Genomic DNA, 72,089 nt, shown 5'->3' on the forward strand with positions numbered 1-72,089 from the left:
CATCCAAAGGTTTTGTTAAATGAATAAGTTTTTTGAAGTTCACTTTTGCAAAATTATTTCATGCTCCCATCTGATTCTCTATAGTTTCTCCCATTCAAAAATTCACTTTTGATTCTAGTTTGTTTAAGATCATCCTAAAAATTTTCCAGAAATTTTGATTCAAATTCTGAAAAGGTCATCCCCACAGTTACAGTCTGGTTTGCCCAAGTCAAAGCTTCCCCTTCCAAGAATTTTTTCACAAATTTAATTTTCATATCTGGTGAGTGAGGTAAAAAACAATCCTTACAATACTGTATAAAATCAACGGGATGTAAGGGTCCATCTACCGAAAAGTGCTTCACTGGAATATTAGATACAAGATTGCATGTGTTGACATTGTGTTTTTTGCTTTGAAATTCATTGTCCAAACTTTCAATTTTTTCCCTAAGTTCTTTGACAGATTTTTTGTTTTCTAAATCATTGCATTCTACTTTATTTTCTCGAGTAACCAAACGATTGTCAGTTTCTTGTTGTACATTTTTTACTAAAACTTTTGTGTTCTCATCCAAATTTTTAATTTCCTCTTTTATTAAAATCAATTAAATTTCTTTCCCTATCTGCCAGTAACTCATTTTTACAGCATTAATTTCATCGCTCAATTTAGCATCAATTTCATTTGCTTCCACAGATTCAATTTTTTACTCAACACTGCCAACTCTGTTCGAAAGATCACCCACTTGGGTATTGACTGCTTGGACTTGCAACAAAATGTTATCAATTTTTTCATCCCAGTAAGTCTTATTGTCGTCAACTGATTGTTTAATTTCTTTCGTGAAATTTACAAGAAAACTTTTTAAATCAAATTGATCGGTTCTTTCTGTTTCATTTGACCTGTCTTGATTTTCGAAGTCTATTAAATTACTACTTTCTACTTCAGGCACAATGCTCTCGAAAATCTCATAAGTCATTGTGCAGAAAAAAAATTTTTACACAACAATACAAAATAAGATAAAAAGTTTGTTTTAACAAAATACGAGTGTTTCGTGACTTATCTGGAACACTCTTCTACTGTTGCAAATCCACGTTTTCCATCCATGTGATTGTTGACCAAAATTCTTGAAATTACTTCTTCTGTCGAAAATTATATTTTTTTGCCGAAACATTTCTTCTCCAAAACTTTTACTTCCCGATGAACACAAATACTGTAACACACATTCTGAAAAAACTGGTATTAACACACAAAAATTTTCTTCCTCGTAGCACTGTTGAAGATCTCATGAACACAATATCCCGGCTAGAGTCCCCAGTTGAAATATGCTCACTATTTTTTATTTACTTAAATTTGGCATATTTCGTGACAGTACCTTTTCTGTGAAATGTTTACAAGGCGATATTTGTCTTGGCTTCAGTTGTCTACTGGAAGTATGATTCCACAATGCAGTTTCGTCGGCTGCAGAAATGACCTGGTTCAATGCATTTGCCTCATTTTCGGTGCTTCAAATACCATTTCTTCGAATGTGGTTTCTTCTTAAAGTTTATATAAAAAAAGTAGTAACAATTCATTTTTTTCTGTTCACTTCCAAATTATTATGACGGCGACCTGCACACTGTTCTACCGCCAACACACACCAAGAGTTCTTTGCCGACTGACTACAGTCAAAGACGACTCCAGCGTCAAAGACATTTTACACAACACACAAGCTTCCACTTGTAATCAGTCTCTTTGATATTCTTCGTCACATTTACTAATAGTAATCAATATGCTGTCACTCTCAAAAATATAAGTAAATTAGCATAAAATAAGGCAAATTACAATAAAAAATTCTGACAAAAATATAAGAAAACATTTACAATTTGGTATCGACAAACCCAGTAGAAAATAACAAATCTCCCAGATCCATTACAACGGTACAGGATTTTGTGCACGCTCTGACCTCTCAGCTTTGTCCCGTAAATGTTCAAGGGGATTCGTGTTGGATGGTATGGGTGGCCAAATCATTGGTTTAAATTGTCCAGAATGTTTTGAAAACCAATCACAAACAATTGTGGCCCTGTGATGTGGCACAGTGTCAGCCATAAAAATTCTGTCTTTGTATGGGAACATAAGGTCCATGAATGGCTGCAAATGTTCTCCAAGTAGGCGAACATAACAATTTCCATTCTGTGGCCCATGTAAATGCAGCCCACACCATTATGGAGCCACCACCAGCTTGCACACTGCCTTGTTGTTAACTTGGGTCTATGGCTTCTTGGGGTCTGTGCCACACTCAAATCCTAGTATCAGCTCTTACCAACTGAAATGGTACTCATCTGACCAGGCCGTGGTTTTCTAGTCATCTAGGGTCCAACCGATATGGTCATGAGACCAGGGAAGGTGTTGCTGGTGATGTCATGCTGTTACCGGAAAGTATCTGAACTGCTCTTTAAAGCCTCTAGAATACTATTTATGTAGTCTAAGTACAGATTCCTGTGACATTTCAAATGTTATATTCTCTCATTTTGAGGTTACTTTCATATATGGGATATAGCCCGTTAATGAGACCCTCGAGATCAGTGCAAGAATGGTGCCATCAATGGCATAACACTTAAGTTACATACGTAGAATCGCCAGCAATAACCGTTTACAGAAATGTGGTATCACAACTAGCTCTATCCAGTAGTTCAGCAGAAATTCTTTGTCTTTTCTCTTCCCATTCGTCTGTTATTGTGTGAGGACGAGTTTTGCATTGAGTTTCTGTGTCCCTAAATCTTCACGTAAAATCTTATGACACACATCATGATTCAAAATTAAGTTCTTCTGATATCGCACTCACAGTTATGTGACAGTCTTCTTGCAATAATTGCCTTACACACTCCACTTTCCTATCATTATTAATTTTAGATAGGACCAGCTCTGGGATCATCTTGCACAGAATATCTGTCCTCACAAAACCTTTCATGCTGCTTGGAAACATGATTTCTTGACAGTGCCTCGCCTGCACGTACTTGCTTAACCATTGTCCACACTTCACTAGTGATTTTCCTGAGCATAACACAGAACTTAATGTTTGCTCTTTGCTCACAGTCAGCATCTGTTGTGTCACTATAACTAATGCACCAAGACCCCAACAGTATGTTGTTAAACACAGCCCTGCCACCTAGTGAGTTTACAAAGAAACATGGCCGAGGTAATTTCAAGGACACGCACATACCAGCTAACATAAGAACGACATTTGTTCCTTTTTAGTATTGCAAACTCAGAAATAAACAATACCAGCCCTGGAACTGTTCTGGCAAAGGCTTACAAAGGGAGTAAAAATTAGTCTCTTCTGTAATTTGCACAATCACAATACAACTCATAAAACTAATTTCCATGTTGACTTTTCCTCCTTGTCAAGTTTTCTGAATGGAACTGTGAACTCTGGTGAGAGATATCCAGCAAGCTCCCATCTAACATAACTCAAGAAGTTGGGCATACTTACCCATTCAAAAGAATAATATCTCATTAGCCACTCTTTCTACCAATTAAATGAATATTTACTTTCAGAAATTGAAAAATTCTGTTAGCTTCTTGCCAAGTAGCAGTGTCCCTTGCAAGGCTGCTCAAAATAGGTATGTGTTGTAAAAATGATGTAGGTAACTATTTTATCTGAAAAATATCAATATATTCAAACAAATATTGACAACATAATGAGAAGGATAGATTGCTCCTAACCACGAACGTGCATGTTGAGTTGCAGGGAGACACGAAGAACAGTCTTTAGTTTGTACCTGTCTGCCACTCAATGTGTCATCCTTATGGTGAGTAGCAATCTGTCCTTTTCATAATATTGTTGATTTTCTAAGATGGACTTTCCATTGTCAAATAAATATTAGTTACAAATAGAAGGTAAACTGCAACTATTTATCATAACTGAGGAGGGAGTTGCTTTCTTTCTAATTTCTGTTTATTCTATATTCAGCAATGCTAGAACACATTTACAAAAACTGACAACAAATAGCTCTCTACAGGGTATCTCTCATTATGACTGTAAATGATTTCTGGTATGGCATAATACACTGAGGTGACAAAAGTCATGGGATACCTTCTCATATCATATCAGACCTCCTTTTGCTCAACATGGTGCACAAATCAACACAGCATGGACTCGAAAAGTCATTGGAAGTCCCCTGCAGAAATACGGAGCCGTGCTGTGTCTATAGTCATCCCTATTTGTGAAAGTGTTCCTAGTGTAGTGTTTCATGCACGAAATGACCTCTCTGTTGTGTCCCATAAATTTTCAGTGGGATTCATGTTGGGTGATCTAGGAGGCCAGATCATTCACTTGAATTGTACAGAATGTTTTTCAAAGCAATCACAACTGATTGTGGCGTATAATGATGGTGCATTGTTATCCATAAAAATCCCATCGATTTTGGTAACATTAAGTCCACAAATGGCTGCAAATGGTCTCCAAGTAACCAAACATAAATATTTCCAGTCAATGATTGGTTCAGTTGGACCAAGGGACTCAGTCTATCCCACGTAAACACCAGCAGCTTTCCCAGTGCCTTGTTGACAACTCGGATCCATGGCTTCGTGGTTCTGCACCACACTCAAACCCCACCATCAGCTCTTACCAACTGAAATTGGGACTTATCTCACCAGGCCACAGTTCTCCAGTCATCTAGGGTCCAATCAATGCAGTGATTAGTCTGGGAGAAGTGATGCAGGTGATGTTGTGCTACTAGCTGACATCGTCCCATTAATGCCAAATTTCACTGCCTTTTTATAACGGATACATTCGTCGTATGTCCTACATTCATCAGACACTGCATTGTTCACGGTGAGAGGTAGTGCCTGAAATTTGGTATTCTCAGCACGCTCGTTGACGCTGTGGATCTCGGAATACTGAAATCCCTGACGATTTCTGAAATGAAATGTGCCAAGTGTCTAGCTCCAACTACCATTCTGCATTCAAAGTCTGTTAATTCCTGTCATGTGACCATAATCACATTGGAATCCCTTTCGTGTGAATCACTCAAGTAGAAATGACAGCTCCACACATGCGCTGCCCTTTTATATCTTATGCGTATGATACTCATTATACTGCTGCCATCTATATATGTGCATATTGCTGTCCAATGGCATTGTCTCCTCAGTGTATAAAAAAGTGATTGGAAGTAAAACATTGAGAAAAAACAACCTAGAATTTAGTTCAGCCATAGCAAGGTTAAAGGGTACATGGGACATAAATATTGTGTTGTTTGTTAATCGGTTATACAAGTTACATTGTAGGACAGATCTAAAAGAAAAAGTCCAATGGCTGAGAAGAACTTAACCAAAAACTGGTGACATTCTAACTACTGGAAACCCAAGAAGATATTAATAAGCCACAACTGTGTGTTACAGATTCTTTAACATGAGTTCATTTATTGGAGGTTTACTTTCTAAGGACTAGAAACAGCATAATCTTTCTGTGTTTAGTGTTTCAGGTTCAGCCAAGATGTTGGAGATAAATGGGAATTCAAAAACCTCAGCATGTGACTTAAGTGCTCTCCTAGAAGCCAGGGATGTGGCACTCATAACATTGGTGGCGGGAGAAACACAGCTGGCAGTACACAGGTCTGTCTTGGTGGCCAAAAGCCCAGTGTTGGCTGCAATGCTCGCTCACAACGAGATGGAGACCGGCAACTGTCGCATTGTAGTCACAGATGTTGAGCCGAAGGTGCTGCAGCAGCTGCTGCTGTTTATGTACAAAGATAGCACTCCGCAGCTCTGCAGTATGGCGCCACAGCTCTTGGTGGCTGCAGACAAGTATTGCATTCTCGACTTGAAGGGACAGTGCGAACTGCAGCTGGTCGAAGATCTGTCTGTGGAAAACGTCGTGTCGACTGCATTGCTCGCATTGCGCCACTCCTGCCCACATTTGAAGGAAACTGCTGGGTGTTTCCTCAAGGCTAATCTTGCCAAGGTGATGGGCACTGAAGGATGGGCGGAGGCAGTGCGAAACAATGCTGAAGAATTTGTGGAACTCAGTCACTTGCTTGCAACAACCAGGTTAGTGACTATCGTAAAAGGCAACTTGAGGGAAATCACTGACATCTATACTATGTGTGTCACTGTAAAATATGGGGCATCAGGTACTCTTTCCTGAACAGTAAGTTAAGGCATTCACTTTTCATTTCCAAATAAAATGGAGAAGAATGGCAACTTGTATGCTTCATAGCAAGTTGTCACTTGCCTGAACATTTTATCTTGATTTTCATTTTCAGGAGTTACACTTTGGACATTTGTAAAAAATATAAGTTTAAGAAAAATTTGGTTGCTTTTACTTTTACTGTATCAGATAACACTAGGCTCAGTGTTTTTGAGTGTCTGTCGTATTCCATTCATTGGTGGAATGAGGAAACAGTTACTACTTACATGCTTTGTCTCTCATATTTAATTCCCATGGTCCTTGTACAAGACATTTTATACGGCGCTAACAGAATTTTTGCTCAGTTTTCTTCACAATTACTAGCTTCTTAAACTTATCAGTTAGGTTCCACATGAACAAGGTCATCATTCTTCAAAAGATTGTCCCTTAAATTCCCCAAACACTATCAAATGAACCTTAAAAACCTGTTAAGATCATAGCAGCCTGTCTAGAAATTTATTCAGTGTTAATCAAAGAAGGCACAGATAGCGGTAAAGCCAAAATGTAGTCTCTGCATACAAAAATGCCGCAAATTGCCCCAACTTTCCTGCAACAGGTGTTTGTTTCCTGACGTGGATCCCAAATGATAAATATTGGCATTCTAGATAATTTGCAAAAAATGCTGTTGGCCATTCCACAGTGGTAACACTGGTTCCTGTGAGATCACCAGACCTAAGCACTGTCAGGCTTTGCTAGTATTTGGATGACTGGCTGTCCAATCTGCAAGCAGGATGCACTCAGCCCTTATGAGACCAATTGAGGAGCTACTAGACTGAGAAGTAGAGGCTCCTGTCTTGAAAACTAACAATGACCAAGAGAGTGGTGTGCTGACCACATGCCCCTCCATATTTGCTTCTAGTGATGCGGCATTCTGTCGGTACCATTGGGCCCCTGAGTCCTGCTCAGTTAGTTGTAGTTTAGCTTTAGTGTTATTTTATACAACATATTCCTTTCATGTCTGATCTGACACGTAATCTTGCCTGGAAAGTTCACAAATCTGGTATTGGAGGCGCAAAACTTGGTGTTAATTCAAAGTTCAAGTTAACTCAATAAACAGAGAAGTTCTTTAACTAAAACTGGCTTTTACAAATGTTTATTTGCCCTTCAGATCAAAAATCCTTTAAAGGAGGCAATAGTTTGCTGTTCATTGAAAATTGGAGTTAAAAACACATTCAGAAATACAGAAGTCGTTATATATATATTTTTTTGTCAACTTACTTGTTTACTTAGCTTGAGATCTCAAAATTTGTCTGGTTAAAATGCTAAAACTCTTTCTGAAAATCAGGGAATTTCACTTTGGGATACTTTTGACAACTGTGTTTGGCGCTCTTTGTGCTGTTTTTCCTGCCTGTGTCTTTGTGTACTTCATTTGCATAATGTGTGTTTTAAGGTGTGTTACATCTGTGTCATCAATAGTTTAATAAAGTGCTTCGTGTTAACACTGATATTATTTAATTTTGGTTAGTTGTTCCCACACCTGCATCACAACATCACACACCTCTTGCCTCAGACATACTTCTATTTCACTACACTTTTTTCCCTTTCACCACAGAGATGGTGTCTCTCTGTATAATATTCTTCCCTTAACAAAGATGTAGGTCCTCTTTCCTTAGTAAACCTACCATATTTCTTACCATGCCAAATATAAACTGAAGTGCCAAAGAAACTGGTATAGGCATGCATATTCAAATACAGAGACGTGTAAACAGGCGGAACATGGCACTGTGGTTGGCAATTCCTATATAAGACAAGTGTCTGGTGCAGTTGTTAGATCATTTACTGATGCTAAAATGGCAGGTTATCAAGATTTAAGTGAGTTTGAACGTGGTATTATAGTTGGTGCACGAGCGATGTGACACAGCATCACTGTGGCCAGAAAAAGATCCTGCAAGCATGGGACCAACGACGACTGAAGAGAATCATTCAGCATGACACAAGTGCAATTCTTCCACAAATTGCTGTAGATTTCAATGCTATACCATCAACAAAGGTCAGCATATGAACCATTCAACGAAACTTCATCGATATGGGCTTTCAGAGCCGAAGGTCCAATGGTATAGCCTTGATGGCTGCATGAAACAAAGTTTTATGCCTCACCTGGGCCTGTGAACACTGACATTCCAATATTGATGACTTGAAACATGTTGCCTGGTTGGATGAGTCTCATTTCAAATTATATCAAATGGATGACGTGTACGGATATGGAGACAACCTCATGAATCCTTGGACCCTGCATGTCAGCAGGGCTGTTCGAGCTGATGGAGACTGTAATGCTGTGGGGCATGTGTAGTTGGAGTGATGTCGGACCTCCGATATGTCTAGATATGACTCTGACAGGTGACACATACATAAGCATCGTGTCTGATCACCTGCATCCATTCATGTCCATTGTGTATTCCACAGACTCTGGCAATTCCAGCAGGACAAAGCAACATCCTACATGTCCAGAATTGCTACAGAGTGGATCCAGTAACACTCTTCCGAGTTTATACACTTCCGCTGGCCACCAATCTCACCAGACATGAACATAATTGAGCATATCTGGGATGCATTGCAATGTACTGTTCAGAAGAGATTCCACCCCTTCGTGCTCTTACAGATCTATGGACAGTCCTGCAGGATTCATGGTGTCAGTTCCCTCGAGCACTACGTCGGACATTAGTCAAGTCCATTTCACATCATGTTGCAGCACTTCTGCATGCTAGTGGGGCCCCTACACGATATTAGGAAGATGTACCAGTTTCTTTGGCTCTTAAGTCTATGAGGACACAGCATCCTGTTTAAGAAGCAATACCTTTTCTTTTTATTTTTTTGTTTTATTTTATTTTTTATTTATTTATTTATTTTATCTTTGTGTGAATTAATGCATTTTTACTCCTGCTTGTTGCCTGGTTTTATTTCATCGCCATCTACTAAGTACCTGTTTTTCATTCTAGCTAATCTTTGAAGAACTCAACCTTTTTTTGTAGCCAGCAATCTTTGTGATTAAATTACTCATTATAAACTTGTATTACCATTCCATATTATCTTTAATACTAAAGCTAGCACATAATAAATTATGTTACTTGTTCTTCCTCTCATCAGTATGACACTGCTAACATCTGAAAAATACATCTCATCGCTATAGCATACACTTAACATTGATGCATGGATACATGTGCTCACTAATCATTTTATGTTACTCAGTGAAAATAATCTGGATACAGCTCTGACACCATCTCATGAAGGAAAATAGAAAGGGTCGGCAATGGAGGAGCTCTTAGAATGGTTGCACGTCAGTCTCACTTGAGGCAACACTAGAAACAATACCTTTAAATTTTGTAATCATTCTGATGGCATAAAACCAGAGATAACTATACCATCTGAATAGTCAGAGAAAGAAGGTACTCATGCTGTCATTTACTCATGGTACCTGTGGAAAATATCTGAACGGTAACCGCTGGAACAGGAATTATCTCTTGTGTGTGTTGATCACAAAAATTTTCTTTGGCCCGTCATCCAAAAGTAGCTACAGGTAGGCCTCCAATTTTTGAAAAGAAATGACCCTGACCTAGTTTTCCATCAAATCTTCAGAGTGGGGGAATAACGCAACTGAACATACAATTTATTAGTTTGGTGATTGACATGTTCGGTGTTTGTATCTTTGCAATCTGGTGAAACAACAACAGGATCTGTGGACTGTTGTGCAGCAGTCACAACATGCACCTCATTATAATGACTGTCTGACATGGAATGTGAACGCTGCTTAACACCATCTATAATTAAATGCCCTATTGTGTGTGTGAAAGCAACACAGGCAGGACTTCTGTGATTGTGCAGGTTGCGCTGCGGCCCGATGGTACGATTGGTTAGAATGTGATCTAGACATCAGACGACATCTGACCGGAATGGAGGAGGGGGTATCCCCTGAACTGTCTTGCTTCTGGCACCAGATATTGCAGGTGCGTAAAAATCATGAAATTGTGCTCAGTTATTTCGACACTGTCTTGTGACTCAATAACTGACAATACTGTACTGTCACAGTTTGGAGCTTTCGTATGGCAGCGGAAATACGGAATCGGACACATTCTGGGTAATTGCATCCCTCATCATAATGTCGCTGTAACTGAACCCATAAGAACACTGAAAGTGATATTTCCTAGTTTGTAGGACTGTTCTGGCTGCTGTTTCAATCTAAACAACTTATAATGAGCAGCTGCTGCATGCATTTGTGATTTAAAATGATTTGACTGTTTGTCAACGAACTTGTCATAGAGGACCTCATGAGGTTGGCAATCAGGAAACTGTTTCATCACCAACTGAAATAGATCTGAGCCTATGGTCAAGAGAAAATGGTAAATACGCTGGTTACCTGTTATGCTGTACGCATTAAAATGATCAATCAACTGCACACCGTAATCATCCCAGTCTTCACTTTGCCTCAGAAACTTTCTCAATTTAGGCACTTGAAGCATTTGTTGAATTGTTGCTAATTGAAATCGCTGGGGCTGTGTTCATGGTGCTGCCATAATTTCTTACAGTGCTTGTAATATCTATTCAATCCTTTGCCCCTGCAATTGCATAGCTTGCATTAAAGACACAATTGTGGAAAACACATCCTGAACACCCAATGTAACAACACACACAAACAGAAAAATAGCACAGCTGCAAGAGTGATTGTTACACAATATGCCACAGAAACGTAATCACGATCTGCACATTTGGTGTCACTTTACTTGTTGTGTCTGACTTCTCGAACACTGAGGTGACTAGTAATAATTCAGCTAATTAAAACACTCTGGATAAGTAATTGTATTGTATTGTACAGGACTGTGGACCTAGAAACAATGGAGAGGCTTCCTCACCACCGTAGCCCTCATTGGTTCACAACCCCTCAACTGGCTACAGCAATCCACTCACCCCACCGCCACCCCACGCCGAACCCAGGGTTACACATCCTCCCCCCCCCCCCCCCCCTCCTCCCGTCCCCCTCCCGGAACGTCTCACACCAGACGAAAGCGTTTGCGCAGCAATCGCAGCCCACATTCGCCGAGGCAGATGGAAAACCGCCTTAAAAACCATCCACAGACTGGCCGGTACACCGGACCTTGACACTAATCCACCGGGCAGCAGTGTGTTAGACTGCACAGCTAACTAGGCAGATGAATAAGTAATACTTTATTAATTATAACAAAATTCTTATCAGGCTTGGCTGTAGCTATGAAACTGCACATGTGGACTTGCGATGCAGAACACACTAAATGACCCACAATTACTGAGTGGCAAATTGATAAGTGTTCAGAATGACCATACTGTTTCTTCACTACAGTCACTAGAAAACAAAACTTCATAGACACTTGTTGACGCAGTTCTGATAGCACTAGCATGTAGGCACAGTTCACACTAGACAGAAGCCTCGTCAGTCCCCGATGGTTGACACGGGCTGTGTCATGGCGAGTAGGTAGGATGACGACATTATTCCGATAGTACCTTTCTGGAGGTGGAAGGATCTGACCTCAGGCAGAACTGCCCTGCTGGCCTCTGATGACACTATTTCGCGGCACAGGTGCAGCGGTGGCACCTCGGAACTACGGGAGACACAGCTTCTTCCTAGCATCTCATTAGCTACCACATTGCTGTGTAGTACCTCTGCAGTGGTTGATACTTCTTGCGCTGCTCTCAATACTTGACAACACTGCACCCCATAAAATCTTGCTTTAATAATAAACACCGAAGTAGTACTGAGTCAAATGCTGTCTGGAAATCGAGAAATATTGCATCTACCTGGAGTGCCTCGATCCGAAGATTTCATTGTGTCATGCGAGAAAAGTGTAAATTGAGCTTCACGCGGTTGACATTTTTGGAATCGTGCTGTTTGGTGTGGAGGAGATCATTCTATTTGAGATACCTCATTACATTTGAGATCGGAATATGTTCTAGGATTCTACAACAAACTGGTCTCAGGTATATTGGACAGTAGTTTTGTTGATCACTTCTATTAGTCTTTTTGTATATGGGTGTAACCAGTGCTTTCTTCCAACATATTTGGATGATTTGATGTTTTAGCTGCTGCATAAAGTTCTCTTTTCATCCTACAAGAAACTTTGATGTCTGTAACAATACAATATCTATAGACCGATTTAAATAGGTTTTCCCTCAGTACCTTTTTAAGAAAGATTTCTTCAAATAGACTTGTAAACACATTCATAAATATATTAAATTGCAAGGTAATATCAATAGCATCATATACACAAGATCAACCCACAAGAAGTTTTCTGTAGTTTATCCTAAAGTTTATCAAAATGAAATTTACTGCTCTGTTTATTTACTATATCAGTGATGAGGAGCTGCCCATCATGCTCAGAAAGGCCATTTGGAATACACTAAAAAAAGGGTGGGCGGAAATTGATAGATCTGATGTACATTTACAGACATATAAATGATTACAATGTCGGAAAAATTGGATGATTTATTCATGAGAGAGAGCTTGACAAAATTGAGCAAGTCAATAATGCATTGGTCTAGACCTGGCCCTTATAGAAGCAGTTATTCCACTTGCCACTGATTGGTAGAATTGTTGGACATCCTCCTGAGGGATATCATGCCAAATTGTGTCCAGATCGTCAAAATCCCGAGCATGTGGAAGGGCCCTGCCCATAATTCTCCAAACATTCTCATTTTGGAAGAGATCCAGTGACCTTGCTGGCCAAGATAAGTTTTGACAAGCATGAAGATAAGCAGTAGAAGCTGTCACTGTGTGCAGGTAGGCATTATCTTTCTGGAATGTGAGCCCAGGATGGCTTGCCATGAAGGGCAACAAAATGGGGGTGTAAAATATTGTCAGTGTATCACTGTGCTGCAGATGGCAAACAAAAGGGATCCTGCTATGAAAAGAAATGGCACCCAAGACCATCGCTCCGGGCTATCAGGCCAGATGGCGGGCACCAGTCTGCTTGGTATCCACTGCTGTCCATAACATTTCCACACGAGTCTTCACTGAGCATTGGGGTTCAGTTCAAAGCGGGATTCTTCACTAAAGACTATTCTACTCCAATCAATAAGGTTCCAAGCTGATTGTCACCAACACCACTTACAAACTTCTTGTTGTACAGAGGTCAATGGTAGTCCACACCAGGGGTGTTGTGAGCTCAGCCTCCCTTCTTTGAGCTGCCTAGTAGTCACTGAACCACCAGTTGCATGTCAGAGTGAAGATAACGATGAACCTGGTGCTGTGAGTGCCTCTGTGGTCATTGCACAGTTCTCTCGTTGTTATGTCTAGGTCACCTGATTCCTTCTTGACACTGTGGTTGGCCATTGTTCACCCATTCCTGCCAACATCGTCAAATAGTGGCATTGCTCTCATTAGAGTGTCGAGTGAATTGATGATTAGTCCAATCAGCTTCTTTGAGCCCAACAACACATCCTCTCTCAAATGCTGACACCTGTGCATATTGTTTGCGCAACCAGTTTGTGAGGCATAGTTACTGTTCAGCTGAGTACGCAGGATGCCAGCTGAGTATACGAGATGAAATTCACAAAGACTTTGTGCCCTGGTATCGACATGCCCCCTGTATACTGTCATTGCCAGCTGTGCAGTTAAATTGCACTGCTGCATGACACATTCATCCATCAGCTGCTAAAGATAACAGTTTTCCACCTTCCTTTGATACCTGTACGAATATCAATTTGCGACTAAAGTGTGTAATTCCTTCGTGGTACATTGTTGTTGTTTTTTCATGTATTTTTTTAGGGTTAAATTACAATATCAAATCTTTTCTATCGATACGTTATGTATGAAAGTACTGAAACTGGCTATTACTCTTGTTGGAGAGACTACCATTTTTACTGTATTATAAGAGCACATCAGGTATTAAAGATCCATTAAGTTCCTATTATCTGTTAGGAAGTTCACATTAGTCACCAAATATGGTGAACAAATTACACATGGGCAACAAGTGTGATTCAGTGTGCTTCAGAAAACCATTGAAATATCCAGCAGTTGCCCTGTAAATTGACTGAACAATAACTGTTACAATATATGCTGGCATCTTGATACAACACGCATGAAAATACTGTCCAACACATCTGCTTAAATATGGAGGTTTATACACCACATTGTTTCTAACAAAAATTGCAACTCCACCTTCTCCCATACTAAATCTACAATAACGAGCAACTAACAAAAGTTTTTAATCTCTAAAATGTGAATTCCATTTCTAATCTGATTTTCGAAGAAACATAGTATATAAGGTACACTTCCACATTCTTCATCTTTTAGATGAAATACCAATTAGTGTATTTATTCTTCAGATCTCGTATTTTGATATGGAATGCAGACATGGTCTCCTCCCAGTGGATCTGAACTTTACCAAAGTGGACAGCTCGAGTGCATCAGTGATCACCAACACAGACAGCTGTACCGTAGGTGCAACCACAGTGGAGGCATGTCTGTGGAGAGCCAGACAAATGTGTGGCTCCTGAGGAGGGGCAGCAGACTTTTCAGTAGTTCGAGGGGCAACAGTCTGGATGATTGAATGATCTGGCCTGGTAATGGGCCGTGCTGTGCTGGTACTGCAAATGGCTGAAAGCAAGGGTAAACTACAGCAGTTATTTTTCTCCAGGGCATGCACCTCTTCTGTATGGTTTGGTGTTGATGGCATCCTCTCAGGTAAAATATTCTGGAGGTAAAATTGTTCCCCATTCGGATCTCTGGATGGGGACTAATAAGAAAGATATCGCCACTTGGAAAACCAAAACTGGGGTATGTGGGTTGGAGTGTGGAATGTTAGCTTTCTTAATTGGCTAGAGAGGTTAGAAAATTTAAAACAGGGAATAGATAGGTTGAAGGTTGATATACTGGGAATTAGTAATGTGCAGTGGCAGGAAAACCAGGGCTTCTGCTCAGGCAAGTAAAGGGTTCATAATACAAAGCCAAAAAGTGATAATGCAGGAGTAGATATTATAATGAAAGAAAACAGGAATGGGGTAAGCTAGTATATACAGCAGAGGGAACGCATTATTGTAACAAAGATACTTATAAAGCTAACACTGACCAGCTCTACAAATGATGAAGAGACTGAAAGAAATTATTCAGATAAGAGGAGGGAAAATGTAATTGTTATGGCAGACTGGAATCTCATAGCAGGAAGAAAAGGACATGAAGGAAAAATAGTAGAAGCATGTGGACTACAGGAAAGGAATGAAAGAAGATTTTTGCAGAAAGCATAATTTAACAATTGCTAACACTTGGTTTAAAAATCATGTTGTTGTTGTTGTTGTTGTTGTTGCCGTCTTCAGTCCAAACACTGGTTTGAAGCAGCTCTTCATGGACTCCATCTTGTTCGAGCCTCTTCCTCTCTGAATAGTTACTGCAACCTTCTGAATATGCTTACTGTATTCATCTCTTGGTCTTCCTCTATGATATTTACCCCCTCCCCACCTCCCTCCACACTTCCCTCCAGTACTAAATTGGTGATTCCTTGATGTCCCAGAATGCATCCTATCAACAAGTACCTTCTTTTAATTAAGTTCTGCCACATATTTCTTTTCTCCGAATTCTGTTCAGTATCTCCTCATTAATTACATGATCTATCCTTTCAGTATTTTTCTGTAGCAGCGCATTTCAGAAGCTTCTATTCTCTTCTTGTCTAAACTGTTTATTATCCATGTGTCATCCCTATACATGGCTACACTTCATAAGACTTCGTAACATTTAAACCTATATTTGATGGTAACAAATTTCTCTTCTTCAGAAACGCGTTTCTTGCCATTGCTAGTCTACATTTTATATCCTCTCTACTTGGGCCATCTTAAGTTATTTTGCTGCCCAAATAGCAAAACTCGTCTACTACATTCAGTGTCTTGTTTCCTAATCTAATTCCCTCAGCACCACCTGATTTAATTTGACTACATTCCATTATTCTTGTTTGTCTTAGTTGATGTTCATCTTATATTCTCCTTTCAAGCCACTGTCCATCCCATTCAACTGCTCTTCCAGACCTTTGTTGTCTCTGACAGAGTTACAATGTCATCCGAAAACCTCAAAGTTTTTATTTCTTCTCCCTGAACCTTAATTCCTACTCCAAATTTTTATTTGCTCTACAGATTAAATAACATTGGGGATAGGCTGAAAACCTGTCTCACTCCCTTCTCAACTGCTTTCTTTTCACACCCTTCGATTCTTATAGCTGCCATCTGGTTTCTCTACAAGTTGTAAATACCCTTTCACTCAATGTATTTTAACCCTCCTATATTCATAATTTCAAAGAGAGTACTCTAGTCACCATTGTCAAAAGCTTTTGCTAAGTGTACAAATGCTATAAATATAGTTTTGCCATTCCTTAAGATACCTTCTAATATAAGTCATAGGGTCAATATTGTCTCGCATGCTCCTACTTTTCCCCAGAATGCAAACTGATCTTCCCCAAGGTCAGTTTCCACCAGTTTTTACATTCTTTTGTAAAGAATTTATGTTACTAATTTCAACAATGACTTATTTAATTGATAATTCAGTAGTTTCCACACCTGTTAGAAACTGCGTTTTTTGGAATTGGAATTATTACATTCTTCTTGAAGTCAGGGTTTTGCCTGTCTTACACATCTTGTACACCAAATGGAAGCATTCTGTCACTGCTGGCTGTCCTTGTACATATTTGATATTCTGCTGCTTGTACTATTTCAGCTCTTAAAGCTACCAATTCGTCTTCTTCTGTATTCCTTCCCCCTGTTCTAGTCAACCATTGCCTAATGCTTCCTCTGAAATTCTCTCAACAACTCCTGGTTCTTTCAACTTACCAAGCCCAATCTCCTAAATTTCCTACCTGTTTGCAGTTTCTCCAGTTTTAATCTGCAGTTCATAACAAATAAATTGTGGTTTAGAGCTCACATTTGCCATGTAAATGTCTTGCAATTTAAATCTGGTTCCAAAAATATCTATTGATTATTATTGATTATATAATATCAATCTGCAACCTTTTGATGTCTCCAGATCTCTTCCCCACATACAACCTTCAATCATGATTCTTAAACCAAGTGTTAGTGATGACTAAATTATGCTCTATGCAAAATTCTACCAGGTGGCTTCCTCTTCCCTTTCCACCAGTCCATATTTACTTACTACTTTTCCTTCTCTTCCTTTTCCTGCTGTCAAATTCCAGACACCTATCACAGTCAAATTTTCGTCTCCCATAACTATCTGAATTTCTTTTATCTGATCATACATTTATTCAGCCTCTTCATCATGTGCAGATCTAGTTGGCATGTAAAGTTGTACTGTTGTGGTAAGTATGGACTTAATGTCTACCTTGGCTGCAATAACGTGATTATTATGCTGTTCATAGTATCTTACTGCCATTCTTATTTATTATACATGATTAAATATGCTCCTGCATTATCCTTATTTGACTTTGTATTTGTAACCCAGTACTCACCTACCCAGAAGTCCTTTTCCTCCTGCCACCAAATTTCACTAATTCTCACTATATCAAACTTCGACCTATTCATTTCCATTTTTAAATTTTCTAACCTATCTGCCTGATTAAGGGATCTAACATTCCATGCTCTAATCAGTTGAATGCCAGTTTTATTTGTCCTTAATGACGACATCCTCCTGAGTAGTCCCTGCCCTGTTTTACCTCTGAAATAGTTTATCTAAGATGAGGCCATCATCTTTACCAATATAATAGAGCAGCATGCCATCTGGAAAAATTACAGCTGTAGTTTCACCTTGCCTTCAGCTGTTCGCAGTACCAGCACAGCAAGGCTGTTTTGGTTGATGATACAAGGTCAGATCAGCCAATCATCCAGACTGATGCCCTTGCAACTACTGAGAAGGCTCCTGTCCCTCTTCAGGAACCACACGTCTGTCTGGCCTCTCAACAGGTACCCCTCCATTGTGATTGCACGTACAGTACAGCTATTTGTATCGTTGAGACACACAAGCCACCCCACCAATTGTGTGATTCATGGGTGGGTGGGGTGGGGGAAGGGGGGGGGGGGGATCGCATAACAATGTTCTATGCGTAAAAGAGACCTGGAGATCTCAGACCCAAATTTTAAACTGTAAGTGATTCCAGGGGCACATGTGTGTTCTGGCCACCATTTGTTGGCTATGAATGTAGATTATAACTTAAATTGCAAAGAGATAGGAAATTAAAAGGCTGGGAGATAGATAAATTGAAAGAATCAGAGATTATTGATAGTTTGAGAGGAAGTATTAGGCAATGTTTGACTGAAACAGAGGAAGGGGATACAGTAGAAGACAAATGGGTAGCTTTGTAAGATGAAATAATGAAAGCAACAGATGATCAAGTAAGTAAAAAGACAAGGCCCAAATAGGTAAAAAGACAGGGCCTAGTAAAAGTCCGTGGATAACGCAAAATATGTTGAATATAACTAACAAAAGGAGAAAATATAAAAATGCAGCAAATGAAGCAGGCAAATGGAATACAAGTGTCTAAAACAAATAGACCGGCAGAAAGTGCATATTAGATAAGCAGGAATGGCTAAAGGAAAGATGCAAGGCTGTAAAGAATGTATATCTAGGAGGAAGATAAATACTATCCATAGGAAGATTAAAGAGGCCCTTGGAGAAAAAGAAGCAACTGTAAGAATACCAAAGCTCAGATGGCAAAACAGTACTAAGCAAGAAGGGAAAGCTGAAAGATGGAAGGAGTATATAGAGTATCTGTATACGGGGAAGCAAATTTGAGGACAATATTATAGAAAAAGTGGAGGAAGTAGGTGAAGATCTGATGGCAGATACGATACTGTGATAATTTGACAGAGCTCTGACAGATATAAGTTTAGGCCCCTGGAGTAGATGATATTCCTTCAGTATTACTGATGTCCTTGGGAGAGCCAGCCATGACAAAACTACTCCACTTGGTGTGCAAGATATATGAGATGGGTGAAATATCCTCAGACTTCAGGCAGAATATAATTGTTCCCATTCCAAAGAAAGCAGGTGCTGACAGGTGTGTATCTTCCTAAACTATCAGTTTAATGTGTCATGGTTGCAAACTGCTAACACAAATTCTTTACAGAAGAATGAAAAACCTGGTAGAAGCCAACATCAGGGAAGATCAGTATGGTTTGTAGAGAAGTGTAGGAATACATGAGTCAATAATGACTTACTTTGGAAGGTAGGTTAAGATAAGGCAAACCTAAATTTACAGCATTTGTAGGGTTAGAAAAATATTTTGACAATGTTGACTGGAACACACACTTTGAAATTCTTGCAGCTATAAGAGTCGCAGGACGTGAAGGGGAAGCAGTGGTTGAGAAGGGAGTGAGACAGGGTTGCTGCCTATAGCAGGTATTATTCAGTCTGTAGACTGAGTAAGCACTAAAGGGAACCAAAGAAAAATTGGGGTAATGAATTAATGTTCAGGAAGAAGAAATAAAAACTTTGGGCTTTGGCAATAACATTGCAATTCTGTGAGAGGCAGCAAAGAATTTGGAAGAGCAGTTGAATGGAATGGACAGTGTCTTTAAAGGAGGATATAAGATGAACATTAACAAAAGCAAAGCAAGGGCAATGGAATGCAGCCAAATTAAATCAAGTTATCCTAAGTGAAACAGATTAGAAAATGATGCACTAAAAGCAATGTGAGTTTCACTAGTTGGGCAGCAAAATAACTGATGCTGGCCAAAGTAGTGAGGATATAAAATGCAAATGGCTGTAGCAAGGAAAGCATTTGTGAAAGAGAGAAATTTGTTAACATGTATATAAATTTAAATGTTCAAATGTTTTTTTCTTGGATGCAGTGTAGCCTTATATGGAAGTGAAATGTGAACAATAAGCAGTTCTGACGTAAAGAGAGTAGAAACTTTTGAAATCTGGTGCTGTAGATTGGATGGGTAGATCATGTGATTAATGAGAAGGCACCAAATCGAATTGGAAAGAAAATAAATCTGTGGTACAACTTGACTAAAAGAAGGGATTTGTTGATAGGACACATTCTGAGGAATGAAAGAATTGTTCATTAAGGTATTGAAGGTATGCACAGGGGATAGACACTTTAGAGAGAGAACAAGGGATAAATACAGTAACATGGTTCAAATGGATGTAGGTTGCAGTAGTTATTCTAAGATGAAGAGGCCTGCTCAGGATAGAATAGCACACAGAGAGCTGCATCAAACGAGTATTCAGACTGAAAACAACAACAACGACAGCACAGTTGGAGCCTTCTACATCTATGTCAATACTCTGAAAACCACCATGAGGTGCATAACAAAAGGTACATCTCGTTGTACCAGTTATCAGGGTTTCTTCGTGTTCCATTCACATGTGGAGCATGGGAAGAATAATAGTTTCAGTGCCTCAGTGCGTACAAAGATCCTCACAGTCCCCATGTGAGTGATACGTATGTGGTTGTAGTATATTCCTAGAATCACCATTTAATGACGGTTCTTGAAACTTTGTTAATAGACTTTCTTGGGATAATTTACATCCATCTTCAAGAGTCTTCCAGTTCAGTTTCTTCAGTATCTCTGTGACATTTCGCCGTAGGTCAGACAAACCTGTCACCATTCATGCTACTCTCCTCTGTATACATTCAATATCCCCTGTTAGTCCTATTTGGTACGAGTCCGACACACTTGTGCAATATTCTTGGATTGAGTGCATGAGTGATTTGTAAGCAATCTCCTCTGTAGACTGGTTGCACTTCTATCAATAAACTGAAGTCTACCACCTGCTTTATGAGCCTATGTGATCATTCCACTTCATATCCCTACGAAGTGCTACACCCAGATATTTGTATGAGTTCGTGGATTTGAACAGTGTCTTATTGATATTATAGTCATAGGATATTATGTTGTTTTTTTTTTTTCATTTTATGAAATGCACAATTTTATGTTTTTGAACATGTAAAGCAATTTGCCAGTCTTTGCACCACTTTGAAATGTTATCGAGATCTTCCTGAATATTTATGCAGCTTCTTTCAGATAGTAGTTAATCATAGATAACTGCATCATCTGCAAAAAGTCTGGTGTTGTTATTAAGATTGTCTCCAAGGCCATTAATATACAACATGAACGGCAAGGATCCCAACTCACTTCCCTGGGGTACAACTGAAGTTACTTCTACATCTGACGATGATTCTCCACCCAAGATAACATGCTGCTTCCTCCCTAGCCCTCAATCCAGTCACAAATGTGACTTAACACCCCATGTGATCATACTTTTGACAGTAAGCATAGATGTGGTACTGAGTCAAATGCTTTTCAGAAAGCAAGGTTTATTGCACCTACCTGATTGCATGGATCCAAAGCTTCCAGTATGTCATTTGAGATAAGTGCAAGTCGGTTTTCACATGATCGATATTTTCAGAATCCGTGCTGGTTGGCAGTGAGGAAGTCATTCTGTCCAAGATTTCTTATTATATTGGAGCTCAGATGAGCTCACAATATGTTCTAAGATTTGACAACAAACCATCAGCTGTATAATGGAACGATAACAATGAAAATTTGTGCTCGAGGGGGATTCAAAACCGAATTTCCTGCTTATTGCTAGTGGTCACCTTAGCATTAGGCTATCTGAGCAAGCTCCCCAGCCAGACCTAGACTTCCACTTGTCATCAACCATCTGGCTGTGGAGTGTGCTCAGATAGCCTAACGGTAAGGCAATCACTCGCAATAAGTGGGAATCTGGGTTCGAGTCCCGGTCCGTCACAAATTTTCATTGTCGTCATTCCATTATACAACTGATGGATGTCCATATTCACAACTGTGAATATGTTTCATGTATTTTGTAATGGCTGTTTTCACCACAGTACCTATTCCTCTGGATATGCACGCATGTCTGAAGAAACATTGAATTGTGCTTCTCAACAAAACACGCACTGCAGTATCATATTTTAGAACTTCATCTCACCACAACATTATATAAACAATGTTTTTCTTTCTCTGTACTTATATTGTTCATGTGTAAACTTAGTTTTTCTTCTTCAAAACTATATTTACATAAATATTCATTATATCACTATGCACAATATTTGATTGCATTTACAATGTCAGTTTTAGATTCCACTAGAAAATGACTTCAATAGAAAAAGTCCCAATTGGTGTGGACTAAAGTAAAGAACTTCTTAGCAAATGGAACATTTATTCATCAGTTCAACACATATTTGCGGAGCAGCTCTGCTCTCCAAACTGCACTTATTTTGTTGTGGGTGCTGGTGTGCCAGAGTGCAGAGGCCCAAGTTATTAGGCTGAGCCGCCTTAGTTGTAGTTGTAAGTTATTGTTGGTAGATTTTTTGAGATATTCACATGTCTTCGGACGACCGTACAATGATTACCTTAGTATCTACACTGATGTTTGTCCATTGGATCTGGAACTGTTGTGATGTGGCTATGCAATGAGAATGCTGTCACTCAAAAATACAATTTATTGGTTACAGAGTGATAGCATAACAATTACACATCATAAACTGACAACACACAGAATGGATACAGATTACAATTGTGTTCAATCAAATGACTAGTGAACACATGTTGATGCATTCTGAATAACAAATACAAAACAATTACAAGTATGTAATGGTTGAGAAGCACAGACACACAGACAGACAGACTGACTGACTGTCTGATACAGACTGCTGGCCAGGGATGGTGCATCAATACTATATATTTAGAGAATTTTTTTCCTTTATGGGCCACTGGCTCTCAGCTACAGGTAAATGATGTGCTGTCCACAGTCAGCGGCCTCTGGTAGGGGCCTGGAGCATCCAAATGGCATGCTACTCCAAATGAGTGATACCACAGTAGTGTTAGCAACTGTGTAATAACAGGCGGATTATTACATAGACATGCAGTATTAAGATGTTTTATAGGTAACACTGGGAGGCAGCCAATTGAGTGCAGATTGAGAGAAAATTTGCATTTTCCTCAGGCTGTATTTGATTTAGGACTCAGGTCACGACAAATAGCTTGGGCACAAAACTGCAGCATGTGCTTACTAATGACTGCTGTTTTATCATTGTTCTGAGACCTGGTGTAGATCATTTCCAATATGGGGCATTCATTTATTGTGGATTATGGTAGGGAAGGCAAATAGTCAGCTTTGGTTTAATGAAATAATTTTGGGAAAGTGTGGCTCATCTGGAAAGTAGACCACGTATGGGACACTGGTGTGGCCTAATCTTGAGCACTGATCGTGTGTTCAGGATCTGCAGAAGGTCATATTAAAGAAAGACATCGAAGCAATTCAGAGCCAGTTGCCAGCTGTGTTATTGGTAGGTTCAGGCAACATGCAAGTACTACAGAGGTACTTTGGGAACTCCTAGAGGGAAGGTGACATTCTTTTCAAGAAATACTACTGGGAAAATTTAGAGAACCAGCACCTGAATGTCACTGCAAAACGATCCTATTGCCACCAACATACATTTCATGTAAGGACTACAATGATAAGATACGAGAAATTATGGTTTATTTGGAGGCACATAGACAGTTTTTTTTCCCACTCTAGTTGCGAGTGGCTCATGAAACTTTGTTAATTGAGTTTCTCAGGATAGTTTATGTCTATTTTCAAGAGTTGTCCATCTCAGTTCCTTCAGTATCTCTGAGACAGTTTCCCATGGGTCAGACAAACCTGTGACCATTCATGCTGCCCTTCTCTGCATATGTTCAATATCCCCTGTTAGTCCTATTTGTTACAGGTTTCACACATGTGAACAATATTCTACGATGGGTCACATGAGTGATTTTTAAAGAATCTTATTTGTAGACTGATTACACTTCCCAGTATTCTACCAATAAACTGAAGTCTACCACCTGCTTTACCTACAACTGAAGCTATGTGATCATTCCATTTCATATCCCCACAAAGTATTACATCAGGGTATTTGTATGAATTGGCCAATTCCAACAGTGACTCATCGATATTATAGTCATAGGACACTAAGTTTTTCCCTTTTGTGAAATGCATAGTTATACAATTCTGAACCTTTAAACAAGTTGGCAATCTTTGCACCACTTTGAAATCTTATTAAGATCTGACTGAATATTTCTGCAGCTTCTTTCAGACAGTACTTCATTATTTAACTGCATCATTTCCAAAATATCTTGAGTTTACTATTAAAATTGTCTGCAAGGTCATTAATATATAATATGAACAGCAATGGTCCCAACATACTTTCCTGGGACACACCTGAAGTTAATTCAACATCTGACAACGACTCCCAATCCAAAATGACATGCTGCATCCTCCCTATCCAAAAGTTCTCAATCCAGACACCAATTCCACTCGATGGACAATATACTCATGCTTTTGAGAATAAGTGTAGGTGTGGTACTGAGAATTTATGTTTGAGCTCAGAATATGTTGTAAGATTCTACAACAAATCAATGTCAAGGATATTGTTTGGTAGTTCTGTGGATCACTTGAACTTCCCTTCTCATAGACAGATATGTCCTGTGCTTTTTGTCAAGAATTGGGCACGGTTCGTTTGAGAGATAATACGATGAAGAGTGGCTAATTCAGCTGCAAATTCATTAAAGAATCTTGTTGGGATTTCATTGGGCCCTGGAGCTTTATTCATTTTTAACAGTTTCAGCTGTTTCTCAACACCACTGACACAAGCACTTATTCATTCATCTTTTTAGTGGTACGAGGATTAAATTGCGGTAATTCTCCTGGCTTTTCTTTTGTAAAGGAACATTTGAAAATGGAGTTAAGCATTTCAGCTTTTGCTTTGCTACTCTGTTTCAATTCCTGCGTCATTTGCTAAGAACTTTATGATGTGTCGACAGAAGTGCCGACACAGTGTGGTTTGAGGAGACCGAAATACACACTATAAGCTCACGCAGAATAGAGATAGGTCTGCAACAGGATACGTAATGAATGCTATAAAGAAAAGTACGTAGCTTCTGGAATACTTAACTTTAATCCATCCTTGTTGTACATCTGGAGATTGTGGCGATACAAGTGAGACTCTTTAGATACAAGCTATGTAAGGCTAATGGCGCCTTGCTAGGTCGTAGCGATGGACTTAGCTGAAGGCTATTCTAACTATCTGCTCTGCAAAAGAGCGAGGCTTCGTCAGTGTAGTCGCTAGCAAAGTCGTCCGTACAACTGGGGCGAGTGCTAGTACGTCTCTCTAGACCTGCCGTGTGGTGGCGCTCGGTCTGCTATCACTGAAAGTGGCGACACGCGGGTCCGACATGTACCAATGGACCGCAGCCGATTTAAAGCTACCACCTAGCAAGTGTGGTGTCTGGCGGTGACACCACACTCTACACTAACTTTGGTGCCACTAACAGCATTTACATATGACCATAATTTCTTTAGGTTTTGTGAAATATCATTTGACAGTATTCTGCTATGGTAGTCATTGAAGGCATCATACACTGCTCTTTTGACAGCCAATTTGGCATTGATATTTAAATCTCAATATAAAAATAATAGTTACATTGCATATTAGTAGAGATTTATTTGTAAGTGGATTATTATTTGCCCAGAAATTATTGATTATTAGACATATCAAAAAAAGTTTAGCGTCACCTCAATTCTGAGAGATCCAGAACCTGTGCGGAAAATTAGAATAGAGATCAACATAAACATCATTTCCACCCTTTTTCTTGCTCATGAAAACCATACGTTGCATGTTGTACCACCATACAGTGAGACCTTCAGAGGTGGTGGTCCAGATTGCTGTACACACCAGTACCTCGAATACCCAGTAGCATGTCCTCTTGCATTGATTCATGCCTGTATTTGTCATGATATACTATCCACATGTTCATCAAGGCACTGCTGGTCCATATTGTCCCACTCCTCAATGGTGATTCAGCGTAAATACCTCAGAGCGGTTGGTGGGTCATGTCGTCCATAAACAGCCCTTTTCAATCTATCCCAGACATGTTCAATAGGATTCATGTCTGGAGAACATGTTGGTCACTCTAGTCGAGCGATGTCGATATCCTGAAGGAAGTCATTCACAAGATGAGTAGTTTGGGGGGGGGGGGGGGGCTGAATTGTCATCCATGAAGACGAATATCTTGCCAATATGTTGCTGATATGGTTGCACTATCCATCGGAGCATGGCATTCACATTTCGTACAGCTGTTTACGGCGCTTTCCATGACCACCAGGAGCGTATGCCAGTGCCACATAATGCCACCCCAAAACAGCAGGGAACCTCCACCTTGCTGCACTTGCTGGACAGTGTGTCTAAGGCATTCAGCTTGACCGATTCGCCTCCAAACATGTCTCAGATGATTGTCTGGTTGAAGGCATATGCGACACTCATTGGTGAAGAGAATGTGGTGCCAATCCTGAGTGTTCCATTTGGCATGTTGTTGGGCCCATCTGTACTGCACTGCATGGTGTCGTGGTTGCAAAGATTGACCTCACCATGGACATCGGGAGTGAAGTTTCACATCATGCAACCTATTTCGCACAGTTTGAGTCGTAACAAGACATCCTGTGGCTGCATGAAAAGCATTATTCAACATGGTGGTGTTGCTGTTAGGGTTCCTCCGAGCCGTAATCTGTAGGTAGTTGTCATCCACTGCAGAAGTAGCCCTTGGGCAGCCTGTGCGAGGCATGTCACTGACATTTCCTGTCTCTCTGTATCTCCTGTGTCCAAGCAACATCGCTTTGGTTGTATCTGAGATGCCTGGACATTTCGGTTGTTGAGAGCCCTTCCTGGAACAAAGTAATAATGCAGACACGATTGAACTGTGCTATTGACCATCTAGGCACAGTTGGACTACAGACAACACAATCCGTGTACCTCTTTCCTGGTGAAATGACTCAAACTGATCGGCCATCGGCCCCCGTCTCTGTAATAGGTGCTGCTCATGCGTGGTTGTTCACGTCTTGGAGTGGGTTTAGTGACATCTCTGAACAGTCAAAGGGACTTAGTCTGTGATACAATATCCACAGTCAATGTCTATCTTCAGGAGCTCTGAGAACTGGGGTGATGCAAAACTCTTTTTGATGTGTGTATTTTGTTGCTAAATAAATGGAAATTGAGTTTTTACCAATGAGGCAATAGTCTCTTAACATACACAGCTTTTCTGTCTGTAGGCTACATGTGCGTAGGTATGGGCACTTCTTTAAATCATACACGAATGAAGAGGTATTTTTATTTTCAGCTGTGGGCAGCTGTCGTACTATACTTTCCAAACTTATAATAACTTTATTGTTTTGTGGCTGTAGAGCAGTGTCGTGTTCAGTTATCCCACAATATGATACACCTTCACACCCACAAAACCATAATGTTGAATAATTCTGTGTGCAGATGTCTACACAATTATGATAGTAATTTGTTTTCTTGATCATTGCTTTTAATGGGCATGTGTTTGCAGTAGTGACAGATCTGTATTTTGTTTTGCAGGAGTGCTTCTCAGAAGGAAATGGACAGGCAGCTGCTTCAGGCGGCTGAATCCAGAAGCAGTTTGAAGCGTCTCCTAGCCACAGGGGCATACGTGGGGGCACGAGACAGGAGGGGGAGGACTGCCCTTCATTTTCTTGCAGACTACATTTATGGCGAGGACGACATAAAGTTTCTGCTGGAAGCTGGAGCAGATGTGGAGGCACGGGATTCGAATGGTAGGACTGCGCTGCACTATGCAGCTGCAGTTACCAGGTCACACAAGCAAAGCATAGAGTGTCTGCGTCAGGCTGGTGCGCGAGTGGATGCGAGGGACAGGTGGCTCCAAATACCTCTGCATTGTGCCGTGCAGGCTGACAATCTGGAAACTGTTAAGGAGCTTTTGATAGCCTCCAGTGACGTGAATGCTGCTGATGTATATGGGAACACACCACTACACCTGGCGGCACAGAGGGGCAACGCAAATGTGGTAAAGGCACTGTTGGACCTGAGAGCGAAAAAGGATGCTGAGAACAGCTTGAGAGAGACACCTCTGGATGTGGCCAAGAAGTGTAATAATAATCAGCTGTTAGCCATTCTTAGGTAAACCTCACTTTATAACAAATACCTCTGTACAATAACACAAATATGCCTCTTTGCTTTGTTAGTTAAGAATGTTACTGTAGTTATATGCAAGTTGACCTTAACCCCTAGGATCAAATTTATACAAATGGTAGACAATCGTACCAGAAAAGGAGAGCAGTAAAAAGACTGTGGTGCTTTTCTAGTTGAATAGAAGGCTTTGTAGCACTTGAGTATGAACGGGGAAGGGGATAGGGGACTGGAGAACAAAGATTGAGGCCAGGAGGATTATGGGAACATGGGATATATTTCAGGAAGAGTTCCCACCTGCACAATTCAGAAAATCTGTTGCTGGTGGGAAAATCTGGTGTTGGTGGGGAGGATCCAGATAGCACAGTATGTGAAGCACTCATTAGAATAAAGAACTTCATGTTAGGCAGCATACCCAGCAACTGGGTGCTCCAGCTGTTTCTCAGCTATGGGTTGTCATTGTCTGTTTGTGCAGACCGACAGCTTGTCGGTTGTCGTGCCCGTGTAGAATGAAGCACAGTGGTTGTATCTTAACTTGTAGATCACGTGACTGCTTTCACAGGTAGCCCTTCCCCGTGCGGGTCAGGGGGTTAGAATAGGCCCGAGGTATTCCTGCCTGTCGTAAGAGGCGACTAAAAGGAGTCCCTCCCCCTCAAGGGGGTAGTTAGCGCCTGCGTCCGGAGACGGACGGTTCCATAACCTATATTTGCGATCATTTTGGTTTTTCACTTCCTCTGGTTTCTTCCGTTTTTTGGTTGATTCCTTTCTTCGTTCTTCTCCATCTCACTGTCTTACTTACTTTTTCCCTTGCCTCCTTCTCCTTGCCTCCTTCTCCTTGCCTCCTCCTCCTTCTCCTTGCCTTCTTCTCCTTGCCTTCTCTGGTCTCCGCCTCGGCGTTTGAGACAGTCTGTCCTTTCTCTCCCTCTCTCCCTTCTTTTTCCTCTTCTTCCTTCCTCCCTGTGCGTGCCTGAAAGCCGACCCACGCGTTCGCAAGCATAGCCGGTGATGGGGTAACGCGTAATTCCCCACCCTGGGTAGACAAGTAAGGCATGCACAGACCCCCTGGTAAAGGCCAGGCCCAGGGAGGGGTGATTGCTGAGCTGACACCTTCCGACCATGCCGATTGGTCCCTCCGTCCGTTTCTCGGGAGGTGTGACCTGAGGTGTAAACATTCACCTAAGGCGGGAGTGCCCTCTGAGAGGGTCCCCACAAGGAAGGAGCGTGCCATCGGAGACGCTGGCAATCATGGGGGATTCCTCCGCAATGGATTTCTCTTCTTCTTCTCTCTCGACTTCTGCCCAAAAACGGAAACTTGACCAGCCACCAGTGACAAAAGTACTACCGCCTGCCCCACAGTTCCTCGTGGTTTCTCGATCTGAGGACGGAAAGGATTTTTCCTCTGTCAACCCTTTCGTTATCCAGAAGGGCGTAGATGCCATAGCCGGATCTGTCAAGTCTTGTACCAGGTTGTGTAACGGTACCTTGTTACTAGAAACTGAGAGCGCCTTTCAGTCACAAAAACTGCCTCGGGCCACACTCCTGTACACGTTCCCTGTCCGGGTGGAGGCACACCACACTTTGAATTTGTCTCATGGTGTGGTATATACTAGATCAGTCGACGGATTGACTGGCGAGGAGATTCAGTCTTTCCTCACTGAGCAGGGTGTGACGGCTATCCATAGGGTCATGAAAAAGGTCAACAATGACCTTGTACTGACCCGGACACTTTTCTTGATCTTTGATAGTGTTCAGCTGCCGTTGCGCATCGAAGCGGGCTATGAGGTTATTTCTGTTCGCCCCTATGTCCCGACACCTACGCACTGCTACCAGTGTCAGCGTTTTAATCACACTCGCCAGTTTTGTTCTAATGCGGCTAAATGTGTCACTTGTGGTAGGGATGCCCATGAGGGTGACTGTCCACCTCCGTCTCCTCGTTGTGTGAACTGTCAGGGTGACCATGCAGCGTCCTCCTGCGACTGTCCCATCTACAAGGAAGAACGCTGTATACAGGAAATTTGGGTCAAAGAGAAAGTGTCCACGTCGGCTGCTCGCAAGCCATTTGCTAGTAGGAAGCCCACGCTGCTCCCAGTGGGGAAATACAGTACTGTCCTCGGACTACCAGGGAGGTGGTGACGCAAACATGCGATCTGACCTTCAGCACTACGGTCGTCCGTTCGGCCAGTGCTAAGATCGCCCGGTCAACGTCTCCTCTTCCTCCCGTCACCCCTCAGACACAAGCACCTGCATCAGCTTCTGCCAAGACGAAGACCCAGAAGTCAGATGCAAGGGCCTTCAAGAAGGAACCGTCCCGTGCAGACTTCCTACGTACCTCGAAGTCCCAGCCATCGACCAGTACTTCCACTAAACGACCTTCCAAGAAGGCCCATAGGAAGCACAGTTCTCCTTCTGCGCCACGGCGCATTTCTTCTCCTGCACCACCCAGCGGTTGCCGCCCCAGGCCGTCATCCATTTCGCCTGGCCACACTGCTGGTAGCCGAACATCTGGCCATTCACCGGTGGAGGACACTCCCCCTCCCGGCCATCTTAACAAGATGGTCGATGAACCTATTGAACCAATGGACGATGACTCTCCGCCTACTAATAGCGGCGGCAGTGCTCGCTCGAAGCCAGGCCCTCAGCGGCCTTCGAGGTGACCCCTTCTTGCATCTTCTTTCTCTTTTTCTTCTCATGATGGCACTTATTCACTGGAATATTCGCAGCATTCGCTCCAACCGAGAGGACCTAAAGTTGCTGCTCCGCTTGCACCGTTCGCTCGTCGTAGCCCTCCAGGAAACGAAGCTACGCCCATGCGATCAAATTGCCTTGGCACACTACACCTCTGTGCGTTTTTACCTACCCCCTGTGGTAGGTATTCCGGCTCATGGAGGGGTTATGTTGCTGGTCCGGGATGATATTTACTACGATCCCATCACATTGCACACCGGCCTGCAGGCAGTTGCCGTCCGAATTACTCTCCCCACTTTTACATTTTCCATTTGTACCGTTTACACTCCATCATCGTCTGCCATTACTAGGGCAGACATGATGCAAATTATTGCTCAGCTACCTGCACCATTTTTGTTAACTGGAGACTTCAATGCCCACCATCCCCTTTGGGGCTCTCCAGCATCCTGCCCGAGGGGCTCCCTGTTAGCAGACCTTTTCAACCACCTCAATCTTGTCTGCCTCAATACTGGCGCCCCTACTTTTCTTTTGGACACATCTCACACCTATTCCCATTTAGACCTCTCTATATGTACTACCCAACTTGCACGTCGGTTTGAGTGGTATGCACTTTCTGATACATATTCGTACGACCACTTCCCGTATGTTATCCATCTCCTGCATCATACCCCCCTCTCCGTGCTCAACTAGTTGGAATATCTCCAAAGCAGACTGGGGGCTCTTCTCTTCCAGGGTGACCTTTCAGGATCAAACCTTCACAAGCTGCGATAGTCAGGTCACACACCTCACGGAAGTCATTCTCACTGCTGCTGAATATTCCATCCCTCACACTACTTCTTCTCCACGTCGCGTACCGGTCCCCTGGTGGACCGCAGCATGTAGAGACGCTTTACGTGCTCGTCGACATGCTTTACGCACCTTTAAATGCCACCCTACAGTGGCGAATTGTATCAATTATAAACGATTACGTGCGCAGTGTCGTCGTATTATTAAAGAAAGCCAGCTGGGTTGCTTTCACAAGCACCTTCAACAGTTTTATACTCCTTCTCCTGTTGTCTGGGGTAGCCTGCGCCGGCTATCTTGCACTAAGGTCCACTCATCAGTTTCTGGCTTGACAGTCACGGATGACGTCCTTGTGGCACCTGAGGATGTCTCCAATGCCTTTGGCTGCTTTTTCGCTGAGGTTTCGAGCTCCGCTCATTACCACCCTGCCTTCCTCCCCCGAAAACAGGCAGAGGAGGCTAGGCCACCTAACTTCCGCTCCTCGAATCGTGAAAGTTATAATGTCCCATTCGCCATGTGGGAACTTGGAAATGCACTTGCCGGTCACGGTCCTCCGCTCCAGGGCCTGATTCTATTTATATTCAGATGCTGAAGAACCTTTCTCCTGCGGGTAAAGGTTTCCTTCTTCGTACTTATAATCACATCTGTATTGAGGGACATGTTCCCGCATGCTGGCGCGAGTCTATTGTTGTACCAATTCCTAAGCCGGGGAAGGACAAGCACTTGCCTTCCAGTTATCGACCCATCTCGCAAACCAGCTGTGTCTGTAAGGTGATGGAGCGAATGGTTAACTCTCGTTTGGTTTGGTTGCTCGAATCTCGACGCCTACTTGCCAATGTACAATGTGGATTTCGTAGACGCCGCTTTGCTGTTGACCATCTGGTTACCTTTTTGACCTTCATTATGAATAACTTCTTGTGGAAGCACCCGACCGCGGCTGTGTTCTTTGATTTGGAGAAGGCTTACGACATCTGTTGGAGGGCGGGCATTCTCCGCACCATGCATACATGGGGCCTTCGTGGTCGCCTCCCTCTTTTTATTTGTTCCTTTTTAATGGATCGACAGTTCAGGGTACGTGTGGGTTCTGTCCTGTCAGACACTTTTCACCAGGAGAATGGGGTGTCACAGGGCTCAGTTTTGAGCGTCGCTCTCTTCGCCATAGCGATCAATCCAATAATGGATTGCGTCCCAGCTGATGTATCAGGCTCCCTTTTCGTGGACGATTTTACCATCTATTGCAGTGCACAGCGTACATGTTTCCTGGAGCACTGTCTTCAGCATTCTCTTGACCATCTTTACTCCTGGAGTGTCGCCAATGGCTTCCATTTTTCTGCCGAGAAGACGGTCTGTATCAACTTCTGGCGCTACAAAGAGTTTCCCCCACCGTCCTTACGACTCGGTCCCGTTGCTCTCCTATTCGTAGAGACAACAAAATTTTTAGGTCTTACATTTGACAGGAAACTTAGCTGGTCTCCACATGTGTCATATTTGGCTGCCCGTTGTACCCGTTCTCTAAATGTCCTCAGTGGTCTGTCGTGGGGAGCGGATCGAACCGTCCTACTTCGTCTATATCGGTCGATCATCCGCTCAAAGCTGGATTATGGAAGCTTTGTATACTCCTCTGCATGGCCGTCCATCTTATGCCGCCCTAACTCCATACAACATCGGGGTTTACGTCTTGCGATCGGAGCATTTTATACTAGTCCCGTCGAGAGTCTTCATGCTGAAGCCAGTGAATTGCCACTCACCTACCGGCGCGATATACTGCTTTGTCGGTATGCCTGTCGGCTACTGTCAATGCCCGACCATCCGTCTTATCGTTTCTTTCTTGACGACTCTCTCGACCGTCAATACGGGTTGTATGTCTCTGTCCTGCTACCCCCTGGAGTTCGCTTTCGTTGCCTCCTTCAACACCTTGATTTTTCACTCCCTGCAACCTTTAGAGTGGGTGAGAGCCACACGCCACCTTGGCTCCAGGCTCAGGTTAGCATTCACCTTGACCTCAGCTCTCTCCCAAAGGAGGTTACCCCCGGTTCGGTATACCACTCCCGTTTTGTCGAACTTCGTTCGAAGTTCATTAATATGACCTTCATTTATACAAATGGCTCTAAGACCAATGACGGTGTTGGGTGTTCTTTTATTGTCAGGGCACAAAGTTTCAAATACCGGCTCCATGGCCATTGTTCGGTCTTCACAGCTGAGCTCTTTGCCCTCTACCAGGCTGTTCTTTACATCTGCCGCCATCGACATTCTGCTTATGTCACCTGCTCAGATTCCCTGAGTGCCATCCAGAGCCTCAGTGATCCGTATCCGGTTCACCCTTTTGTGCACCGGATCAACGCTTCAGCAGCTGGTGGACGACGGTTCTCCGGTTAGTTTTATGTGGGTTCCTGGCCATGTCGGTATCCCATGGAACGAAGCTGCAGATGCCGCGGCCAAGGCTGCGGTCCTCCAGCCTCGGACAGCTTCTTGTTGTGTCCCTTCATCAGATTGTAGCAGGGTCATTTGTCGGCGCATTTTGTCGCTGTGGCATGCCGATTGGGCTGCACTTACAGACGACAAGCTTCGGGCCTTGAAACTCCTTCCCGCGGCTTGGACGTCCTCCTCACGCCCTTCTCAGCGGGAGGAGGTCATTTTGGCCTGGTTACGAATTGGACACTGCCGGTTCAGCCATCGCCATCTGCTGACGGCTGCGCCGGCGCCATTCTGCCCATGTGGGCAATTGCTGACGGTCCGCCACATTTTAATGTCCTGTCCGGATTTTAATACACTGTGTCTTGATCTTGGCCTGCCATGTACTCCTGATGCCATTTTAGCGGATGACCCAGGAGCAGCTGCTCGCGTTCTTCGTTTTATCAATTTGACAAACCTGTCTAAGGACGTTTGATTATGCTGTTTTTTTTTTTTTTCCTGTCTATGTCTTTTATAGTATTGTCCCTTTTAGTTGCTGTTTTAACCTTGTGCCTCGCGGTGCATTCCTAACTTAGTCTGGGCGCTAATGACCATTGTAGTTGTGCGCCCTAAAACCACAAAAAAAGAAAAAAAAACAGGTAGCCCTGCCTTTGATGGGATAGGTGGTGCTTGTGACCGGACTGGAGTAGGTGGTGGTGGGAGGATGTGTGAGATGGGTCTTGCATCTACGTCTGTTCCAGGTATATGAGCAATGAGATGAGGGGCTAGGGTAGGGGCAGAGCAGGGATGGACAAGGATATTGTGTTGGTTCGGTTGGAGGCAGAGTTCGACTGTGGGAGGGGTTTTGTTGCACCTGTCTTACTCAAAATCACCACTATACGGTGAGGACCAATCTATCCATTTCATAATATTGTCATTATTCCATCCTGGATTTTCTATTGTTTGATATTTCAGTCTACTTGTTGTGTTCTCGAATCTGCAGATTGCTAATTGCTTCCAATTCTGACAACGGTTTTTGGTGATTTTTCCCCATTGTGGTGCAATATTGGGTTTGTTCAACATTCCACCAGACACACACTTGTGTGTAGGGTAATCTATACTCAAACAGCAGCTGCCCACTCTTGTAAGGGATGTGGCAGTAGAAAAGTAATAAAATATTAACTGCTGTGTGAACTGTAATTGTCTGGAGGTTTGCTCAATAGTCAACCTACTTCTGTCTACTTACTCCACAAGCAACCATACGGTGCATGACAGAGGGTACCTTGTGCCACTACTAGTCATTCCTTCCTGTTCCATTTGCAAAAGGTGCAGAGGAAAATCAACTGTCTCCATGCCTCTGTGCGGCCCTTAATTTATATTATCTTGTCTTTGTGGGCCTTATATGAAACGTATATTGGCAACAGTAGAATTGTTCTGCAGTCAGCCACAAATGCTCTAAATGTCCTTTGTAGTGTTTCATGAAAAGAATGTTGTCTTCCTTCCATGGATTCCCATTTGAGTTCACTACGCATCTCCATAATATCTGTGTTTTGATCAAACATACCAGTAACAAATGTAGCACCACACCTCTGAATTGCTTCAATGTCTTCCTGTAATCCACTACTGAGCTGTATGTTGTTAGATGCTCATTCCATTTCATATCGCTTTGCAACATAACATGTGTATTGAACAGCACTATATTCAGACATTAAAGAGTTGTGTTTCTTACTCATATGTGTTTAACTTACATTTTCTGCATTTAGAACAAGCTGCCATTCAACACACAAAATAGAAATTCTGTCTAAGTCATCTGCATCCTCCTTCAGTCACTCAATAACTCTTTCTGGTACAGTACAGCATTATCGGCAAGCAGTCATGACCACTGCTCACCCTGTCCATCAGATCGTTAATATATATATAGAGAACAAGAAGGTCCTATCACACTTCCCTGGAGCACTCCTGACAATACATGTGTCTCTGATGGAACAGTTGTCACCCAGGCTCTGTTAGTTAAAAGTTTTTGGGACTCTCACATATGTGAGAACCTGTCTGCACGTTACCTTCCATCCACATTACGGCTGATACTGAGTGAGAAAAGAGTAAGCTGAGTTTTGCACTGGCAATGTTTTCAACGTCTGTGACGATTTGTGGAAGAAGCTTTTCTCTCTTGTGGAAATTTTCTATATTTGAACTTAGAATATACTTAAAAATGCTGCAGCAAATCGATGTTAAAGGTATTGGTCTGTAGCATCGCGGGTCTGTCCTATTACCCATCTTGTACACAGGAGTCGCATGACATTTCAAATGTGCTGGGTGAGAGATTTGTCATAAATGCAAGTTAAATAAGGGGCCAGTACCTAAGAGTACTCTCCCTAAAACCAAGTTGGGGCTTTGCCCAGCTGTGGCAACTTTGTTTTCAGTTGCTTATCAGCATCAGGGATACTTGTTTCTGTGTCCCCCGTACAGGAGTCTGTAAAATAGTACGTCTGCACAGTCTTCCTCCGTGAATGATTTTTTAAATGCTAAATTTAGAACTTCAGCTTTTCTTTTGCTGTCTTCCATTGCCACACCAGTCTGGTCAGTGAGTGACTGATTAGAAGCCTTAGTTTAGTGATAGGACCAGAAATTTTCACAAAAAATTTAGCCATCAGTTGCAAATATGTATTTATTTTGCTTTATTTACATATAAAAATGCAGTAAATGAAGCAGGTGAAAAGGAATATAAACATCTCAAAAATGAGATTGACAGGAAGTGCAAAATGGCCAAGCAAGGATGGCTGGATGACAAATGTAAGGATGTAGAGGCATATATCACTAGGGGTAAGATAGATACTGCCTAGAAGAAAATTGAAAGAGACCTTTACAGAAAAGAGAACCCCCTGTATAAATATAAAGCCCCCCGATGGAAACCAGTCCTAAGCAAAGAAGGGAAAGCAGAATGGTGGAAGGACCACATAGAGGGTCTACCAATGGCAATGTACTTGAGGGCGATTTTTGGAAATGGAAGAGGACATACATAAAGATGAAATGGGGGATATGATACTGCATGATTTGACAGAGCACTGAAAGATTTAAGTCAAGAAAGGCCCCAGGAGTAGACAACATTCCATTAGAACTACTGATAGCCTTGGGAGAGCCAGCCATGACAGAACTCCTCCATCTGGTGAGCAAGATGTATCAGACAGGTGAAATACCTTGAGACTTAAAGAAGAATATAATAATTTTAATCCCAAAGAAAGCAGGTGTTCCAATACTTGTGAAAATTACCAAACTATCAGTTTAATAAGTCACATTTGCAAAATACTAATGTGAATTCTTTACTGATAGATGGAAAAACTGGTTGAAGCTGACCTCGAGGAAGATCAGTTTTGATTCCGTAGAAATGTTGGAACACGTAAGGCAAAACTGACCCTACAACTTATTTTTGAAGATAGATTAAGGAAAGGCAAACTTACATTTCTAGCATTTGTAGACTTAGAGAAATCTTTTGACAATGTTGACTGGAATACTCTCTTTAAAATTCTTTAGGTGGCAGGAATAAAATACAGGGAGCAAAAGGCTATTTACAATTTGTACAGAAACCAGACGGCAGTTATAAGAGTTGACGGGCATGAAAGGGGAACAGTGGTTGAGAAGGGAGTGAGACAGAGTTGTAGCCTATCCCCGATGTTATTCAATCTGTATATTTAGCAAGGAAACAAAAGAAAAATTCGGAGTAGGTATTAAAATCCATGGAGAAGAAATAAAAACTTTAAGGTTCGCCGATGACACTGTAATTCTGTCAGAGACAGCAAAGGACTTGGAAGAGCAGTTGAACGGAATGGACAGTGTCTTCAAAGGAGGATATAACGGAATGGACAGTGTCTTCAAAGGAGGATATAAGATGAACATCAACAAAAGCAAAACGAGGATAATGGAATGTAGTCGAATTAAGTCGGGTGATGCTGAGGGAATTAGATTAGGAAATGATAGTAGTAAAGGAGTTTTGCTATTTGGGGAGCAAAATAACTGATGAAGGTCAAAGTAGAGGATATAAATGTAGGCTGGCTATGGCAAGGAAAGCATTTCTGAAGAAGAGAAATTTGTTAACACTGTGTATTGATTTAAGTGTCAGGAAGTCTTTTCTGAAAGTATTTGTATGGAATGTAGTCATGTACGGAACTGAACATGGACGATAACTACTTTAGACAAGAAGAGAATAGAAGCTTTCAAATTGTGGTGCTACAGAAGAATGCTGAAGATTAAATGGGTAGATTACGTAACTAATGTGGTACTAAATTGAACTGGGGAGAAGAGGAACTTAGGGCACCACATGACTGAAAGAAGGGATTGATTGGTAGGGCATGTTCTGAGGCATCAAGGGATCACCAATTTAGTACTGGAGGGAAGTGTGAAGGGTAAAAGTCATAGAGAGAGACCAAGAAATGAATACACTTAGCAGATTCATGAGGATGTAAGTTGCAGTAGTATCTCGAAGATGAAAGAAGCTTGCACAGGATAGGGTAGCATGGAGAGCTGCATCAAACGAGTCTCTGGACTGAAGACCGCAACAACAGAAACCGATTTCAATAAATTAATTAGTCATCTTCACGAGCATACAAAATTAGGGATATTCTGAAGATTAAAGAAACTTACTTAGTATTTGTTTAGCAGTCTTCTTCATAAAAGCATAATGCCATGATTTGCCCATAAATGTACATATTATATGTGATTATTGTAAAAACAGATTGACGGTTTACGGTAACTGAATCAAATCTATGTATCTGTTGTTCTAGCAGCAAGGAATGTGTATAAAAGCATTATACAGGGCTATTACAAATGATTGAAGCGATTTCATAAATTCACTGTAGCTCCATTCATTGACATATGGTCACGACACACTACAGATACGTAGAAAAACTCATAAAGTTTTGTTCGGCTGAAGCCGCACTTCAGGTTTCTGCCGCCAGAGCGCTCGAGAGCGCAGTGAGACAAAATGGCGACAGGAGCCAAGAAAGTGTATGTCGTGCTTGAAATGCACTCACATCAGTCAGTCATAACAGTGCAACGACACTTCAGGACGAAGTTCAACAAAGATCCACCAACAGCTAACTCCATTCGGCGATGGTATGCGCAGTTTAAAGCTTCTGGATGCCTCTGTAAGGGGAAATCAACGGGTCGGCCTGCAGTGAGCGAAGAAACGGTTGAACGCATGCGGGCAAGTTTCACGCGTAGCCCGCGGAAGTTGACGAATAAAGCAAGCAGGGAGCTAAACGTACCACAGCCAACGGTTTGGAAAATCTTACGGAAAAGGCTAAAGCAGAAGCCTTACCGTTTACAATTGCTACAAGCCCTGACACCCGATGACAAAGTCAAACGCTTTGAATTTTCGGCGCGGTTGCAACAGCTCATGGAAGAGGATGCGTTCGGTGCGAAACTTGTTTTCAGTGATGAAGCAACATTTTTTCTTAATGGTGAAGTGAACAGACACAATGTGCGAATCTGGGCAGTAGAGAATCCTAACGCATTCGTGCAGCAAATTCGCTATTCACCAAAAGTTAACGTGTTTTGTGCAATCTCACGGTTTAAAGTTTACAGTCCCTTTTTCTTCTGCGAGAAAAACGTTACAGGACACGTGTATCTGGACATGCTGGAAAATTGGCTCATGCCACAACTGGAGACCGACAGCGCCGACTTCATCTTTCAACAGGATGGTGCTCCACCACACTTCCATCATGATGTTCGGCATTTCTTAAAACCGATGGATCGGTCGTGGTGGAGATCATGATCAGCAATTCATGTCATGGCCTCCACGCTCTCCCGACTTAACCCCATGCGATTTCTTTCTGTGGGATTATGTGAAAGATTCAGTGTTTAAACCTCCTGTACCAAGAAACGTGCCAGAACTGCGAGCTCGCATCAACGATGCTTTCGAACTCATTGATGGGGACATGCTGCGCCGAGTGTGGGAGGAACTTGATTATGGCTCTGAGCACTATGGGACTTAACTGCTGTGGTCATCAGTCCCATAGAACTTAGAACTACTTAAACATAACTAACCTAAGGACATCACACACATCCATGCCCGAGGCAGGATTCAAACCTGCGACCGTAGCGGTCGCGCGGTTCCAGACTGTAGCACCTAGAACCGCTCGACCACTCCGGCCGGCGCGAACTTGATTATCGGCTTGATGTCTGCCGAATCACTAAAGGGGCACATATCGAACATTTGTGAATGCCTAAAAAAACTTTTTGAGTTTTTGTATTTGTGTGCAAAGCATTGTGAAAATATCTCAAATAATGAAGTTATTGTAGAGCTGTGAAATCGCTTCAATCATTTGTAATAACCCTGTATATAACAGATTTGAAGAAACATGGCACATAGTTCAAATATCTTAAAGGAATGGATCAGTTTTCACAGGTTATGAGAGATGATACCTAATTAAAATCGTACTTCACATAAATGTATAGCCAGCATCTAAAGATATAGAATACCCCTAATTTTGTGAGCTTCTGAAAATGACAAATTAATGTGTCAAGACTGATTAAGCATAACAAAAATATATTTGCAACTGATGGCTAAAAGTTATTGTGAAAAATATATACTACAGTTGCAGTCACGAATAAAATACTAGACCAATAAACCAGAATTTTCTCAGATTCTTGGCAAGATCATTTGCAAAGTAATGACAGTGGATGCTGTTGTATGCTTTGCACTTTTTATAAATACACATATTTTTAGTAAATTTTTGCTGTTGACAATTCCACATTCCTTTTTTTTATAATTGAGCATGGATGTAGTTCACTTGGTAGATCCTGTGGTATTGGTTTCACCAGCTTAACTTCGTTCACCATGTTGAGCCCCATCTTGGGATATTGCCCAAGTGTGGGGGACCCTTAAATGTAACATGGGCTATTCGTGAGAATGACTCATTGAAGATGCTCTTGCTGTCAAAAGATGGTCGTGTCTTTTATATACAATTTATGTAGTGGGAAAAATATACTGTGTGCACCCCGATCTGTGACTGTGCAAATGGTGCGTATGCAGTGGCATAACGCAGCTGCCGGGGTGAGGCACTAGCACTTGCTGGTCGTGGACATTCATGCCTTGGTGGAGCCCCTTAAAGGTGTCATGAATACCACAGAGAAAACAGATATACTACAATGTAAATGCTCAAGACAAATGAAGACTGTAACTCTTACGTATTAAGTTGAGTTCAGTGTGGTCAGACATATTGAATGATGTATTTGAAGGTATGTGTTATTGATAGTTGGGTCTGTCTTCACAATTGATGTAAATAGGTGAAAGAATACAGGAGATTGTCATTGAAGATATGCTCATCATTCAGTAGCTGGAAGTAATGAGACACTCTCTTACAGCATCACCCTATCTGTAGACAAAGTAGAAAAGAATACTCTTACAGCATCACCCTATCTGTAGACAAAGTAGAGAAGAATAAGTCTGTGCACAGCTGTGATTTGGAGTATCTGGACCATGATAACAAAACAAAAAGGTGACCGTATTTGAAGAAGAACATTAAAAGATAACCTGGGTGACATCATACTGACACTCTGTTGTCTACTCACAGTGTTACAGTTAAGTCGCCATATGCACACACGAAAAGGAAAGACCACAACCCCTACCAAATAGGACTATAGGGGATATTGAACATGTACAAAAAAGGGCAGTATAAATGGTGAGGGGGCTGTGTGAGCTGTGCAAGTGTGTAACAGAAATGGTGAATGACACGAAAACTTACTTACAATGATTCAAAGCCTAGTGTTAGCTGAAGAATTGAAAGTTATTCTTCACCCCCCCCCCCCCCCCCCCCCAATATTTGTCGCTTTCATAGGGACTGTGAGGACAGGATTAGACCAATTATAGAATGCACAGAAGCAGTTAAGTGGTCATTCATTGCAACAGGAAGAAAGTCTTTAACATTTGGTACCATGCTAAGTACCCTTTGCAATGCACTTCTCTTAGAGTATGCATGTAGATGCAGAATGACATTTGTCGTTTATAATAAGAGTGGATTTAGAATGTACTATGAAACTCACAACCAGTATCAGAACGAAAAAACTCTTAAGCACAATACTAGAAGTAAAAATAATTTCCATATACATGAAATGCATCCCTGTCTACGGTCAGATTGGAGTTTTATATTCTCGTGCAAAAGTGTACAGAATATGTTGTTGGTAGACATCAGACAAGAAACTGAAAAAAACCCAGATATTCAAAACAAAGTAAGAGTATCTTATTAGTCACTCCTATAATTTATCAGTATATTTGGACTTGGAGATGTAAATTCCATTAATGTTCACATTAAACAGTACTTTAACTTTTCCCACACGTAGAAAGCTATAGTGGTCTCTGATGTCAGTGGAGTTACATAAATGCTTAGTATGAAGTAGTGATTAGAAATGAAGGTGAGTATTGTGAGAGAAAGAGCTGTCTCCTATCAGTTTTAAACAAAATTTTGATATCTTGTCTACAGTTCATTCACTGCAGTGTTTCAGTAAAAATCAACCATATGCAAAGTTTACGCAATGCAGTTTTTCCTCTGCGAAACCTTTAAAATTTCGTGCTATGTTTCACTTAATTTGATGCAGTGTAATAAGTATCAGCAGTAATAAAAAAGAATTCAGTTCTTTATCAAGTGAAGGTATCAGACTGGAAGATGTCACAGTCAAATTTTTTCACCTAATATTTTTCAAAAAATCTGACAATAAGTATTTTGTATTGCTCAGAACACTGTCTCAGCACAGGCACCAGCATTTAGTGAGCAGTACAGCCATAATAAAAGCAACCTCGGCACAGAAGTACATTTGTAGCAGCAAAAGGGATAATGTATCCCTTCACTGGTTACACTTCCCAGAAAAGTCTCTCCTTTGTGTGTGTGTGTGTGTGTGTGTGAGAGAGAGAGAGAGAGAGAGAGAGAGAGAGAGAGAGAGAGAGAGGGGGAGAGGAATAATGCTCTATTTATTTAAATGCAGCTTGTCAATGTAGGCATGTGAGTTTCAATCAAATGGAGTGCTGTACCACCATAAAAAGCATCGTTTTTAACTACTTGTATGAGCTCCTGTTTTAATATTATAGTGTTTAAGGTTGTGTAAAACTTTTCATTAAGTTTTGATATGCTTACCAGTGGTATGGTACATGGTGATGATTTTGGTTTAGTATCTAGGTTGAAAAGCTAATTTGTTATTTGCTTTTTTTGGTTAAAACAATAACTTAAATGCAGTACTTGAAATCTTTTAAAATAATGATTTTTGTTTGGGTCTTCAGTCAGAAGACTGGTTTGATGCAGCTCTCCAGGCTAGACTGCACAGCCCTGTTCACCTCTGTGTAACTGCCACAACCTACAACCATTTGAACCTGCTTATTGTATTTGAACCTAGGTCTCCCTCTACAGTTTTTGCCACCGTCATTGCCCTCCATTGTCAGATTGACAATTCCGTGATGCCTCAGGATCGTCCCATTGACCGATCCTGTCTTCTAGTTAAGTTGCGCCATAAATTTCATTTTTCCGCTCCTCTTTTCTCTACATACTTGTTTTTTATTTGATCTACCCAGCCAGCTGGGGTGGCCGAGCAGTTCTAGGTGCTACAGTTTGGAACCACACGACCGCTACGGTCGCAGGTTCGAATCCCGCCTCGGGCATGGATGTGTGTGATGTCCTTACGTTAGTTAGATTTAAGTGGTTCTAAGTTCTAGGGGACTGATGACCTCAGCAGTTGAGTCCCATAGTGCTCAGAGCCATTATTATTTTATTTATATATTTATTTTTTTTTCTACCCAACTAATCTTCAGTGTTCTTCTGTAGAACCACATTTCAAAAGTTTCTTTTCTCTTCTCGTCTGAACTGCTTATCACCAACATTTCATTTCCATATAAGGCTGCACTTCAGAAAAAGTCCTTTAGAAATAAATTCCTAACATTTAAAGTGGCCCAAGGTTTTCTACATCTATGTCTACAACGGTGCTCTGCAAATCACACCTTTTATTGATGTTCATCATATAATCTCTTTTCAAGACTATCCATTCGCTGAACTGTTCTTCCATATTCTGTGTCGTCTGACAGAATTAAAATGTCATTGGCAAACCTTAACATTTGTATTTCTTCCTGCTGAACTTTAACTCTCTTTACAAATTTCTCCTTGGTTTCCTTTACTGCTTTTTCATTGTAAAACTTGAATAAATTTGGTATAGGCTGCAACCCTGGCTTACTCTGCTCTCACCTATTCCGTTTCATGTTCTTTGACTCTTACAACTGCAATTTGGTTGCCATAGGAGTTGTCAATAATCTTTTGCTCCTTGTATCTTCAGAAATGCAAAGAGTTTAGTCCAGTCAACATTTTCAAAAGTTTTCTCTAAATTTACAAATGGTGTAAATGTAGGTTTGCCTCCTTCATACTACCTTGTGGGATTAATGGAGGGGTTGTTATTGCCTTGCATTTTCCTGGAACAAAAGATGATCTTACCCAGGATCAGTTTCTACCAGTTTTTCCATTCTTCGGTAAATAATTTGTGTCATTATTTTGCAAGCATGACTTATTAATCTGATTGTTTGGTAATATTCACACTTGTGACCACCTACCTTCTTTGGAATTTGAGTTGTTACATTATTCCCAAGTATGAAGATATTTTGGCAGTCTCACATACCTTAATGTGAAGTGGAATAATTTTTTTGTGGCTGGCTCACCTGAGGTTCAAGATAATTCCGAGGGAATGTTTTCTAGTCTGGGACCTTTGTTTCTACTAAGGTCTCTGGAAGCTAAAGCCAGACTATGAGCAGCAGCGCATGATGGGAGAGGCAACCAGGTGGGGGTAAGGAGGAGGCTGGGGTGGGGAAGGGGAGGGGTTTCAGAGTTGGGGTGCCAGTGGGAGCATTCAGTGATGAGGTGGAGAGAGGGTAGGGCAGCTAGGTACAGTTGGGAGGATGGCTGGTGGGTGGGAGAGAGACTGACTGCTTCAGAGTCTGAGCTATTTGGATCCTTCCCACCAACACCAGCTTTTCTGAATTGCACAGGTGGGGACTCTCCCTACAATATATTGTACGTTCCTGTAACTCTCCTGGCCTCAACCTCCATTAGTCATTGTCCTTACCCAACTAGCCCCTTCCCTGTTCCCATTCAAGCACTACACAGTCCTCTATTCCACCCACACAACCAGTCTTTTTACTTCTCTCCTTTTCTGCTACCCCCCTCTCTTGGACCCCACCCTTCGTCTAACCTCATGACAGTATCAGCTGCCCTACTGCATTTACTCGAATCTAAGCTGCACCTGAAAAATGAGACTCGAAATAAAGGGAAAAAAAATTTCCCGAATGTAAGCTGCACCTGAAATTTGAGACTCTAAATTCAAGGGGAGAGAAAAGTTTTAGGCCGCACCTCCAAATCGAAACAAAGTTGGTCCATTGTAATATGAGACACGATTTAGGTCGAATGAATGACGATACAGCTACAGTAGTGTGGTTCGAGTCGTAAGCTTAGCAGTTAAGCTTTACCAGGTAGCCATTGCTATGCGTCAGGCGCTCTGTCCGTATTTATACGGGTACCCTTCATTTTCACGTGCTTCGTCTGGTTTGAATCGATTGCTTATTTTGCTTTGATCCGATAAGTGCCGTTTTCTTTGTTATAGGTGTTCATGTCATTCTAAGCTGGAAAAAAAAAAAAAGGAATCGCCTCATTAGGAAGACAACGGCAAGAGACTGCTACTTGTTGTTACTTACACTGCTGCTTTCTTTGATAATGATCAACAAGAACCAAATAATAGACTGCGTATGATAGAACATGTTCTGAACGAGAGTTAGGTGAAAATTTTCTCCGTTTGAAAATCTTTGCGGCCGCTTCTTTAGTACATCAAATTCTGCACAGAAATTAGAATCATCTTAGATTTAAAAATCTAGTCAGTTGCCGTGCTTCATTTCTACTGTATCACTATTAGGCATAAGAATAATACGAATATAAACATGACACGATACGAGGTCTGCATGCAGGTCTTGCATGAAGCCTGACTCACTGGTGTTCTACATAGCAGTTGCAAGGATAACAGCAACTTTTATCTTCACATCAGTTGCAAATTTCTCTGGAGTACGTGAAAGAGGCCTGGAGACACTGGAAGGTTTCAGATAGATTATATAATGGTAAGACACAGATTTACGAACTAGGTTTTAAATTGTAAGACATTTCCACAAGCAGATGTGGACTCTGACCAGAATCTATTGGATATGAGCTGTAGATTAAAACTGAAGAAACTGCAAAAGGTAGGAATTTATGGGACTTGTAGAGTGTTTCAGAGAGAGCATTAAGGAACAGTTGACAAGAACACGGGAAAGAAATACAGTAGAAGAAGAATGTGTAGCTTTGAGAGACAAAATAGTGAAGGCAGCAGAGGATTGAAAGAGTAAAAAAATGATGGCTAGCAGAAATCCTTGGGTAACGGAAGATATATTGAATTTAATTGATGAAAAGAGAAAATATTAAAATGCAGGAAATGAAGCAGGCGAAAAGGAATACAAATGTCTCAAAAATGAGATCGAGAGGAAGTGCAAAATGGCTAAACAGGGATGGTTAGAGGACAAATGTAAGGATGCAGAAGCATATATCTCTAGTGGTAAGATAGATACTGCCTACAGGAAACTTAAAGAGACCTTTGGAGAAAAGAGAACCACCTGTGTGAATATCAAGAGCTCAGATGGAAAACCAGTCCTAAGCAAAGAAGGGAAAGCAGAAAGTTGGAAGGAGTATATAGAGGGTCTATACATTGTCAATGTACTTGAGGGGAATATTATGGAAATGAAAGAGGACATGGATGAAGATGAAATGGGAGATATACTACGTGCAGAATTTGACAGAGCACTGAAGGACCTAAGTCGAAACAATGCCCCAGGAGTAGACAACACTCCACTAGAGCTACTTATAGCCTTGGGAGAGCCAGCCTTGACAAAACTCTTCCATCGGTGAGCAAGATGTACAAGACAGGTGAAATACCCTCAGACTTTCAAGAAGAATATAATAATTCCAATCCCAAAGAAAGCAGGTGATGACAGGTGTGAAAATTACCAAACTGTCAGTTTAATAAGTCATGGTTGCAGAATACTAACACGAATTCTGTACAAACAAATGGGAAAACTGGTAGAAGCTGACCTCAGGGAAGATCAGTCTGGATTCTGTAGAAATGTTTGAACACAAGAGGCAACACTGACCCTATGACTTATCTTAGAAGATAGGTTAAGGAAAGGCAATTGTAGCATTTGTAGACTTAAAGTGTTTGACAATGTTGACTGGAATACTCTCTTTCAAATTCTGGAGGTGGTAGCTGTAAAATACAGGAAGTGAAAGGCTATTTACAATTTGCACAGAAACCAGATGGCAGTTATAAGAGTCAAGGGACATGAAAGGGAAGCAGTGGTTGACAAGGGACTGAGACAGGCCTGTAACCGATCCCCAATGTTGTTCAATCAAGCAATAAAGGAAACAAAAGAAAAATTTGGAGTAGGAATTAAAATCCATGGAGAAGATATAAAAGATTTGAGGTTTGCCAATAACATTGTAATTCTGTCAGAGACAGCAAAGGACCGGGAAGAGCAGTTGACTGGAATGGGCAATGTCTTCAAAGGAGGATATACGATGAACATCAGCAAAAGCAAAACAAGGACAATGGGATGTAGCCAAGTTAAATAAGGTATACTGAGGGAATTACATTTGCAAATGGGACACTTAAAGTAGTAAATGAGTTTTGCTATTTGGAGAGCAAAATAACTTCTGATGGTCGAAGTAGAGAGGATATAAAATGTAGACTGGCTATGGCAAGGAAAGCGTTTCTAAAGAAAAGAGAACTTTTAACATCGAGTATAGAGATAAGTGTCACAGTCTTTTCTGAAAGTATTTGTATGGAGTGTAGCCATAAATGGAAGTGAAAAATGGATGATAACCAGTGTAGATAAGAAGAGAATAGAAGCTTTCGAAATGTGGTGCTACAGAAGAATGCTGAAGATTAGATGGGGAGACCACGTAACTAATGAGGAGGTACTCAATAGAATTGGTGAGAAGAGAAATTTGTGGCACAACTTGAATAGAAGAAGGGATTGGTTGGTAGGACACGTTCTGAGGCATCAAGGGATCACCAATTTAGTATTGGAGGAAAGTGTGGAGGGTAAAAATTGTTGAGGGAGACTGTAAGATGAATACACTAAGCAGATTCAGAAGGATGTAGGTTGCAGTAGTTATTCGGAGATGATAGAGTAGCATGGAGAGCTGCATCAAACCAGTCTCCGGACTGAAGAGCACAACAATAACAAGTACAGTATTATCAATTAATAGCAGTTACTTAAATAAATTTTGTAATTGTACTCCTTATTTTGTATGATTTCTTGAATCTGTTTTATATGCTCAAAAATGCCTGGAAATTACCTGTGGTTCTGAAAGTAATGTAAATCTGTATTGGTAATGGCACATTGTCTCACATGTGCAACTCTAAATGTTCCACTTAGTTTTTCTTTCAACCTTTTTGGAGTTTCATTTTGTTGCATATTTTTTCTTTAATGTAATTATTTATTCTATATACACAATTCCACTTCATATTTTACGGAAAAGGAATCGGCCTTGCACACTGCTTGACTTCAGTCACACACCCCCCCCCCCTTTTTCTTTGTTTTATTAAAATTTTGCAATCTTTTCCCTCTGTGTGTGTGTCCTACAACTTGCCAAAGGATAACTCTGAAAGCTAACAAGTTTTCTTTCTTTTGTGTGTGCCTATTACTCAGCATTTCTGCTTTTCAATGATTGGTCCACAGTATTTATATTCTACAAACACTTTCTTATAAAATTTAACTGCCATTTTAATTGACTAAAATATTGCTGTTACGTGTGCTGTTTATAATCAACAAATGTAATTAATATAAATCAGCTCAACCTGGATACTGCAATAAATCCATCGCCATTTAGTACTACCTAAGTAGACCAAAACTTAATGAAAAGATCCCAAACGAGTGTCATAGGACCATCAATTTTCACAAGATATACAAATGCCATGCTGACATGCTGAATAAAGTCGAAAGTTCCTTGAAGCTTTTCGTGGATGATGCTGTTGTATGCCGAGAAGTCACAACACTACAAAATTGTACCAAAATGCAGGAAGACCTGCAGAGGACTGAATCTTGACTCAGGGATTGGCAGTTGACTATCAACATAAGCAAATGTAATGTATTGTACACAAATAGGCAGAAAACGGCCCGTTACCATTTGGTTACTCGATTGCAAAGCAAACACTTGAAGCACTCACATTCTAGGAGTAGGTGTGCAAAGCAATTCAAAGTACTGTTCACCAGTCTATGGCACTTACCACATAGGATTAACAGAAAAGAGAATGAGAAGATGTATCGATGTATCGAAGAGTGGCAAATTTCATCACTGGTACACTCCATAGGTGTGAGAGCTTTATGTAAATGCTTAACAAATTCCAGTGGCAGACACTCAAGAAAGGAACTGTGTGTCATAGAGAGAGTTACTGATGAAATTCCAAAAGTGTACATTCAGAGAAAAGTTTGGCAACACATTACTTCCTTGGATACATCTTGCAAAATAATAACTTCTTCCCACACAACATTAAAAAAAGGAAGACGGAAGGGAGAAAATGATAGACGTACCAGTGGTACCATCTGCTGCACACCGCAAGGTAGCTTGTGAATTATACAATTAGATGTGTATGTTTTTTAGTGAGGAAAATGTGGTAATTATTTTAGAGCAACAACAGCTGCTAACAAATAATTCGACTAGGGACAGAATAGACAACAAAACATAAGAGCATATCCAGTGCAAAAACTTCAGTACACCATGGGAGCTCATCAATTTAGCTATGGTCCAAATCATAATTATTACAGAAATACAACAAATTATGAGGCACTTTGTGCCATGACCACCCTCCTGCCCCCATGAATCTAGGATCTTGCCAAGTGGAGAGGCTTGCACACTTCAACAATACTGTAAGTGTAACCACAATGGAGGTGTACCTGTGCAGAGGCCAGACTAACCCACAGTTCAGGGCAGCAGCATTTTCGGTTGTTGCAGGGACAAAGGTCTGAATGAGTGACTGATATGGCCCTGTAACATTAGCCAACAAGGCCTTGCTGTGCTGGTACTGTGAACAGATGAAATCCACAGGAAACTACGGCTATTATTCTTTCACCACGGCATCTGATGGCATGCAGCTCTACTGTATGGCTTAATGATGATGGCATTCTCTTGGGTAAAATATCACAGAGGTAAAATAGTCAACCATCTGGATGTCATCATCAGGGAAAACAAAACTGGCATTTTGAACCTCAGAGTGTGGAATCTTAGATCCATTGATTGGGTAGGTGACTTAGAGAATTTAAAAAGGGAAATAAATAAGTTAAAGTTAGATCTAATGGGAATCAGTGAAGTGCAGCGGCAGGAAGGACGTGACTTCCGGTTATATCAGTACAAGGTTACACAGAATCAAACGGGAATAATGCAGGAGTAGGTCTACTCATTCTTAAGACAATAGGAACATGAGTTAACAGCCATGAACAGCATAGTGAATGCATTATTGTAGCTGAGCAGGCGATTTGGATGGGATTCGGTTAATGAAAAGGGGACATACAATTCAAGGTTTATTTCCCCAAAACAATTAATTAATTGTAATAAATTATGCTGTGGCTTACAAATTACAGTGATACAAACAAATCAAGCTGCTTACAATATGAGGTAATAAAAATGTTATATGCCACAGGTGAACAGAGAAACTTATTTGTGTCATTTGAATCACTTCCAAACAAACTGTTTACAATTTGATACATTAACAAATAATCATCGTGCATTAAACTACATACTTTCACCTAATACAGTTAAATTTTATAATGTGGAGCACAAATGTGTAATTTACAATTAAATTTTCAGTCGAAGTTACTCCTTCCTAGTGATAAAATTTTCCAAAGGTATCTCAATTAAAAATGCCCTAAAACCCTTAACACAACAACACATACATAACTAGCTCAAATAATAAAAATATGTACGACAAAGCCCAACATTTGGTTACTTACAAAAAGTTTGCTGATTTCAACAGCGCAGACCACATTCAAACTCTAGCCAACATGGGCCGCTTGCCGGTCAAAACATGTTACGACTGCGGCAGCGGGCAAACTTACATAGGTAATAAAAGAACACAGGCCACCTAGCAATCTTACCAAAATCAGTTTACACGAAGGAGGAAGAGGGGGGAGGGGGCAAACTTACTACTAAAATACAGTATAAAAGGATCTCCATTAATGACCAAATTCGGGATAGGCCCGGCAATATTGCACCTGAGCGCTAGTAGCCAAAATAAGGTTGACAAATACCAAGGTCTGACATCATCTTAGGGCTAACTGGCACAACAAATAAATAAGAGTAAAAGAACAAGCAAATGGCAATGCCCAAGAATTTAAATAGGATTAAGTACACACGGGGCTAAAATCAATTGCTAGCACCTTGCACATCGTCTTAGGCTCAATTGACACTACAAATAAATAAAGGTAAAAGAACAGGCAAATGACAATGCCCAGCAATTTAAATAAAAATAAGTAAGCACAAGGCTAAAATTAATTGCTAGCAACTTAACAAGCACACATAAAAATATCAGACTGCTGCCACATTACAAAACAGAACAGGCGTGCTCGCAGTCCCCAGCAAGCCAGAAAACCAATAACACACACTCCAGCAACTGAGCCAGCCTGAACACAGTAATTTCAACTCAGAATCAGGGTGCGTGAGCACACCGGGTCCACGCAAAACACACACTGCCAAATAATTCCCACCAACAGATACGGCTGCCCCCCCCCCCCCCCCCCAGGCGGGAAAACGGGGGCGACAACTGGGTACACACCAGCAGAAAACTCGACAACTAGACTCCGGCCAAAATGGAATCACGCAGAAAATATAAACAACAGCTGAAGTAAGGGGAAATAAACCCCGCCATGCAGAGCAAACACACAGAAAGCCTGCCTTGCAGTCCTTACAACTCCTGAGTGCGGAAACCCAAGTGATATCGTGGCACCCTTTTCAGAGGCAGAGAACCTCGAGTGATCGCGAGCGGGGATCCATCAGTTGTCCACTCCAGCACGTCACCAACACGCCACACCGCCCAATGGCCAAATCAACCAGGTCCGCCAACAACAAGACCACACCTCTGTGCCGGGGCGGAAGGCAAAATACCGCCAGCTCGGTGTGAATCCAATTGCCGAGCCGAGCGAGCTCACCCCCCATGAAAAATGATCCAGAGGGAGCAGCTGCCTCAGCACCTGTGCAGGCCGAACCTGACGGAAACAGAAATAGAATTCGCTATCGATAGTGCCGGATACGCAACGGGCCAGAGAAATGGCACAGTACCCAAGATAGACACAAAACTAAGACCGACCACAATAGTACAAGTTTATACACCAACTAGCTCTGCAGACGATAGACACAAAACCAAGACCCACCACAAGAGTATGAGTTTATACATCAACTAGCCCCACAGACGGTGAAAAGATTGAAAGAATGTATGATGAGATAGAGGAAATTATTCAGATAATTAAGGGAGACAAAAATTTAATCGTGATTGGTAGCTGAAAATCAGTAACAGGAAAAGAAAGAGAATGAAAAACAGCAGGAGAACATGGACTGGAAGAAAGGAATGACAGGGTGGCCATCTCATAGTATGTTGCACAGAGCATAATTTGATCATTGCTAACAGTTTAAGAATCATGAAAGAAGATTGTACATATACAAGAGACCTGAGAACACTGGAAGATTTCAGACTGATTGGACAGTGGTAAGACAGAGCTTTTGAAACCAGATTTTAAGGTGTAAGACATTTCCAGGAGCATATGTGGAGATTGAATCTGAATAAATTGCTGAAAGGTAGGAAATTAAGGATGTGGGACCTGGAAAAATTGAAGAAACCCGAGGTGGTTGTTTAGAGTTTCAGAGGGGGCATCAGGTGAAAATGAAATGAAAAAGAGGAAAGGAATACAACAGAAGATGCATGTGTAGCTTTAAGAGATGAAATAAAGTATGCAGCAGAGGATTACGTATGTATAAACGCAATGCCTAGTAGAAATCTTAAAAAGGCAAGGCATAGTGAAAATTTCTGGACATGCAGAAGACAGTGAATTTAACTGACGAAAGAAGATAGCATAAAACTCAGTAAATGAAGCAGGCAAAAGATAATACAGACGTTTAAAAAATAAGACTGACAGAAAGTGCAAAATATGGTCAGATGGCAAACCAGTACTAATCAAAGAAAAAAAGGCTGAAAGGTAGTAGGAATACATTGGGGATCTTTTTAAGGAAAACAAAATTGAGGAAATGTTATAGGAAGAGAGGAGGAAGTACTGAAGATGACATGCAAGATATGACATTATAAAAAGCTGTGTCTGTATGTGTGGATGGATATGTGCGTGTGTGCGAGTGTATACCTGTCCTTTTTTCCCTCTAAGGTAAGTCTTTCCGCTCCCGGGATTGGAATGACTCCTTACCCTCTCCCTTAAAACCCACTTCCTTTCGTCTTCCCCCCTCCTTCCCTCTTTCCTGATGAGGCAACAGTTTGTTGCGAAAGCTTGAATTTTGTGTGTATGTTTGTGTTTGTTTGTGTGTCTATCGACCTGCCAGCACTTTCGTTCGGTAAGTCACCTCATCTTTGTTTTTATATATAATTTTTCCCACGTGGAATGTTTCCTTCTATTATATTGCATTTTTATGGTTTATTTGATTTAGTATAGTGTGGCCTGTTTTCTTTTGTTGGCCATATGTATGTTTATGGCTTAAGTCTTTTTCTGTTACGCTGGATGCTCATAGTGTTATTGTGTTCTGGTGTCTTATTGGCAGTTTTGCTGAATCGGTTGTGACTTTTGTTATCACTGTGAGGTTTCTTATTGTTAATATTTGGTTTAAGCAGTGTATTATATTTAAGGCTTCATTGTCTGGAGTAGAATAGTCTTCAGGGATGAGTCTCACTTCGAATTGAGCCCTGACAACCAGTAAAGAGGTGTCCGGAGATACCCTGGACAGTGGTGGGATTAACCCAACTGTGAGCTGACATATGGCCCAATAGTCAGGAGTGATGGTCTGGGGGTCACTTCTTTTCATAGCAGGACCCGTTTGGTTGTCACCCACAGTGCACTTGCAGCACAGTAGTACATTGACAATATTCTATGCCCCATTTTGTTGTCCTTCATGGCAAGCCATCCTGGGTGTACATTTCAATAGGATAATGCCCACTCGCCCACAACAAGAGTATCTGCTTCTTGTCATTGTGCTTACCAAACTCTACTTTGGCCAGCAAGGCCGCCGGATTTTTCCCCAACTGAATATGTTTGGAGCATTATGGGCAAGGCCCCTCCAACTAGCTTGGATTTTGACAACCTAATGCCACAGTTTGAAAGCATTTGGCATGGTATCCCTCAGGAGGACATACAACAACTCATATCAATCAGCGCCAAGAAGAATAACTGCTTGCACGATGGCCAGTGGTGAACCAATTCATTATTGACTTGCTCAGTTTGTGGAGCTCTTTCTCTTAGTAAATCATCCAGATTTTCTGAAATAGTAATCATTTGTTTGTCTGTAAATGTAAATGTATATCACATTGACTGATTTCTGTTCCATAAGATTCAAGTAAATCCATTAATATCATTTTCTTGGGATACGTAGTCACAAAGTCTATATTGAAATCTCCACACAAAATCAAGGTCACGTGTTAAGAACTGAGCCTAACATACCATCAAGTGTTGAGGGAGAAGCCATGTCATCTGAACTGGGAAATCTGTAGAGGCCTTATAATGAAAGTTTTCTTCCTGAATATTCAAAATGTCCTGCACGACCTTCAAATATTTGGTCTTTACAGTATTTTGGTACATCATATCGTTTGAATGAGTGATCCCATTTGGTAGAAATGGTAATTCCTCTCTCCAACTGTATTGGAATAGCATCTCAGCATACATATATCATAAATGTTTGAGACTTGAAAAGGTCTCTGGAACCATAGTTTCATTTGAGTTGTTGAATCTGTTTCTTCTTGCTCAGCCATAAGACATGTTTCAAATTAATGGTCTTTATTTTCAGCTGACTCCGCACAGTGCCATTTTGTGTTGAAGGTGTGAATTAATTTTGCACCTGAAGCTTCTCGGCAGATTAAAACTGTGTGCCAGTTCGAGACTCGAACTCAGGACATTTGACTTTTGCGTGCAAGTACTCTACCAACGGGAATATTACACCTTGTTGGACTGATTTTGTCACCGTGGAATGGGGAGCTTCCTGGATGTGCCTTGTGCCTATTAGCATATGCATGTAAAGAGAGGAAAAAATTATGTCTTTTAAATATTTTTACATTTATTAAAAGAGCTACAAAATTAATATTGTATTAATTTTTATTATTACTATTTTACTAATTGACTAGCTATGGAGAACATTAAGCTTCATTTATCATTCTGATGATTTTATTTTTTACTTGATCTCCTGTCTTTCCATCAAAACAATGTCTATTGTGATGTTCACCTATCCATTTTGCACTAGTTAGGCAAATGTCACAAAGTCCCAAAAGGCAGAGGAATCCTAACGTCATCGTCATTTTCATCTTCTGGACCTAAGTCCATTCCTTCAAGATCTTTTTAGACACTGACATACCAGTGAACTGTTTTATTGTAGTATTATAATTATTAATATTACTGTTATTTAGAACCAAAGATGTTGAATATCCTTTTGTCTGACAAGCACTGTGTGTCCGTCACTTATCTCCTGTATTCTAAGTGTCTGTTCTGTTTAAAATGTCTAATGTGGATTCCAATTCAGCAAGAAATACAATCCCCCCCCCAACTCTCTCTCTCTCTCTTTTTCTCTCTCTCTCTTTCTCTTTTTGTGGGGGGAGGGGGGGGGGGGACATTACCAGTTGGGAGACTGCTTTGATGTGACCCACCACAATTCCTCTAGGAATGCCTTTTTTGCTAGTCTGCGTTTTGCACTCTTGCTTCGTCCATCATGGGTTATTCTGCTTTCAAGGTAGCAGAATTCCTTAAATTTGTATACTTCCTGATTACCAGTTTTGATATGAAGCTTCTCACCATTCTCATTTCTGCTACACCCCACTGCTTTTGTCTTTCTTCACTTTACTCTCAGGTCATATCCTGTACTCTTTAGACCGTTCACTCAATTCAATAGGTTCTGTAATTCTTTTTCACCTTCACCTTCACTGAGGATAGAAATGTCATAAAAAAATCTTATCATCGATACCCTTTCACCCTGAATCTTAATCCCACTCTTGAATGTTTCTTTTATTTCCATCATTGCTTCTTCGATATATAAATTGAACAGCAGAGGCAAAAGACTGCACCCTCAAATTACACCGTTTTTAACCCATATTCTTGATCTACCAGTCTTATTGTTCCTTCTTTACTCTTTTACATATCATGTATTAGCTGTCTTTCCCTATAGCTCACTCCTACTTTCCGCAGAATTTCGAACATCTTGCACCATTGGATGGGCTGAAAACTTTTTCTAGGTTGATGAATCTTGTGAACATGTTTTAATTTTTCTTCAACCTTGCATCCATTGGCAAGTGCAACATCAGGACTGTCTCTCTGGTGTCTTTACATTTCCTAAAGTCAAACTGATCATCATCTTAACAGACATTCAATTTATTTTGTATTCTTCTGTATGTTATACTTGTCAGTAACTTGGATGCATGAGATGTTCAGATGTTTGTGTGATAGTTCTTACACTTCTCTGCCCTTACCATCGTCAGAATTTTTAGATGAAATTTTTCCAAATAGACTGACCTGAATAGTCATTTAGTTGACACTTCCCACCAATGATTTTAGGAATTCTGAGAGTGTTACCTATCCCTTCTGCTTTATTTGATCTCAAGTCTTCCAAAGTGCTTTTAAATTTTTGCTCTATTACTGGATCCACTATCTCTGCCATATTGATTCTGATTTCTTCTTCCATCATGTCATCATCAGACAATTCCGTCCCCTCATAGATGGCTTCACATCTGGAGTGGATTGATTTTGGGGAAGAGACCAAACAGCGAGGTCATCGGTCTCATCGGATTAGGGAAGGATGGGGAAGGAAGTCAGCCATGCCCTGTCAAAGGAACCATCTTGGCATTTGCCTGAAGTGATTTAGGGAAATCACGGAAAACCTAAATCAGGATGGCCTGACGCGGAATTGAATCATCTCCTCCGAATGCAGGTCCAGTGTGCTAATCACTGTGCCACCTCGCTCAGTCACCAATCTGCTCTCTCCTCTGTGTTTAACAGTGGAATTCCCATTGTACTTAATGGGTCACCATTGCTTTTAATTTGATGGAAGGTTGATTTGTTTGAATGTCTTATACACTGAGTCAGCCCCTTCTTTTTCTATTCCTTCACATTTTTCTTGCACACATTTCACCCTGGCTTCCCTGCCCTTCTTATTTATTTCATTCCTAAATGATTTATATTGCTGTTTTCCTGTCTTTACCAGATTTTACTTCCTTCTTTCATTGACGAGTTAAAGTATTTCATCTGTTACCCAAGGTTTCTTCACAGTTATTTTTACATCTCCTCTTTCCTCAGTACTTCAGTGTCCCCCTTCCTTTTACACCAATTGTTCCAAATGGTTCTCTTAAGCTTCAGTCTACTCATCATTACTAAATTGTGATCTAAATCCATTATCTGCTCTTGGGTATGCCTGATTATACCCCCTTCTCTTGTGATCCTTGAACAGTCTTCACTGTTAGTAGCTGGCATTTATTGCAGAACTCAGCCTTTCTCTTCCCAAGCCTATATTATCCTGAACTCTTTCTTCTACTCCTTCCACTACAACTGCATTCTGATCCACAATGATTATTAGATTTCACCTCCCTTCACATACTGAATAACCTGTTTAATACCCCCAATAGGCTTTTTGTATTTCTTCATCTTTTGCTTGTGTCGTTGGCATGTATACCTGAATTAAAGTTGTCGGTGTTGGTTTGTTGTTGATTCTGATGAGAACAACCCTATCACTGAATTGTTCACAGTTATTCAATCTCTGCCATACCTTCCTATTCGTATTCCATTGTACTACTTTCTGCTGCTGTCAATATTACCCAATATGCGTCTGACAAGAAATACTTATGTCCTTTTGATTTCACTTCATTGGCCTCCACTATATCTAGATCATGCCTTCATGTTTCTCTTTTCAGATTCTGTTGACTACTGGATGTTGTATATTATATTTCCATCTCAACAAAGAGACCTGTTTCAGCTTCCTCAGTATATGATGATATATCTTTATAAATAACATGAAAAGTTAGTGCTGTGAGACAGTGAAAATGTTTTCTTCACATAACTGTACACATTTTATATAATGTGCAGTTGCACTGATAACAGGGGTTTACAAATACGTTAATAATAATGATTGGTTTCATTATTTCTAACTGCTGTTTAGTACTTTATGTGTCTGTACCTACTCATAGTAGTTTCAATTACTTTTGAAAAATTGTTAACTGAGACTTTTGGACTTCTGTCAAAAAAGTAACCTCAAAGTAATAGTTCCACTACTGGTTGGGCAGACACTGAAAAATTTAAGTAAAGAACACTTTCTTGTCTTGCTGATATTGTTGTACCAACGGAACTGGGCATCACATTACTACTAACAATATAACTGATGAAATTTCATCAGAGACAATATTTTGAAAACTCTTGCATGAAATAGTGACCAATCTTTACTCTCAAAGCTAGCACAGTTCCCAATCATCTTTAACCAGCAGCACGTTTTCTACCTAGCATCTGATTATGTTCAGTAAGCACTATTTACGATGAGCATTACTGTTCACCCGATAGTTTTCTCATCATAAATTGGAACCAATTTATCAATATCCCACTCGGCATGTGGTACATCCATTACAATCATTACAATAGTTAGTGCAGCACAACAAAATGAAAATGGAATACAGAATTGAAGTCCAAGGAAACTTTCAAATCTGGCATCTGTTTACATCTGTCGAAAATGAATTTCACATTTTGCACAGTACAGTCTGTTACAAATGAATTTCACGTTACTTACTAAATGGCACAACTTCTCTCCATACTGTACGCCTGATCATTCAAAGATGGCATCTGAGGTGTGGATTGGAGGGACAAAGTTGTTGCCTCATTTCACGACTTCATACTGAATTCCTACTACACTGCAGCCAGGCCCGTAATAACTTCACTGGTACTCACTGAATTGTGAATGCCAGGTTTATAGCAATACCTTTCTTGCAAACACATAGCAGTCACCAATAAAGTGTGTGCACCAGGCAGTATTAAGGAGCAGTTAGACAAGTATTAGCTCAGCAGGAAAAAGCAAAATGACCCAAGTTCCAATAAAAATGCAAAATATCCTATCCACGTCAGATAATTATTTCCATATAACAGTTTTTCCTAAGTATTGCCTTCTCACTCAAGGTGATCTGTGAATATCAAAAACTAAAGTTGTACCATTATTTACTAATTTAAAAAAAAAATCAATTTATATCGTACATCACTTACCAAAGCTGTTTAAATATACAATAATTCCTAAATTAATGACTGATCCAACTTTCATTAGATCACAACTATGCACAGCCTTTCAAGTCTGTATTTAGATCACTCAGGAAGTTTACATTAATAATTCAAAAACACCTTGTCAGGAAAGCATGTACTAACAAATTTTATATTCTTGATCGTAAAGATTGAAATCCTCACAAAATCTATAATTTATGAAATATAAATTCCTAGGTAGCACTTGAATATATTAACTAATGACAAATAAAAAGCTTGATGTGCTCAGTCTAGTGTAAACTGAGAACAATGATGGCATATGGGAACAAGGTGTAGCATATGGTGTGCAGATATTCTGTCACAAAGGTTACTGAGGTAACATACTTTACTGTTTCTGTAAACCAAGAGTTCCTTATATCAACACACTTAGGATCTGCAACTTCAGATTTACTTTGAACTCACCCTGTAAGTACAGTGTTGTCCTGCATCTGGCACAACAGTTTTAGCGTTGAGTGACAAATCACATCATTTAGCACACAAGCTTCTGGGCTTCAAGGGCAACGGCCATATATGTGCACAGAAGATAATCTCAACACACTGTCACTTTACCTAAGGATGGATGTTAGAGATTACTCTGAAAAAATGGATCAAATGTGCTGACATTTTATATGTCTCGAATCACAGACTCTTTAAATTACAGAGCAAATTACTGTGGTTCAGTACCTCAAAGTTTGAACAACAACACAATCCTAGATGAACTAATAACAACATGAATAAGGATGATAAGAATTATAGAAGATTGCTTCTTACCACACAGAAGATGCATTGGAGAGCAGACTGGCATACTTAAAAGAAAAGAAGACTGTTAGGTATTTTTAACACTTAAGGTGCTGGTTTCTTACACTATGTGATCAAAAGTATCTAGACACCTGGCTGAAAATGACTTACAAGTTCATGGCGCCCACCATCAGTAATGCTGGAATTCAATATGGCGTTGGCCCACCCTTACCCTTGATGACAGCTCCCACTCTTGCAAGCATACATTCAGTCAGGTGCTCGAAGGTTTTGTGGGAAATAGTAGCCCATTCTTCACATAGTGCTGCACTGAGGAGAGGTATCAATGTCAGTCGGTGAGGCCTGGCACGAAAATGGTGTTCCACAACATCCCAAAGGTGTTCTATAGGATTTAGGTCAGGACACTGTGCAGGCCAGTCCATCACAGGGATGTTATTGTTGCGTAACCATTCCGCCACAGGCCGTGCATTATGAACAGGTGCTCAATCGCGTCAAAAGATGCAATCACCATCCCCGAACTGCTCTTCAATGGTGGGAAGTGAGAAGGTGCTTAAAACCTTGTTGTTGGCCTGTGCTGTGATAGTGCCATGGAAAACAACAAGGGGTGCAAGCCCCCTCCATGAAAAACATGACCACACCATAACAACACCATCTCCAAATTTTACTGTTGGCACTACAGACACTGGAAGATGACGTTCACCGGGCATTCACAATACCCACAGCCTGCTATTGAATTGCTACATTGTGTACCATTACGCGTCACTCCACACAATGTTTTGCCACTGTTCAATCATCCCATGTGGATGCTCCTTATGCCAAGCGAGGCATCGTGTGGCATTTACTGGCAGGGTGTGCAGCTGTTGAGCAGCCGCTCAATCATGAAATCCAAGTTTTCTCACCTCCCGCCTAACTGTCATAGTACTTGCAGTGGATCCTGATGCAGTTTGGAATTTGTGTGTGATGCTCTGGACAGATGTCTGCCTATTACACATTACGACTCTCTTCAACTGTCAGCAGTCTCTGTCAGTCAACAGATGAGGTCGGCCTGTACACTTTCGTGCTGTATGTGTCCCTTCACGTTTCCACTTCACTATCACAATGGAAACAGTGGTCCTAGGGATGTTTAGGAGCGTGGAAATCTCTCACGTGCAGACATATGACGCAAGTAACAGACAATCACCTGACCACATTCAAAGTCCATGAGTTCTGCAGAGTGCTCCATTCTGCTGTCTCACGATGTCTAATGACAGCTGAGGTCACTGATATAGAGTACCTGGCAATAGGTGGCAGCACATTGCACCTAATATGAAAAAGTTATGTTTTTGGGGGTGTCTGGATACTTTTGATCAGATAGTGTAAGTATCAGCCATTACCTGTGGTCAGGCTGAAATCTGTGGTGTTCTCTTTTTTAACTTGGAATTTCAAAATATTTGTGGGTTTATTGGTCTTTCCACTTTTAATAAACATGTTTTGGTATTGCTTGTGAAATCTGTATAAGCAGATGAAACTTCAAGTTAATAGTACAGATTTTGTCACAACAAACAAAATGAAAAGGAATTCTGGTACTCAGATACATATACAAGCTCATTAACTTTCTGTTCAAATTTATTTTACAGCCAAATTACATTAAAAAGAAACATACAAAAGACAAGATCAAAGCAGAATTTAGCATTCATTGTGGAGTGCAGTGTGATACAACCATAAATATATAGAACAATGAAAACAATCAATATTTGAGAAAATAATGTAATTGGGTAACTAAAAACTCTACTCACCAAGCAGCGGCAGAACACACACACACACACACACACACACACACACACACACACAGAAGAAAGTTATAATGAGGCAACTTTTGGAGCCAGTGGTTCCTTCTGCAGGCAGAAGCATGGAAGGGGAAGAAAAAGGGGTGAGGGAAAAGGTCTGGAGAGATCTAGGAAAAGGTGTAGATTTCGGGAAATTCACCCAGAACCTTGGGTCAAGGGAGACTTACCAGACAGTATGACACGTGCTACCCTTTCCCCTAGACCTCTCCAGTCCTTTTCCTTCACCTGTCTTCCTTCCCCTTCAACCCTTTTGCCTGAAGAAGGAGTGACTGGCCCCGAAAGCTTTCCTAATTATAACTTTCTTTTGTGTGTGTGTGTGTGTGTGTGTGTGTTCTGTCGCTGTTTGGTGAGCAGATTTTTTTTATCCAACCAATTAAATTATATTAAATTATTTTGTCTGAAATTATAGAGATACACAATACAACATTATTCACTGGCCTCACATGGTAACACAGTACCAGTACCTTAGTATTCTGCTAGATACACCATCATATCCATGAAAGTCCTTAGTCTTCAGTGATTTATCTGTTGGTTCAGTCTCCCCCTTGTCAGTATTTCAGATATCAGTCTCGGAAAGCCATTTGCCAAGGGAGTTATATGATCCCCTGTGTAAACTTATGTTTTTATTTAATTCACCAACTATGTTCAGAAATTGATTGTTAAGTATTGTACATACATCTGACTTATCTGTAACAGAAACATTTTTTTCTGTGTACTGATTTTATATCTTTGACCTTGTGCTGCCAATCGGACACTTCACAACTGACCATACAGTTTTAATTGTATCCTGTGAATTAGTTATTCTATTTGTCTACCACATACTCTTTACCTTCCTAGTAATGTGTACTTGGATTCATTTCCTTATATACCGTGGGAGAATCATTCATTAAAACACAATCTGTGAAAAGAATATGATAAACATGTGCAATAACTCATCTTCAAAAAAATCTAGAATTACTACTGTTTCAGATGATGTGTAATATGAATCGCCGTCAGATACTTCATTTTCATCATCTAAAGATTCATCAACGTTGTTGTAAGTCATTTACTCAAGATATTTCTTTCTTCACTGTACATTTTGAACACAAAACCAACATAAGAGCCCATAAAATGCCTGAAAGACAGAGAACTTGAATGACAGCTTTCACAGGTTTCAAGAATGAATTTTTTCAGTGATGCCAATACTGCCATCTAGCAGTCACAGTAGAAATTACAAAGTCAACAGCTCGGTTGTGTTCTCCACAAGCCTGTCACTGCTTGTAGTTATGTCGGTAGCTTGTATACATTCTCACTACTTGAATTTTCATGGAGATTGAGTAAATATATCCCCAGTGTGGGGACAACACAATCTGAGAACGACATCTCAGGGTGGTCTGTATTGCTTATATTTGAATCCCACTACAAGTGTAAGCAGAGTTTCAAGAAGTCTTTTATTTGGCGTGCATTGAGAATGTGAACAACTAGAGCTGCAGAAATTCTGTTATGGAAGCAACCATTAAGTCAGTGCCTACCACAATTTCACCTTGACAGACTAAGAATTACACTGAGAATTACACTAACTTAGCATACAGTCTACAAGGAAAACCTGTAGGTAATATGAGATATGAAGAACAAGTCAGATGTGGTGGGAAGACATCTCATCAAAGGTAGGTGTCAGAAAATTTGTTAATATCTGCAAATATATAGCTCTTGTTTTTATGTATTTTGTTTTACATATCTACACTCCTGGAAATTGAAATAAGAACACCGTGAATTCATTGTCCCAGGAAGGGGAAACTTTATTGACACATTCCTGGGGTCAGATACATCACATGATCACACTGACAGAACCACAGGCACATAGACACAGGCAACAGATCATGCACAATGTCGGCACTAGTACAGTGTATATCCACCTTTCGCAGCAATGCAGGCTGCTATTCTCCCATGGAGACGATCGTAGAGATGCTGGATGTAGTCCTGTGGAACGGCTTGCCATGCCATTTCCACCTGGCGCCTCAGTTGGACCAGCGTTCGTGCTGGACGTGCAGACCGCGTGAGACGACGCTTCATCCAGTCCCAAACATGCCCAATGGGGGACAGATCCGGAGATCTTGCTGGCCAGGGTAGTTGACTTACACCTTCTAGAGCACGTTGGGTGGCACGGGATACATGTGGACGTGCATTGTCCTGTTGGAACAGCAAGTTCCCTTGCCGGTCTAGGAATGGTAGAACGATGGGTTCGATGACGGTTTGGATGTACCGTGCACTATTCAGTGTCCCCTCGACGATCACCAGTGGTGTACGGCCAGTGTAGGAGATCGCTCCCCACACCATGATGCCGGGTGTTGGCCCTGTGTGCCTCGGTCGTATGCAGTCCTGATTGTGGCGCTCACCTGCACAGTGCCAAACACGCATATGACCATCATTGGCACCAAGGCAGAAGCGACTCTCATCGCTGAAGACGACACGTCTCCATTCGTCCCTCCATTCACGCCTGTCGCGACACCACTGGAGGCGGGCTGCACGATGTTGGGGCGTAAGCGGAAGACGGCCTAACGGTGTGCGGGACCGTAGCCCAGCTTCATGGAGACGGTTGCGAATGGTCCTCGCCGATACCCCAGGAGCAACAGTGTCCCTAATTTGCTGGGAAGTGGCGGTGCGGTCCCCTACGGCACTGCGTAGGATCCTACGGTCTTGGCGTGCATCCGTGCGTCGCTGCGGTCCGGTCCCAGGTCGACGGGCACGTGCACCTTCCGCCGACCACTGGCGACAACATCGCTGTACTGTGGAGACCTCACGCCCCACGTGTTGAGCAATTCGGCGGTACGTCCACCCGGCCTCCCGCATGCCCACTATACGCCCTCGCTCAAAGTCCGTCAACTGCACATACGGTTCACGTCCACGCTGTCGCGGCATGCTACCAGTGTTAAAGACTGTGATGGAGCTCCGTATGCCACGGCAAACTGGCTGACACTGACGGCGGCGGTGCACAAATGCTGCGCAGCTAGCGCCATTCGACGGCCAACACCGCGGTTCCTGGTGTGTCCGCTGTGCCGTGCGTGTGATCATTGCTTGTACAGCCCTCTCGCAGTGTCCGGAGCAAGTATGGTGGGTCTGACACACCGGTGTCAATGTGTTCTTTTTTCCATTTCCAGGAGTGTAGTCCCGTAGGACCAGATTGAGGAGCAAATCTTCATGGTCATGGAATGTGTCAGTATATGAAATTACAACAGAAAAATAATAATAGATAAAATAAAATGTTTATGGATCGTAAAAACATGACAAGCTGTAAGTTCATGCAAACACAATCCACAATATAACATGGGAATCAGCTTAATTTTTCAAAGAACTCCTCAGCAAAATAGAATCAGCGATACGTGATGAAACTCTTCAGCTTAGATTTGAAAGCAAGTGGATTACTACTAAGATTTTTTTAATCTTGTGGTAGCTTATTGAAAATGGATGCAGCGCTACACTGCACGAGAGTCAAGGAGGTGCGATTCAAATGCAGATTGGGCTTCCACATAGTGTAATCCGAGTGAAAGCTGCTAATTATTAGGAACAAGCTGATATTGTTAACAAGAAATGACATTAAAGAATATTGATATTAAGAGGCCATTGTCAGAATACCCAGACTAATGAGCAGGAGTGGGCAAGAGATTTGCAAATTGACACCATCTTGCCTGAACCTCTCATTTCTGAGCTAGAAATACCCCTTGAGAATGGGAAGAGTTATCCCAAAATGTCATACCATACGTCATAAGTGAATGAAAATAAGAAAAGTGGACTACTTTTTGTGTCAAACTATCACTATGGCAGCATTAAGTCTTCGAACAAGATCCTGAACGTGGGTTTTCTGCAACAGTTTTCTATCTATCTGAACATTCCTTGTAATTAAAATATCAAGTTGCATTGCATTGTGTGTTAGAAACTGTAAAAACTGAGTCTTAATTTGATTTAGCATTAGTTTATTTTATACAAGACATGAACTTTTGCCTTGCACTGCACTGTTTGAAACAGTGCTAATGTTGCACACATCCTTTATTATGGGGGTTGTACCGAAAGTAAGGTTCCCAATGAGCTACAGCCTCGAGGGAAGGTCCTAGGCTAAATCTGACAACAGTGCTGTGCGCAGTGGTTCCCCCACTCTCGAGCCTGCCCATCTGCGATTCGCTGCATCTTTCAGTGTTGGCTTGGCAGCCATCAGAGAAGGAAGTGTTGATTGCTGCTCCCACCAAGTGCAAGGTTAAAGCAGTACACCTGTTTCTCCACGCACAAAAGTTACTGCCCGTGGAGATTCATTGGCAACTGACTGAGGTTTATGGTGAAGAGGCATGTCCATTCAGCACATCCACAAATGGTGCAGAGCTTTTGCTGAATGTCTTACAGAAATTCACAATCAAGAACGGAGTGAAAGATCACCGGTTTTGGATGCAATTGCCCAGAAGATCAACAGTGAGCTGCTAAAAGATCAGAGGGTCACTGTCGGTGAACTTGTTGAACGCATTTCTGATGCTTCCCATGGCACAACTGAAAGAACTTTAGCAGAAACATTGGGTTATCGCAAGGTGTGTTCTCGCTAGGTCCCCCAGGTGCTGACTGATGGACACGAGGAGCAATGTCTTGACTGTGCTCACAAGTTTCTTCAACATTGTGAGAGGGAGAGGCAACAAGGAGAAGTTGTTGGGCTCTGTCATCATGGGAGATGAAATGGGGGTGTTTCATTACACCCCCGAAACAAAACAACAATCTCGTCAGTGGCGTCACTCTGGTTCACCACCACCAAAGAAATTCAAACAAACTCGGTCAGCAGGAAAGGTTATGGCAACTGTGTTTTGGGATTGGAAGGCAGTACTCATGGATTTCATGCAACCTGGGACAACAATAAACTCAGACAGATATTGTGAAACATTGACCAAGCTCCGGCGAGCAATCCAGAATTGCCCTAGAGGATGACTGAAGGAAGGAGGGAGTAGCACTTCTTCACGACAACACTCTACCCCACATCGCTTGTCAAACACAGGAGCTTTTGAAGAAAGTAGGCTGGACTGTTAAGCCCCATCCCCTGTACAGCCTGGACTTAGCACCCAGTGATTATCACCTCTTCCTCAAGCTAAAGGAACACTTAGGTGGCAAACGCTTCAGGAGTGATGAAGAAGTCAGAGTAGAGGTCACACACTTCCTCAACGGGTTTGCGGGAGACTTCTTCGATTTAGGAATATAAAAGCTGGAGCACCGTCTTCAAAAGGTGTGTCAAAAAAATGGAGACTATGTTGAAAAATAAACAGAAGTGTAAGTTTTTCAATGATGTATAAATTAATAACAATAAACAATGTTTCTATTTGTAAAAGGTATGGGAACCTTACTTTTGGTACAATCCTCATACTAAACTAGTGTCATCAGCAAACAGAAATATTTTAGAATCGCCTGTAATGCTAGAAGGTACCTCATTTATACAAATAAGATAGAAGTGCCCCCACCACTGATCCCTGGGGCACCTCCACCCCCATTTAACCATACCTCACTCAGACCCCATATCAGAGCCATTCTCAATAATGTGGAGAATGATCCTTTGCTGTCTGTTCTTAAAGTAAGAGGCTAACTTTTGGAGCCACATTTTGTGATCAACACAACAAGATTTATCTCAAAACAAAGATGATGTAACTCACCAAACAAAAGCGTTGGTATGTTGATAGAGACACTAACAAACACACACACAAAATTCAAGCTTTTGCAACCCCCGATTGCTTCATCAGGAAAGAGGGAAGGAGAGGGAATATGTGTGTGTATGTGAGTGTATACCTGTCCCTTTTTCCCCCTAAGGTAAGTCTTTCCGCTCCCGGGATTGGAATGACTCTTTACCGTCTCCCTTAAAACCCACATCCTTTTGTCTTTCCCTCTTCTTCCCTCTTTCCTGATGAAGCAACCATGGGTTGCGAAAGCTTGAATTTTGTGTGTGTGTTTGTGTGTGTGTGTCTCTATCATCATACCAACGCTTTTGTTTGGTAAGTTACATCATCTTTGTTTTTAGATATATCTTTCCCACGTGGAATGTTTCCCTCTATTATATTCACACAATAAGATGTCTTACTCAAATAAAAAAAATATGTGTAGGTTTGAAACCTTTGGTTTAATTCATCCAGTATCTAACAGAGAAAAGAGAATATATCATTCTCAGTTGTTAAACCACTTCTAAACCCAAACTGTACATTTGACAGCAAATTGTGTGAAATGAAATGATCAATTATCCTTACATACACAGCCTTTTCAGTAACTTTAGCAGACACTTATGGCATAGAAACATGTCTAAATTTGTCTATGTTATCCCCTTCCCCGATTTATACAGTGACTATACTATTGAGTACTTTAACTGTTTAGGAACTGACCATTCCTAAAGGAAAAATTACAAATGTGGCGAAGTACATGGGTAACATGTGCAGCACAGTACCTTAGTATCTTGCTAGATACACCATCATAGCCATGAAAGTTCTTAGTCTTCAGTGATTTGATTATTCACGCAGTCTCCCCCTTGTCAGTATCATGGACATGTATTTCAGATATAAGTCTCAGAAAGCCATTTTTGAAGGGAGTTATGTGATTCCCTGTAGCAACTTAAGTTTTTATTTAATTCACCAGCTATGTTCAGAAACTGATTGTTAAATACTGTACATATATCTGACTTATCAGTAACAGAAACATTTTTACTATGTACTGATTTTATATCCCCGACCTTGTGCAGCTGACCAGACACTTCACAATTGGCCATATGGTTTTAATTTTATACTGTGAATTAGCTATTCTGTTTGTGTACCATATACTCTTTGTCTTCCTAGTAACATATTGAAGCACCGTACAGTACCATTTGTAATGAGCTACTGTAGCTCCATTGTAACTGCTTCTAACATTTGACATAATTCCCACTTTGTTCCACATGGTATCCTTATCTCACCAGTCAGCCACCCAGGCTGCCTTTTTTACTGATAGCACCTTGTTTTGAATGTTCTAATGGAAAGAAATTTTCAAAGAGGATGAGTTATATGTTAAGGAAAGCATTATAATTGTCATCTATGTTATCAGCACTATAGACATCCTGCCACACTTGAATTTTAAATATGCACATTCAGCAAATAAATTTAGATCCGTGGTGTAAAAAATGTAATAGACATATGGTATGTAATTTTTTATGCTTCACTGTATTCCCATATTCACATTTACTTTCAGGAAGCAAGGTAGTTATTAATGGCAAAATTTATTGATTCATCTTATAAATCTTTCCAAAATGTGGGATATAGAACACACACACATACATACACAGTAATTATTTCAGCAGATACATGAGTTTTAGCTTTATCCACTAAGGTTCCTCCAGTAGCTGCACTGTCTTATTTCAAGTCTTTTGTATGTTAAATGATCTAGAAATTCTACTACTGAATAGAAGCAATGATTCAGTAAGTATGCCCTTAGGGTTTTATAAAAGAGTAAGAATGAGGCTTTGTCTTTTACTTTATACAGAATCTTGTAAATTTGTATAGCGCTGTTTACTGTGGAGGTTTTATAGGCTATGTCCTTATTGACTGGATATTCTAGTATGATAAAAAAATTATTATTATTAGGTTAAATATATTTCAATTCTTTCAATTTAAATCTGTGTTTCATACTAGAATGTCGTGTTCCCAGTTTGGCACAGCTTTGCCACAGGAGACACGAAAGCGGTCGAAGACGTCCGTCTTCGGGCCGGTTCCTGATCGTTGTCAGAAGGAGGCTAGTTTTTGATTACGCAAAGACTTCTATTATTTGGAAAAGAACAACCCGGATTTCTTTACGTAATCAGTATGAATTTTATAATTGCCTAAGGGACCTTTAACAATGAACAGTAAAAAAAATTGCATTTGCAAATGAAATCATTAATAAATGGGGCAGCTATGAGTTGTGTAGAAGACAAGGAGCAGCCTTCTGTACACGACCAGGATGCCGCAGTATTCTCTGCTGTAGTAAAGGCTGTTTGACATTTATAAAAATAATATGGCATGGAGGTTAAAAAAGTATAAAGGAAAAGAATAGAATAAGAAATCTGGTAAACACTAAATATATTCTAATAATTCTCACAAGAAATTAGAGCTACTTTATAAACAGCATAACTTACGTAAGTAATTTTCTAACTCTATGGTGCGATCAGATTTCAGCCTGTCCTGTACTAGCTCCTATGTTCACGTTTTTGTCACAAATTACAGTCATTACTTTTCTCCTTCGTTAAAGACAATTCTTGCACTGTTCAACACCTCCGATAACAATAACTTGCCGATTTACAGTTTCGAACATAAATTACTTGAATGTTGTTAATTAATAATGTTGTCTGCACGCTGGCAAGACCGCTCACTTTTTTAGCTTAAAGTCGACCTTCTTTTACGTTTTCACATTACAAGCAGAAGTAGTACATTAAAAATCTGAAGATCTACAAAAGTTTGTTACTGTCATCTTTTATTTAGATCGAAGCGGAACGTCAGTTCAGCTTCTGTTAAAATGTTTCTTTGACTGCGCAATCGATGTATTAGCGTCCGCGCTAGATGCGCATCTTTACAGTAATGTTAATTATATAAAATAAATGTCTTTCAAAGAATATGTCTCATAAGTTGATAATTTAATATACAGATAGGTGAATGCCTTTCCAAGGGTACTCACAGCTTTCATACTACGGAAATCCCAATAATATTACATCGCTTCCCGCGTGAGGAGTAATGATTCTGAAAGATCGTTACGACTCACGCGCAGTCGTAATATTATAGGATTCACGTACTTAGTGAATGAAGTATTTAAGGATCTCTCCTTGTTGGGAACAAAACAAACATAACATAAGGCATATAGAATTATATACGTTTCACACTAAGTCGTCAAAGCTACTTACAGTTGCTTGATCATTAACAAACTTGGTTGTGGCATGATGCCATCATAAGCGTTCAAGGACTTAACGTAGGTTCCTTTTTTTTGCGTGTTCTCAAGAATTACTCTCATTCAATCATTGAAATACTAAAATAGATACAAATACAAATCAAATACACTTACAGATACTTATATACATAAATATTGACAAGAAAAAAAATTCGATTACAGTATTGGTGCATTTCCACCAATTTTGAACAGAACATAAAAATTTATCAGTCTTTCTCGTAGCGACGTCACTCTTCACTTCGTAGTTGGGAGTATTTCCCATGAACTCGGGTGATTTTCACAGGGGAATTCTTTCATCACCTTTCACTTTTCGCTGCACTAAAACTGGGGATCACCTTTTCACATTCTGGTGGAAAACACTGGGAATTTCACTATGTGAAGGGGGAAGTGATATTTCTTGACTCGACGATCCGTCGGGTCATGTCAGGAATCAGGAAAGTTGATGACTGGTTCAATGACGAATGAGTCAGTTTGGTGGCTGTCTTAATCTCATTCCAATTCATGTTTCAGCACATGAAAATACAGAAAAAAAAATCTGTATTAGGACTTGCTCATTAACTAGCACTTTAATCTAATGGAATATACAGTAAAAATTACTACATAGACTATGTACATATAAATTATATATTATTCATATTTTGTGTCTAGGTTTTATATTCTTTCGTTAGCAAATATTAGCAAAACACGTTTCGTCTTGTACAGGTCTTTCTTAAGCAATGTATTTAGCAATATTGCCGTAGCAATTTTCATAGTTAAGGAAAAGTCATCATTAGTGTCCTTTTAATGTAAATATAGTAAAATCGTGCGTAGTTTATCAACGTTTTATTATTTTTATGTCCATTTTCGTCTCAAATCTGGAGCACGCTCGCGCCCGTTATGGAGAGGAATGCTTATTGTTGAGTACGGGCCGGCGAGCAGCCATTGAATGTTGCCACAGTGCTTCACAGTCAGGCGGTAACGAACTGGCGGTTTGACAGCGTTGGCAGTGCGCGTCCTGCCGAGGCAGATAGTTCAGTGGCTACCAACCCTTTGTTTTTTAAAAAAAAACTTGTGCATTTTGTTGAATCGTGGGTACTGGAGCAGCCCGTCAAGGCGACATGGTCAGCCTGGACGGTAAATTGACTGCACC

General features: G+C 40.9%; 1 protein-coding gene across 1 annotated transcript; it reads left to right on the forward strand.

Moving 5' to 3' along the window:
- The first annotated feature begins 4,947 nt into the window (after window positions 1–4,947).
- Window positions 4,948–55,281, forward strand: LOC124717106 (ankyrin repeat domain-containing protein 65-like). Its single transcript, XM_047243816.1, has 3 exons — window positions 4,948–5,998; window positions 27,461–28,039; window positions 54,991–55,281. Exons 1-3 carry the CDS (start codon window positions 5,445–5,447, stop codon window positions 54,992–54,994), a joined length of 1,137 nt encoding a protein of 378 aa, XP_047099772.1. The 5' UTR covers window positions 4,948–5,444; the 3' UTR covers window positions 54,995–55,281.
- Window positions 55,282–72,089: the final 16,808 nt, after the last annotated feature.

The sequence above is a fragment of the Schistocerca piceifrons genome, chromosome 9 (assembly GCF_021461385.2).
Source record: "Schistocerca piceifrons isolate TAMUIC-IGC-003096 chromosome 9, iqSchPice1.1, whole genome shotgun sequence".
NCBI classification, from domain to species: Eukaryota; Metazoa; Arthropoda; class Insecta; order Orthoptera; family Acrididae; genus Schistocerca; species Schistocerca piceifrons.

Bases quoted from the DNA above. Each gene is read 5' to 3' on its own strand.
- LOC124717106 (XM_047243816.1), top strand. From the start codon at position 5,445: ATGTTGGAGATAAATGGGAATTCAAAAACCTCAGCATGTGACTTAAGT. The intron at 5,999-27,460 runs GTTAGTGACTAT...TTTGTTTTGCAG, and splicing joins CACTTGCTTGCAACAACCAG to GAGTGCTTCTCAGAAGGAAA.